The sequence below is a fragment of the Euphorbia lathyris genome, chromosome 7 (assembly GCF_963576675.1).
Source record: "Euphorbia lathyris chromosome 7, ddEupLath1.1, whole genome shotgun sequence".
Taxonomy (NCBI): Eukaryota; Viridiplantae; Streptophyta; class Magnoliopsida; order Malpighiales; family Euphorbiaceae; genus Euphorbia; species Euphorbia lathyris.
Genome location: NC_088916.1, coordinates 26,295,983 through 26,368,071, shown reverse-complemented (window position 1 = coordinate 26,368,071; position 72,089 = coordinate 26,295,983). Strand labels below are relative to the sequence as shown.

Here is a 72,089-nt window from a genome sequence, read left to right as displayed (position 1 = left end):
TCACTCATTACCCGACTCTTGCAAGTATGATTGGGATCAATTGTCAGATCTATTTCTAGAAAAGTATCAAAGGGCTGAGGACAGGGCCGCGGAGCGCTTCGCAATGCAGATTGGACCTATCAAGCGTCCGTTGCCGAGGGTTAGCAAATATAATGGCAACAAGGACCCTATGGAGCACCTTCACTTCTACTTATCGGCCATGGCGCCCTTGGGTTTTAAAGAAGAAGAGATCACTAGCTTGTTTTGTAATTCGTTGATGGGTGAACCATTAATGTGGTACATGTCGTTGCCGATGTATGTTAAGACCGATTGGGCGGCAATGATGAAAAGATTTATCAAGGAGTACACAGTATAGATGCTGGCAGAGCAAACCCCGGATTCCCCGTCTTACCAAACACCTGATGTGGTGTTAGCGATGCCTAGGTATGGTGGATACCAGGATCCTGTTGAGCATGCGAGGTTATTCCGCAATCATATGTATGACGCCGGATTCCCGCAGTGTGAATTACATGAACATTTTCCGGAAACCTTAAGGGGAGAAGCCTTGTTGTGGCATCAAGGCCTATCGGAGGAGGAAATGGGTCATTGGGTACCACTTAGGAGTGCCTTTGTGGCAAGATACGAGATTATGTTCCATGGACGGGATCCCTGGAGGATCTGGATAGGATCAGGCAATTCCCCGAGGAACCATTCGTGGATTATGCTAGGAGGTGGAGGCACCGGTATGAACAGTGTCACGAAACAATGAGTGATAAGGTGCAGCTTATGTGCATACAACGAGGTGTTATTCCGTTGGCAGCAAGAAGGATGAGCAGAGTGTCCCTCCGAGATTACGACGATTTGATAGGCTGGGCGTTGTATGGATCAGCAGATCCCTTTTATTTGAATCCAAACATTCCTCACGTCGTGGATTTAATGATTGTGGACATTTGGGAGAGTTCTTCGGACGAGGAAGATGCCAATCGGAGGATTCCTATTAACATTTGGGACGAATCGGACGATGAGCCGGAAATTGCCGTAATGACAAGATCAGGTCGGGTGGCCGAGGGAAAGGCACCTATGGTAGAGACTGAGATAGGGGAAGGGTCGGCTCCTAAGCCCGACGACCAAGTTCTCGAGCAGTTGAAGAAGACGCAAGCTAAATCCACGGTGTGGGAAGTTTTATGCCATTCCAAGTACCATCGTGAAAACCTGATGAAAGAGCTGCAGAATTTGGTTATTTCCACCGATACTGAGCCGGCAGCGCTAGTAGGGGCAATTATGGCTCGAAAGAAAACTGAAATCACATTTACCGATGAGGATCTCCCAGAAGAGGGGAAGGCTCACAATAAGCCTCTGTACATCCGGCCAGAAATCAACGGGAAGAAGACTAGCTGTGTGATGGTCGATGATGGATCGGCTATTAATGTTTGTCCGTTGAAACTCTTGTCGAAGTTGGGAGTTGAGAGGGGAGACTTGACAGCCTCTGAAACTGTGATTAGAGCATATGATGATAGCCGTAGGCATATTGAAGGAGTCTTTAAGGCCAAGTTGAAAGTGGGGCCGCATGAAGAAGAAACTGAGTTCACAGTGCTGGATATCCCGGTAACCTTTGCTGTATTGTTGGGACGCCCATGGTTCCATAAGTTGGGAGGTGTGCCCTCCACGCTCCATCAGATGATCAAGTTCCCCTTCGGGGAGGAGATAGTGACAATTAGAGCTGAGAAATTGAGCTCGGTGGCAGCATTGGGAATTGAGCCTCAACTTTTCTCCGGATTCCAAGTTTCTGGGATTTACGAGTCTAGCATGACCTCCGATGTGGTGAAAATGATGAAGGGAGGTTTCATCTCCGGTATGGGCTTGGGAGCACACCATCAAGGGCTGCCAGAATTTCCGGATTTCAAGAGTCAGAAAACCCGAAGGGGTTTAGGATATGAACAGGGAGGTCCGTCCAACGCAAGTGGTGAAGGAAAGGTGGGCCTAAGGAAGTATTTTATGAACGAGGGGCATAGAAAGGTTTATTCGGGGACTCCCGAGTCATGGACTAGCACCGAAGGAAAGATTCTGCCAGGTTTTGAGATCTTCAATGATGTTACTGACTGGGGCAAAGGAAAAGCGAGCTGCTTTGTCGAGGAGATTATGATGTTAGACTTGAATGCCGAGGAGCAAGTCATCACCATTGAAGCAACTGCGGGAGCGGTGGACGAGCCTAGTACCTCCAAAGCATATGAGAAGCCCGAGGACCTCGATGATGAAAATTGTATTACTGCTTTGTTTGAATCAGACGATGTAATCGCCAATACTATCAATGAAATGAATTCTGATTTTGCTTACTTGCTTGATATTGATCGTGATCATTCCATGCATTCTCATTCATATAACATGCCTACATTTGAAATCAATACAATAGAAATGTCAACTTTCAATCTTGGCACGGATGAAAATCCTAAACTTATACAAATTGCTCAAGAATTAACTATTGAAGAGAGGAAAGAATTTGAGAGAATAATAAAAAAATACGAAATAGTGTTTGCTTGGACATACGAAGACATGCCTGGAATTGATCAATCAATCGTAACTCACCGTATTCCAACTTATCCCGAGGCGAGGCCCGTAAAGCAGAAGCTCCGACGCATGAGACCGGAATGGGCAGATAAGATCAGAGAAGAACTGAAGAAGCGGTTAGAAGCAGGGTTCATCGAAGTAATCGACTATCCCCCTTGGGTCGCAAATGTGGTGCCCATCGCAAAGAAGGATGGCAAAGTAAGAATGTGCGTCGATTATCGAGACCTTAACAAGGCATGTCCCAAGGATGAATTCGCGTTGCCTCATATTGACGTGTTGATCGACAGTGCAGCATCGAGCGTCTTACACACGAATGTGGACGGTTTCATGGGCTACATGCAAGTCCAGATGGCCGAGAAGCATAAAGCAAAAACCTCGTTCACAACTGAGTGGGGAACATATTGCTACAGGGTGATGCCGTTTGGTTTGAAAAATGCCGGGGCAACTTACCAGCGAATGGCTACAGCACTGTTCCACGATATGATACACAAGGAGGTAGAAGTTTATGTGGATGACATGATGGTCAAATCGGAGACAAGAGAGGGGCATTTCGCCGCACTTGAAAAGTTTTTGGCCCGAATTGCGGAATTCAAGCTGAGGTTGAACCCGAAGAAGTGCTTCTTTGGCGTCTCATCGGGGAAAATCTTAGGCTATATAATCGGAAATAAGGGAATTGAAGTAGATCCTGACAAAGTGAAAGCCATACGGGAAATGCCGGCACCGAAGAACGAGAAGGAAGTGAGAGGGTTTCTGGGGCAGGTTCAGTATATCAGCCGGTTCATAGCAAGACTCACTGCAATCTGCGAGCCAATCTTTAAGTTGTTAAGGAAAGACCAACCCACAATCTGGAATGATAAGTGTCAGCAAGCTTTGGAGAGCGTCCAGAACTATTTGTCTAATCCGCCAGTGCTGAGACCGCCTAAACTAGGAAAGCCGTTTCTCCTCTACGTAGCGATTGAAGAGCGATCTATTGGGGCAATGCTGGCCCAAGAGGGGGACACCGGTGTGGAGCACGCGGTGTATTATCTGAGTAAGAAGTTCCTGGAGTACGAGCTCAAGTACAACATGATCGAAAAGACGTGTGTGGCAGTAGTATGGCTAACGAAGAAACTACGGCACTATTTCCAATCATATAGAGTGATTATTATTTCTCGGATGGACCCCGTAAAGTATCTGTACCGAACTCCGTCTTTGACAGGTAAACTAGCCCGATGGTTACTACTTTTATCCGAGTTTGACATTGAATATGTAACGAAGAAGGTTATCAAAGGGAGGGCCGTGGCAGAGTTTCTGGCCAACCAACGTCTGAATATAGAAGAGGAAGAGATAAGCTATGATTTCCCCGATGAACACTTGAACGCAATAGAAGTTATACCTTGGAAAATGTTCTTTGATGGAGCAATTAATTCGAATGGAGCCGGAGTAGGGGTATTACTTATCTCACCAGAGGGAGAAAGGATCCCGATGGCCAAGAAGTTGTCGTTCCCTCTTACCAATAATATGGCCGAATATGAAGCGTGCATTTATGGTTTAGAGTCTTTAGCAGCACTGGGAGCATCATATGTCGAAATTTGGGGTGACTCCAAGTTGATCATCGAACAGGCACAAGGAAAATGGGAAGTGAGGGAAGAAAGGCTACGTCCATATCTAGATCAGCTAGAAGGGTTGGCACAAAGATTCAAGGAATGTCGTTTCTATCATATTCCTCGAGCACAGAATCAGGCAGCGGATGCTTTGGCCACTTTGGTGTCAGTTTGGGACAACCCCCGGAACCTTGCCTCGAAACCGTTGGTATTGAGGAGATCTCACAAACCATGCTACGAAGACGTAATGCTGTTAAGGGCAGATGAAAAACCGTGGTATTTCGACATCATGAACTTCATGAAGAGTGGAACATATCCGGCAGAGTCAGAACCTAGGGATCAAGCTGTGATTAGAAGGTTAGCCCGGCAGTTCGTCATCCACAACGATTTGCTTTATAAAAGGCACACCGATGGGTTACAACTGAGGTGCTTGGATGTGGAAGAAGCCCGCGAAGCAATGGAATCAGTACATTCAGGAATTTGCGGGGCCCATATGGGAGGAGCAGTGTTAGCCAAGAAAATCATCAGACAAGGCTTCTATTGGCTCACCATGGAAAGAGATTGTAGCGAGTATGCGAAGAAATGCCACGATTGTCAAATCCACGGTGATTGTAGTCATCTTCCAGCCATGGAATTACATGTGTTAGCACCTATTTGGCCATTCGCGGCTTGGGGCATTGACATCATTGGTGAGGTAAGGCCTAATGCTTCGAACGGGCACAAGTTTATTGCAGTCGCCATCGATTATTTCACTAAGTGGGTAGAGGCAGAGTCGTTTAGTAAATTGGGATCCAAGCAGATGAGAAAGTTCATTGAGAAACACTTGGTCACCAGGTTCGGAGTGCCTCATCACATGATTACGGATAATGGGGTCCAGTTTCAGGGGGAAGTAAGAAGTCTCTTCCGAGAATATGGCATTGAACATCACAGATCTTCTCTGTACCGTCCACAAGCTATTGGGGCAGTAGAAGCAGCTAATAAGAATCTTAAGAGGATTCTCGTAAAAACGGTGGAATCACATCGGAATTGGCATGAGCAACTCCCACTCGCATTATGGGCTTATCGCACGACAGTCAGAACCTCGACTGGGGCAACGCCGTTCTCCTTGGTATACGGAACAGAAGCAGTCCTGCCGATTGAGATCGAAAAGCGATCGTTGAGAATCGCAGTGGAAGCAGAAATCCCCGAGACGGAATGGGTGAAGAAGCGATATGAGCAGTTGGCTTTGGTTGACGAGAAAAGGATGGAAGCCCTTTACCATGTACAGTTATATCAAAGAAGGATGGCTCGAGCTTTTAATAAAAAGGTCAAGACCAGTCCTATCAAAGAAGGAGATTTGGTGCTGAAACAGATTCGTGTGACGCACACCGACCCTAGGGGCAAGTTTAAACCTAACTGGGAAGGGCCATTCGTCGTGAAGAAGATACTAAGCAAAGGAGCGGTAAAGTTAACTACCATGGACGGCATGGAATTCTCTGAACCTACCAACCTGGATAGGCTTAAGAAATACTTTTCGTAAAAAAAAAAGAAAGAAAAATTCCCGATAGGTTGAAAACCCGCAAAGGGCGACCTATGCAACAATAAGGGAAATCCCAATGGGTGAAAACCCGAAAGGGCACTCATTTAAAAATTCCGGGATAGTAAAAGGAGAGGAGAAAAATCGCCGGGATCCGAAAACCGAAAGGCGGGTCCTGGTAACAATAGTTATAACTTGAGCAGTTACAAAAACAATGTATAAGAGGCTAAGTATTTCTGTTGTTTGTAAATAAATAAAGGCATGAATATATTTGACGAGAACGATTGGAATCATCATAATCTACTGAATGTATGGTAATATGAATCATGAGTTATACATTTCCTATCTTACTGTTCACAAAAAAAAAAAAAAAACCTACCTACTATCTAGCCCACTCCCTATACCTCAGCTATACATCGGGGTAACTCTAATGAAAACCACGAAGCAATACATAATGAGCCTAATATGGAGGGAAGTCCCAGTAGGCCTCAAACTCCCTCAAGTGCGATGCCCGCTCCGCAGATAGTGTCTCCTCGGCAGCTCGGAGTCTCTCATCGGCAACTCGTGCTCTCTCCTCGGCAACTCGTGCTCTCTCCTCGGCAGCTAGGCGTCCAATCGTCTCATCACGTGCTCTCTCCTCAACGGCAAGGCAACCCTCGGTCTCCCTCCGCATCACCCCCGACCAGTGGTCGTTTCGCTCTTAGTACACCTGGCCAACCCTGGCGTCAGCCTCTCGCACCAACTCACTCTGTCTCCGCTCATGGGCATGAAGATCGCTCTAAAAAAAGAAAAACAAATGGAAAAATAAATAAGAAGCAGCATAGGCAAGAACAGAAATCATACATACATGCATGCATTCCACTACACTAAAATAAAATAAAGATAGAAGGAGCCGCCTCGACCCCCGCATAAGCTGCCCCGGACTCATCATAACAAACCGTGGTAAAATCTCTCCCGTAGTTCGGTACGGGCACGCCTAGGGAAGACCTCTCCGATCGGGCGGCACTGGAGGACTCACCGACATAGTAGGGTGGCTCGTCTACGGATGTCTGAGCTCGAGTACCGTCAAAGAAGTCCGACAAATGAGCACTCCTCCAGGACCCCTCCTGCAAATAAAAACACAATAAATACCGCTAACCATCTCATGAATAAAAGGTAAAAAGCGGAATCACTTACCGGGACCTCCTCCTGACCAAAGACTGCCGCGACAGCCTCTCTCGAAAATACGTCTGCCACCGGATCCACCTCCATCGCTACCGCCGGGGCATCCCTCGCGCTCAACAGAGTCGACAGGTAGGGATCACGGCCCCCGGCATGAACCCACACCTCTCTATCGATAAACCGACGGGTCAAGTCCTGACGGATGACCGACAAGGGCATGGTCCGCACCGTGAACATGGAAACGGGAATCTCGCCCGGTGTCCAGTGTGCGTCACTAACCCCAATGATGACTCGGTCCCCCAAATACCATGCCCGCACGCAGGGGCCGGTGAGCACGCACTGCTGCTCCTGGATCATAAATACATACATGTAATCGGGACCGAAGTCGAGGTCGTCCCACCTGAACTTAATCTAAAAAAAAAAAACACAAAGAGAAAGTCAGAACGGTTCAAACAAGAATCTAGCACGACTAGACGACATCTACCTGTCCCAGGGTCCGCGAGTCAATCCAATCTAGGAGCCGCGCCACCGTCCGTCTCCTCTCAGCGCCTAGGTCAAAATCTCTCCATCGGGTCATGAGAGGGAGCCTCGATACTCGTGGCCCAGGTCGAGACTGACTGGGAAGAATCCGCCTCTCATACGCCCAAACATGCGGTAAAAAACAAAGATTATAAGTGTGAAAAGCGCGAAGAAGATAAAATGGGTGAGTCAGGGGCGCGTCACGTACCAGCAGGGCAAAGGTGTAACCACCGAAGTCCTTACGCTTCCGGCAAGTCAGATCCAAAAATTTATATAGAAAGGCTAGACCTGCCCCTGCCCAATTATAGGAAGCCGCCGTATCCAAATCACTGAGTGCCTGAATAAAACCCGCGTGTACCTTTCCGCCCTTGGTGCGGAAAATCATCTCGCTCAGAGTATACACTAAGAAACTACGAACTGCCAAGTCAGTATCGTCCGTCTCGCAAAAATCCCGACGACTCAAAAGGCTCACAGTAGAAACAAACTTCGCCGGAGTAGATCTGGCGCCTGGACAAACTCCCGGCCCAATCAAAGCAGCAAGCCTAGCGAGGTCAACCCGCGGTCGCATCAGGTCAAAATGAAAGGGAACTGGAGTGCTGCTCCCCCGCAGCCCCGTCAACAAAGAGAAATCTCTGGGCGAGATGGTCATCTCCCCAAAGGAAAGATGGAAGGTATGGGTCGAGTCAACCCACCGATCGCATAAGGCACGTAGGCCAAAACGATCACACACCCCGTTGGTGCGGGGCAGCGCTGAAATAAAGGGCTCGAAGCCCAACTCGTGCACACGGGCTCTCGCCGTGGCGCCTAGCCTAGCATACCACGAATGAATCTCGGCCGTAGTCCCGGAAATCTCGTTGAACTAGAAAGAACAAGACAAGAAAATTTAAATACGATTCCTAAAGCGTACGATTGATGAAAACGCGTTAAGACTAGGTATTCTTTCATTATCTAACCTAGAGACATCTGGTCAATTAGGGCCAACTTTCTATAAAAGTCTCTCTTTTAGGGTCGCTCATGTAAGGTTTAGTTAATTCTTTAGTCCACTCTCGTCCGCATTGACAAGGAGCATAGGTTAAGTTTACCATTCACGTGCATTAGTTAAGTTTTCACTATTCACAGTTTTTTACTATTCGTGTGCACTATTCACGTTTTTACTATTCACGTGCATTAGTTGAGTTTTTCACTATTCACGTGCATTAGTTAAGTTTTCACTATTCGCGTTTTTTACTATTCACATTCACTATTCACGTGCACTGTTCACGTTTTTACTATTCACATGCATTAGTTAAGTTTTCACTATTCACGTGCATTAGTTAGTTGTCACTATTCACGTTTTTACCATTCACGTGCACTATTCACGTTTTTACTATTCACGTTATTTTTACTGTTAGCATGCAGAAATTCGCAGGGTTACTACTCACATGCATATAACGCGCGTTCGTACACAGGAACAAACAAGTGTTACTTGTAAGTGAAGAAATTCAGGTTTTCTAGCTAAAGTCCTCTAAGGCAATCTAAAAGTTAGCATGCAAATCATGTTCGGATAGGAATACTAAAGCCTAGAATTTGAATCAAACAAAAGTGAGAAATCACTTACCTCATTGCAGCATGTCCGGCTCAGATGCGTCGTAGGGTCGTGGAAAGGGTCCACTCTATCTAGGTTCACGTAAACCTCATCCATGCCTCTCGTGCCATCGCATTCATCCAAATCCATCCCGAGGATAATCCAAATCAAAGTCTAGAGAGAGAAAGAAGAGAGAGAAGGTGTGGGGTTGAAATGAAACCCCACCACCTTATATAGGAAGAGGGAATGGCATTCCCATAAATAGTGAAAAAAGTACGATGTGATATAAAGGTAAAAAGTAAATAATTAATTACCAGGTGCACAGACCTCTGATTTGCAGTCCGTTTCAGCCTGCATTTCTCCCAGACAGCAACCAATACTGTCAAGATACAGACAACAGTTAACAGAAAAATAATCGTTAGTCTATATCATTCTAGACTAAAACACGTTCCCATTAAACCTCCGAGACGCTAGCTCCAGTGAGAAAATACAGGCGACAGTGTTGTAGAAGAATCCAGAGACAATCCTCGCTTTTGAGCCATTTTACCCGCGGTCGTGGACCAGGGTCGCTTTTGAGCCATCTTACTCACGGTCGTAGACCAGAGTTGCTTTTGAGCCACTTTACCCACGGTCGTGGACCAGGGTCGCTTTTGAGCCATCTTACTCATGGTCGTAGACCAGACTTGCTTTTGAGCCACTTTACCCGCGGTCGTAGACTAGGGTCGCTTTTGAGCCATCTGACTCACGGTCGCAGACCGGAGTTGCTTTTGAGCCATCTGACTCACGGTCGCAGACCGGAGTAGCTTTTGAGCCATTTTACCCGCGGTCGTGGACCAGGGTTGCTTTTGAGCCATTTTACCCGCGGTTGTGGACCAGGGTCGCTTTTGAGCCATCTGACTCACGGTCGCAGACCGGAGTTGCTTTTGAGCCATTTTATCCGCGGTCGTGGACCAGGATCGCTTTTGAGCCATCTGACTCACGGTCGCAGACCGGAGTTGCTTTTGAGCCATTTTACCCGCGGTCGTGGACCAGGGTCGCTTTTGAGCCATCTTACTCACGGTCGTAGACCATAGTTGCTTTTGAGCCATTTTCCCCCATTCGTAGGCCGAAATCGCTTTCGAGCCATCTTACTCACGGTCGTGTACCGAAATTGCTTTTGAGCCATTCTTACCCATAGTCAACGTACGCTAGATTCCGAGAAAAGAACATCCACCGACGGCGGCTTCAGAGGCAAGGATGGAAAGAATCAGAGAACGACATCGGAACGCGCCGCGCGAAGGTCAGGTATGCTCCCTCCTACTCTTTACGTGTCTCTTACTTTTATATGTTTTACATTGCATGTGTTACGTTAGTAAAAAACGTTTTCAAAACACACACATCACTGTCAAAATAGAAAAGTAGGGGCAACTGTAGACACCGAGTCGGAGGACCTGTGACGAAAACCTGAAAACAAGGCGGTGGAAGAGATTGATTCCGGAAGTTTCGAAAAAAAATAATAAAATAAATAAGTTACGGTGGGTCGCTGTTGTTGATTGGATGGCTCGCGAATGCTTAGCGGCATGGTGCGAGTACTTAGCGGCGGCCGGCGCGCGTTCGACGACAGTCAGACACCCGCTCGACGATGCAAAGCGCGCGCTCGACGCCCGTCGGGCGCACGCATCCAACCAGGAATAGCACGCGCTCGACGTCTGAGCAATGCACGAGCTTGGCAGCGCGAGGCGCGCGCTCGTTGGCCACGGGGCGTGTGCGCCCGGCAGCGCAGAACACACGTTCGGCGGTCACGACGCGTGGACGCCCGACGGTGCGGAACGTGAGCTCGACGGCCGCAGGGGGCGTGCACGCCCGGCGGCGCGAGACGCGCCCCGGCGGCCATTGGGCGAGCGCCCAACCGCGTCGGGCGGACGCCCAACGGCAGTTGGGCGCGCACGCCCAACCTCGCGTTGGGCGATCGCCCAACGCAAGGTTGGGCGGCCGCCCGATTTTACTCGGGCGTCGCCCATTTATCCGGGGACCCATTTGCCTATAAAAGGCACAGATCCCCATGCATTTTAGGAGGTGGAAATTTTTTTGGAGCTTTCTCACTCTAAACATTTTTAGAGAGAGAAAGTCAATTTTTGGAGAAAATATTTTTTTTCCCAAAAAATCCAAATTTTCCCAAAGTTAAATTTTTACTAAAAAAACACAAAAAAACCAGAAAATCACGACTCGTGGAATCAATCGGCTTCGACTGTCAGATACCGAACTTGAGGTATTATCCGAGGACTAGACTCGTTTTATTTTATTTAATTTATTTCTTTTTCTTTATTTATTTTTATGTTATAATTTTATTTATTTTGTCATTTATTTATTTATCACGTTTTATTTAATATTTCGTATTTATTTAATTCCCGTCTCTTGTTAGATAGTTCGGTTTTGTTTTGAAGTAAAAAACCTCGTTTTGATATCCCAATACGAACCGTGATCCGATTAAAAGGTAGTTCGGGTATTGAAAACGTTGTAATTATAGGTTTTAACTAAAGAAATTTCCAAATAATGTTTTAAAATAAAAACGTCGTTTTAGGAACTTCCGTTATTGACTATGATCCATTTTTTGTAGTTCGGAAATCCAAAACGATTGAATTAGACTTAATTTAAAGCTTTTGAATAAATCTGGAAATAATTGGAGTGCTGCTGTAATTTTCCGTTTTCTGTCACTAAAGGCTGTTTACCGACGGAATTTCCGTCGGTAAAGCTGCTGAAATGTAAAAAATGCTGTTTTGGTCCCTCTTTCTCAACTTTTAAGCTTTCAATCCTTTGTACATATATGTATATTTATGTAATAAATATTTTCAAATTATTTTTGGATAATTGGTGCATATAGTTATTTAGAATATTTATATATCATTTTTTAATTTAATCTAATATAAGTATATGTATATATATATTTTTTCTTTTTTATTCATTTAAGTGATAATGGGTTTTATTTTAGAATGTTATTTACTTGGGGGTTTTGAAAGTAATTAATTTGTAGATATTTTATGGATAAATGGGTATTATTTTGATATTTAAACTACATTATGTATGTATATATATAGTTTTGGACTATTTGGGCTATATTAGTTATTAGATAAAACTATTTTGGGGACAAATAATATTTTCTTATTTAGAGGTTTTATTTATTATTTTCACATATTTAAAGTAAACATGTATTATACTTAGTATTTTCATTATTATTCCTTATATATGTATTATATAGTATCTTTTCACTTATCCTTATTTTATGTTTCTTTTTTTTGGCTAAAATGTATATATATACCTATATTATTTTCTTTATTCTTTGGACATTTATGGGTCCATGTTTCAAATGGGTTTTATTTGGGAGTGAATTTTGATTTAATATGTTTATTGTTGTAATTATGACAAGTAAAGAGTCAATTGAGTGAAAAGGGGAAAATAAATCACAAAAAGAGTTTTCAATTTAATTATTTAACTAATGGATTTTTAGAGGTTCCTAATGTAAATAAATAGTGTTTTCTTGACATTTCAAATCGTTTCCTAAAACACCACGTTTTAAAACCTTAGTCCGTTCCAACGATGGATTAAGCGAACCTTGTAATTAAAATCGTTTTCATTGTGAATAATAGAGTTTTTGAATCGTTTTCTTAAATGATTTATATAAAATAAATTGACTTGTATGCTTAACCACGTTTTCTTATTAAAGGTTTTTACCTTAACGTTTTCAAACACTCGAGTCGTTCCAACGGCGATTCGGGTGAACTTCATCAAACGGGGTTTTAAAAACGCACCTAAATCATTCCAACGGCGATTAAGGTGCGAATCATGTAAATAAACTCGTTTTGGGGAAATGAGTTAGTATAGAATTAACATGTAACACGAAATGTAAATCATGTTGTAAATAAACCACTTCTTTCTCCCCCCTCTCTTTGTATGTATATCGAACTGATGTAAATGGGTGATTCTTTACTAAAGTGGCTTTTCAATAATATATGCTCAAAACGGTTTCTAAAAAGAGAAACAAAAGGTTTCAAATGAATTTTAAACTTAAAGAAGTATACGATTAGTCCGTTATCGCCTAACATGCTGAGTAGGAGGCCGGTGGTTCATAACCGGGCGATGTCGGGGTGCCTAGTAGCCTTTCTCCGGAAAGGAGCTAGCCTTCTCGGCTCGTACCTAAGTTTCTCGAACCCACACCGGTCTCCCGCAAGGGATCGGTGTTCATTTTTCCATTCGTGGGTGGCGACTCTTCCATATCTCCGAGCTCCGGTCCTGCCGAGCAGCTTGATTCCACGATTGGTTGCTTTCGGCGCCAATCACAGCTTACGTCGCCATGAGGTGTCCACCCCCCGATCCGCCCGAGAGATTAGGCCGCGGCACCTCGTCTAACAATTGAGTTCGATGAAACTGACCCTGCGGGGAAGATACGTCAGCCTACCGAAGATGACCCATGCTCAGCTTCCGCTGACCAAAATGGAGCCGCTGAGTCATTACCTCAAGGGCTGACCGAAGGTAAAAGTGAACCTCATATTACCTTTACTGACCAATATGAGCCTGCAGAGATTGTTGAAACACCAGTTCATGAAGACCCTACACTGCCAAAAGAAATCAAGGTTCCAAGAGCACACTCAGAGAAGTCCATTCTTGATGCTGCTGAGAACACCCTGATGACTAGAAATCAACTCAGGAGATATCTTAGTAATGTTGCGTTCGTCTCAGTTCATGAACCGAAAAACTTCTCAGAAGCTGAGCACGATGAATTTTGGATCAATGCGATGCAAGAAGAACTTGATCAATTCAGGAGAAACGAAGTATGGGATTTAGTTCCTAAACCAAAGAATAAAAAAACCATAAGAACAAAGTGGGTATTTCTAAATAAACTCGATGAACAAGGTAACGTAGTCAGAAACAAAGCCAACCTTGTAGCTCAAGGTTACAGTCAGCAGGAAGGTATTGACTATGGTGAGACCTTTGCCCCAGTAGCTAGATTAGAGGCTATAAGAATATTATGTGCATATGCTAGCTTTATAAATTTTAAATTGTTCCAAATGGATGTTAAAATTGCATTTCTTAATGGAGTTATAAATGAAGAGGTCTATGTTAGTCAGCCTCCAGGGTTTGAGGATCCAAAATTCCCAAACCATGTTTATAAACTAAAAAAGGCTATGTATGGCCTGAAGCAAGCACCACGTGCTTGGTATGAAAGGCTGACCAATTTTCTGCTAACTAGGAACTATGTCAGAGGAAAAGATGACACAACCTTATTCATTAAGAAAAAGGGTAAAGATACCATGTTGGCACAAATATACATAGATGGTATTATCTTTGGTGCTACTAATGAATCTATGTGCAAGGAATTTAGCAAACAAATGCAAACTGAGTTTGAGATGTCAATAATGGGAGAACTCAACTTCTTCCTTGGACTTCAAATCAAACAAGGTAAAAATGGCATCGTCATTAGCCAGACTAAGTATGCTAAAGAGATATTGAAGAAATTCGATATGGAAGGTTGTAAGCCAATATCTACCCAATGGGTACTGACACTGATGAAAAAGGTAAGTCAGTAGACAGCAAATTATATCGAGGTATGATTGGCTCTCTACTTTATCTAACTGCAAGTAGGCCAGACATTCAGTACTCAGTATGTTACTGCGCAAGATATCAAGCTGACCCTAAGGAATCTCATTACATAGCTGTAAAAAGAATCCTTAGATATTTGCAAAGCTCAGTGAATGCAGGTTTGTGGTATCCAAACACAAATGATTTCACACTCATCGGATACACTGACGCTGACTATGGATGAGACAAGCTAGAGCGGAAAAGCACTTCAGGAGGATGTCATTTCCTTGGAAGCTGTATAGTGTCTTGGTTCAGTAAGAAGCAGTCTCAGTTGCCCTGTCAACAACTGAAGCTGAGTACATTGCTGATGGAAGTTGTGTTGCACAAGTCCTATGGATCAAGCAACAGCTGGATGATTATGGAGTTCAAACGAAAACAATCGAAGTCAAATGTGACAACAAAAGTGCCATTGACTTATCCAAAAATCCAATCCAACACAGCAGGATGAAGCATGTCAGCATAAGGCATCACTTCATCAGAGATCATGTACTCAAAGGTGAGATCAAGTTGACCTACGTCCCAACGGATGAACAGCTTGCAGATATCTTCACGAAGCCATTGGCTCGTGAGCAGTTCAACATACTAAGGGAAGCTATCGGTATGTCTAATCCTCTTCAATAAATTTCTAAGTAAAACGTATGTTGAGTGATTATAATATGTCGAGTAATTATTACATGTTGAGTAACTGTCATATGCTGAGCAAATATGAATACCATAGAATCACTACATGCTGAGTTGCTATATATATTGAGTGATTACTAAATGATGAGTTTCTAAACATGATATGAATCCCTTCTGGGCCAAACTATTCACTCTAAACTTCAAACGTTTCGAATCCTAGATGCTGAGTAGAACTACTTGCACATTTAATGCTCGCACGCGTATTTAAGTAGCCACATAAGATAACGTAAGCGTAATGATTAGAAAACCAAGCGCCGAATGTGTCATTAATGCCAGAGATAACTGTCGTTGATTAAATCGAGAATGAATCGCCATTCCGACCTATCAGATCAACACGCACCGACTATAAATAGTGGACGATTTTCCACTAATCTCTCTTTACGCTTGAAATTTTCGCACTCGATCTCTCTTTCTCTCAAATCGCAAAGTTTTCTGAAATTCTCAAATCCTCAAGAACATCATGTCTAGCGATTCCTAGAATAACTCCGACGAACAATACAATGACAACCGCTCCAATATGAATCCTTCGTCTCCTGCTGAGCAGGAATATCAAGAAACCTCAGAGGAGGAAAATCAAACCCATGGTCAGCATGACAAATCAAAGGGTGAGGTCAGCTCCCACGACAAAAACCCTCGCACTGACCAAGCGACTTCTTCAAAGAAGAAGAAGAATAAACAACCTAGGGAAAGGACGTTCTCCCCGGTCCTCAAAAACGTCAAAAACCTCAAGGTTTTCCATTCCCACTGGTTCTCCAAGAGCTTCGTAGAAGCAGAGAAACCCTTCTGCGACTGGATCACAAAAAACGGATGGATCGATCTCTTCTCTCTCCCGGGAACCACTTATCCGCAGTTAGTAAAGGAATTCTACACGAATCTAAGGGTGGCCAATGATAACGACGATTATATGGTCACGAAGGTCAAGAACAAGGAGATTACCAAGGAGGATGAGGAAACTTTTCATTTCATGGACAAATTCCGCAACCATGTTGAATCGTATATGCAAAGTTCATTAGCAACTCATATTTTCATATCAATTCAGAAAAGAAGAATCAAAGTTTGGATTTATAATGTACTACAAGTGGTTATATATTATGAGTATTACCACCATCCATGAGTTTACTATAGGTACTCAGACGAAACCCCTCTACTGCCGGGTCCTGCAGTTCGACAAAGAAGGTAACCGGAGAGGCATCATGATCTCCATTTTTCGGTTTAGCAGTGAAGCAGGCATGACACCAATGTGAATACCCATCAGGTAGCATCAGTAACAGTTGACGTTTCACACCCAAGGTGTCTACGAGTTCAAACCCAACATCTTAGCCAAAATACAAAAGTAAAAAAGCAACGCATGAGTTTTTTATAATGCACATAAGAGAGAGAGAAGATGCAAACCTCCTTCATATTTATGCATTTTAAGGTGTGCTCAGCATATTCATGATCTGAAACCTCAGGGCTAAAGGAACTGTTTTTATATATAGAAAGTTTGTTAGTATAATCATTCATACTAAAAACTGAACAGATAAATGAAAATTAGTGAAGTATATAAGTAGTGCAAATAAGAAACTTTACCACTGGTGGTCAAGCTCCTTGAAATCATATACCGTTCGAATTCGCCCTACAACCTTACCATATTTTTGATGGTTTTTCCCTTTAGGTTGGAATAATTTAGCCAACTCTTGTTGTTTGGTGGATTCGGGACACGGATAAGCAATTTGAGCAGTATGATAATGATCAGCATCTGTAGCAATAGGATGAGGGTACTCCTTTTCAGGTGGACGAAAACCACATCCAAAGGTTATTTCTGCAAATTAATTAATGAGACTCAAGATAATGCCTATAGTATATTCAAAGAGGAAAAGATGAGGCTTACCAGGATCATCAGGCTTTGATACCCACACGTAATCAAGCCTGAATAGCTTATAACCTGTTTCACCCAGTTCAACAAAGATGGGTGGTTTTTCTTCATTACTGCAATTAGTATATTCAGAGGAGTCGGTTTCCTCATCAAACCTTCAATTAATAAAGAGAACAAACAAAATATAAATTAGTCTTTCCAAACAACCATTAACTTCTGAAAAGTGTTTTGCCACCACATTTTAAGGACTAAATTTTTTGCCACTAAATTTATTTTATTAAACAAAAAATTAGGCCTTTTATCTATATGGGCAAATGAAACTCATGTTCAAATTTATATTTTTCTTTTTTTTATAGGAGCAAGAAAATAAAAACAAACAAACAAAACCTAACCCGGGATCAGCCTTGGAAAGCTAACCCCCACCACATCCTCTAGAAGGACCGGGGAAAGAAAGGCCGGAGGAGAAGAATAAGTAGTGACTCCCCAACTTCCTTCATGACCAGCAGCCGCCAGACGATCCACCACCCTGTTTTGCTCCCTAAAGATATGACAGAAAGTGATAGAGGCAAAGGAATGGCAGAGCCTCTTGATCCCTTTAATTAGATTCTTGCTATTCAACCCAATAGCTAAATTGCTTGATATTAACCTGATAGCTTCCTGATTATCAGATTCAACGCTCAGATTAACTACCCCCAAACTCTTGGCCAGGGTAAGACCAGAATAAATACCCCACAACTCCGCCAGAAAGGAGGACCCTATGCCAAGATTATGCGAGAACCCAGAAATCCAAGCACCCCCATCATCTCTCAAGACTCCACCTGCAGCAATATTACCATTGACTAGACAAGAGCCATCCGTATTAAGCTTTATCAACCCTTCTCGAGGTCTTCTCCAGCAAAGAAAGTGAACAGCCTTTCTTTGAGTATATCTATCAAAAGAGTCTTCCATAAAACTATTAATAACATGGTAAACCTTTTTAGCAAAAAATTCCACCAAGTTAGGGATATTAATAGAATCAGATTCAAAAATCTCCTTATTTCTCCAATCCCAGATTTGGTGACAGACAACCGAAAAGAAGATTTCTCCATGCTTTAGATTAGTAAGCAACTTCCCACTCACCCCATCCTCAAACCACTCAAGATTGGAATAAGAGAAGAACATCTCAATCATATGACTGGGGAGAATTTTCCTCCAAATACCTTTGCTTTTCTCACAGTCCCTCAGAGCATGACAAATGGTTTCTTCATGCCCTCTACATCTGCTACAATCTCCAGAATCCACCAGATGGCGCCTTTTCCTATCTGAATTAGTAAGCAGCCTGTTTTTGATCCCAAGCCATAAGAAACTTCTAACTCTGTAGGGCACTTTCATTGACCATAACAACTTCCAAATAGCTGAATGAGGCTCTTCATCACTGTTGCTAAAAGCCTCAAAGGCAGACTTACAAGTATAAGCACCATTGTTGGTAGAAGCCCAACAATAATTATCCTTATCCTCTTCCATGCTACTAATCTTTACCCCTCTAATTCTAAGGAGAGTCTCCAAACTAAAGAAAGCCTCAAATTTAGACCAAATCCAATCACCTTCAGAATCCACCACATCAGCAATCTTCCAGTTACGAAAATTATCAGGAGGAAGAGAGCTACAAACCTCTAACAGAGACTTGTCACCAATCCACTTATCATGCCAGAAGCTGATAGTCTTACCATTACCCACATCCCAACCAATCCCAGAACAAAATTCTGAAAAAATAGAGCTCAGGCCTTTCCAGAGAAAGGAATAATTAACAACTCTATCTTTAGGCCCTCCAAGAATCTTATCTTTTCTATACTTTCCACAAAGTAAGCGAACCCAAAGCGCCGAAGGATTTTGCCACATTCTCCAAAGAAGCTTCATCAATAGAACCTTATTATTATCTTTAGCTTGTCTGATCCCCAGACCCCCTATATCTCTAGGCTTACAAACCTCCTTCCAAGGAACAAGATGTATCTTCTTACTATCCCCAGAATTCCCCCACAGAAAACGGCGATTAATTTTATCCAGATCATTGAGGACCGGCTCCGGTAATCTACAGGCTTGCATAATATGGTTAGGAACCGCACAATTGACCGACTTAATAAGAGTAAGACGCCCCGCTAGAGACAAAGTCTTAGCTTTCCAATTAGCACATTTGCTATTAGTTCTATCCAGAATCTCTTTAAAAGAAGCTTTAGAGACTCTATCGTTATGGAGAGGAACCCCAAGATAATTACCAAAAGAATTGGTTAAAGGAATACCTGAAATATCACTCAACTTCTTGCACATTCCAGTACTCATGTTTTTAGAACAAAGCATTCTAGACTTCTGAATATTAAGCTTTTGACCAGAGGCTTCACAAAAATAATTAATGATTTTCATAATCTCCCCCATCCGATCCTCAGTCCCTTCCACAAAAATCATCACATCATCCGCAAAAAAATAAATGAGTAATAGCAGGACAGAATCTATTAATAGACACTGGATGAAAAGTCCTATTATCAATAGCCTCCTGGATTAGGTGAGTTAATCTTTCCATAGCTATAACAAAAAGAAAGGGGCTCATGGGATCACCTTGCCTAATACCCCTTGATGAGGAAAATTCCTCAGACATATCCCCATTTATCAAAACCTGAAAAGTAGGAGAAGAAATGCAAACCTCAATTAACCTCCTCCAGCTCTCCGGGATTTCAGCTCTTTCAAGACTCTGAAGTAAAAAACTCCAGTTAAGGCGATCATAAGCTTTCTCCAGATCCAGCTTGAGAGCCACAATACCTTTTCTACCCTTTTTGATCTTCATTGAATGAACCATCTCCTGGGCAATAACAACATTATCCATCATTTGTCTACCAGGAACAAAACTACCTTGGTTCTGACTAATAATATCAGGAAGAATACCCCGGAGTCTATTAGCCACCATTTTGGTGACTGTTTTATAAATAACATTACAAAGGCTGATCGGTCTCATTTGTAAAAAAGAAGAAGGTTTTTCAACTTTGGGTATCAGAACAAGCAGGGTCTTATTCACAAGCCTGATATTCTCAGGATTTGTAAACACTCCTTCAATAAACTTATAAATACCTTCCTTCACAGTATCCCAATGCTTATGATAGAAACCAGCAGGAATGCCATCAATCCCTGGAGCTTTAGTGGCTCCCATGCTAAAAATCGCATGATCAATCTCCTCCTTTTTAAAGGGCTGGAAGGCTTTCAGAAAATTATCCTCCTCAATCCTGGGATAAGTAGTTACTGACTGAGCTTTATTTAGATCAATAGTCTCTTCTTTGAATAAATCTTTGTAAAAGTTAAGGGCAAGATCGCGAATATCTTCATTCTCATAGACCCAATTACCATTACAATCTTTAATCGCATCAATCATGTTCCTCTGCCTTCTAATTATAGTAGAAAGATGAAAAAACTTGGTATTACGATCACCATCTTTAATCCAAATTTTTCTAGACTTCTGAAACCACAGAAGCTCTTCCTGTCTTAAAACAGCTTCAAGCTCCCTCTGAAGGGTTCTCAGAAGACCATCCAAACTATGATCATATCTAGCCTCCAATCTCCTATGAATACCCTCAATTCTTCTCAACAAGTTATTCTTCCTCCTAATAATATGACCAAAGATCTTTTTATTCCAATCAATAACATTCTTTCTGAAACCTTCCGAGGCTTGTAAGACATTAGAATGAGGAATCCAATTCTCTTTAACAAAATTTTTAAACTCAAGATGAGATTCCCAAGCAATCTGATATCTAAACGGCCTATTCCCTTTAGACTGCTGGCCTCTACACAACCTAAATGAGATAGGACAATGATCTGAATGTCTAAAAGGTAAATTAAGAACAGAAACCTCAGTAAACCTGACTTGAGCACAAACATTGGCATAAACCTTATCAAGACGAACAAAAGTACTATTCCGCTTCCAAGTAAATTTATGACCAGCGGCTCCCAAATCTGACAGCCCACACATATCCATACTCTGCTTATGATTCAGACAACGATTGACATAGTGATTAGCCCCCCCTCTCTGATCACTCATAACAGCAATATCATTAAAAATCACCAGCCACAAACCAAGAATCCATCATATTAATACTAATAGAATAGAGGGCTTCCCAAAGCCTATTACGATTAGCCAGGACAGGATCAGCATAAACAAAGGTAAAAAAGAAAGGATTATTACCAGGCAAGTTTACTTTACAATGAATGAACTGCTTATCCATACTAATAATATCGAAATGAATACGATCTGGCTTCCAAAAAAGCCAAATCCCACCAGCACGACCAGTAGCTTCCGATCTAATGTAACTCCAGTTTCTAAACTTTTTAACCACCTCCTCTGCCTTAACACCACTAATCTTAGTTTCCATTAACACAAAACAAGATGGATTAAATTTTTTAATTAAATCATTAACATGGACCCGGGTAGCCTTGCTAGCCGCTCCTCTAACATTCCAAGCCAACAAATCCATAGAAAGGAAGACTACTTGACCACACCAAAACCTTACATAAGGTATTTATTAGGGGCTCCTAAGAGCCTCCCTGAGGTACCATTAGGACCCCTCTTATCCAGACCATTTACTGAATTCCTAGAATTATGAATACTTTTCTGCTTGCTTTTAGGCTTTTTCATACTAATCTTGTTAACCCCTATGATTTTTCCACCATATTGTTCAACATAGGGTTTAGGACTACTAACCTCTTTATTCTTCTCTTTCATATTTGTAACATAGCTCTTGGAAACATTCTGGCCATCATCTTTGGACATAAGAAGGGGGTTGACATTCACAATCCCTCTGTCAGAAGTTTCTGTTGAGTCTGAACCTGGTATGCTCTTCCCAATATGCTTATCACTCTGTTCTAGCTCTTGAGCTTCCATTGTATTCAGAGCTCCAAATCTAGAACCCGAATTCAAGCTCGACCTTCCCCCAGAACCCTGATCAACTCTTGGGCCAAGTTTCCCTCTTTCAGATGAGACTATCTTCGAATGATTCTGAGAATTCTGGATATTAATATCCGGAGGGCGATTCTGAACAATCGGAGGCCGAGTCCTGCGTCTTGCAGATCTTTTAGCAACCATCCAGGGATCGAAATCTCCCTCCTCCTTATGAGTACTTTCATCTCTACCTTCAACCACCTCACTAACCTCTTTCTGCCCCTTTTCCCTCTTAGGGCACCCATCACAAGTATGGCCATATATGCCACATTCAAAACAAATATTATTAAGGCCTTCATATTCTATAAAATAGACCTTATTATGAACACAAAACTTAGACAATAGTGGTTTAGTAAGATCAACATCAATACAAACTCTTGCAAACTTACCTCTAATAGCCCCTATAGTTGTTTTATCCACATGGTGGACCTTGCCAACCAAACCACCTATTTTGTTAAGAAAACTTTCGTTGTAATATTCAATCGGAAGCCCTGGGAATCTAACCCATGTCAGAATTCTGTTCACCGAACAATTATGTGGATTGAAATTTGGAACCCATGGCGTTAAAGCCAGAACTTGGTTAGAAATAATATAAGGACCCCCACTAATAACTGCATTAAAATCCTCAGAGCTTGTAAACTTAATTACATAGTAATCATTTTCAAGATCTGTAATACTAATTTTGCCTTTCTTTGCCCACTATGCATGAATTCTCTGAGCGAAATAATTGAAACTAATTTTCTTACCCAACACTGTAACAATTAGAGCAAGCTTCTGTTTGGCTCTAAGAGCCCGCTTCTCTCCCGAGGAAAGGCGAATCACATGACAAAGCGGATCATCATAATCACTATCCTCTTCATCAGAATCTGAAAGAAATTCTTCTAAGTCATCCTCCATAGCATCTTCCTCTTCACAAGGTACCTCCTCTACCACACCCATCACCTTATCTTTCCAAGAAAAATGACCTATTCCTAAATTGGAATTAAACTTATTTGCCAATTCTCCAATATGGTTAATAGAATCAACTATACTGGCCCGATCATTGGAAGCCTCCATAATCTCCCGAGTTTCCCCACCATAAAAATTCCCTAACCTAGCCAAATCCCTTTCATTTACTGGTAAATTATCCCCATTCTCCTTTCCCAAAGCCATGGGACCCTCCTTAATTCCTCTATTCCCACCGACCACCGCCTCCCCACCCATGAGATGTGTTTCCCTGCCTCCATCACCACGTGTCTGCCCAGCAAGAACTCGTCCCTCTCCTAAACCCTCGCCTAATACCCCACTCCCAGCCATCACCTCATTCCCATCGCCCTTATTCCCACACCCCCCATCGTGAGACTCAGCAACCCTTCCTACCCCGCCTGAACCTGCGACAAATCCCCCATCCTTTTTAGATTTTCCACAAACCCCCAATTCTTTTTCCACAAACCTGCCGCCTCCCACAGCCACAGAATAACCGATAAACCCTCTCCCTTCCGCCGCTCTACCCGACGAAACCAGATCCCCCCCTTCCGCTTCTACTTTCCCTCCGCCAGCCTCCCTCACTCACCACCTCCGATAAATTTATATTTTTCTAATTAGTCTTGCCATTAAAAAAATAAATAAATTAAAAAAATAGAAATTAATTAAAAAAAATAGAGAGACACGTGTTGAGTAGAACAATACTTGTGAGAAAAAAAAATTAATATGAAAGAAATGAAAAAGAAAAAAACAAAAGAGGAAAAGGAAAGAGGAAAACTTTGGTATTCACGAGCTCCTATTTCTTCTCCTCCTACTCTGAAACCCTACTCATATATAGCCGCCACATTTTACATTGAATACTACTTTCGATCTTCCATTAAAGCTTACTCCATAAGGAGTTACTAACACCCTTTCCCTCATGCTTCCATTAAAGCTTACTCCATTTCTTCTTTTGACCATCGGTTCCATTTCTAGCTGGTAAGCTCGATCCTGAGTTTTTTTACTTTTTGTTAAATCTACATATGGTATACTTTCGGTTTTTTGACAGGATTATTTAAAATATGATTTATGGATATTAGATTTTATTCTCTATTCTTTCACATATTGAACTTCTGGATTAAACCATCAATCGGAAATAAAATTTCATCGTCGAGTTTTAATCACTCAAATTATTTTTTAGTTGTCGATAAGAAGAACTATCTTATTAGGTGTTACTTAAATGGAAATATTTAAATGAATATTTAATTTTTCCTAGAATAATTGGACTTAATTAATTTGACAGTAGCCTATAACCAGGGTCGGCTCTAGGGGAGTTCTCCAAGGCCAGGGCTTAGGGCCTCACTTTTAGTGAGGCCTCATATTTTTTTTAATTAAAAAAATATCAAAGTTCATTTCATCTATTAGTTTTGATTTTTTATGAACTGTTTCATATATTAGTTCTTATAACTTAGACCGCTGGCTCTACTTTTATATATATAACAATTTATATTTTATGAATTAGAATCTAATTATTTTGTTATCAAATTTCAACCTATTATTTTATAAATTCTTAAATTTTTATAAAGGTATAATACCCATTTGGTTCCCTAAGCTAAGGTTTGAAAGTCAATTATGACCTTAAACTATCTAAATCATGGATCATGTCTTTAAACTAACAAAAAATCAGCAATTGAGTCCCCATTCTAAACAAAAACCATCAGTTGAAACCTTATCGAAAATCATTCGGTTGAACAGTTTCAGGCTCTCTTCCTCAAACTCATTTTGAACCAACGCATAAATTATTACAGTTTATATCAAATAGTCGCAATTTCTGATTTTAGGATAGAATGAGGATTCAATTGATAATTTTTACTTAGTTCAGAGATCTGATTGATGATTTTGATACTTTAAGATCCTAATTGACTTTAAAGCTTTAGTTTATGAACCAAATGTGTGTAACACCTTTTATAAATTACAAGATACAGTTTATGAATTATAATTTATCATTTGTGTTAAAGTGTTATTTAGCCACTTATTTATGTAAATTTTTATTATTTGGCCACTGATCTATTATTGATCATATTTAGTCTTTAAACGATCCCAATTGGTAAAATTCCACTCAATTTTGATAAAGACTTAACAAAATCGATATCCCTCTGATATGTGATTATATTTTGACATATTAACTTAACACGTCGCACCTCTTAAAATTTATTTGCCACATAGATTTTCTTATAAAAAAATAATTAATTAGTTTAAAACAAGAAAAACAAATAAAAACAAATCCCTAAACTAAAATCTATCAAGTATAATTTCAAAATATTATCAATTGAATAACAATTCTATTAAGTCTCTATCCAAATGGGATGAAATTTTACCAACTGTGATTGATCATAAGCCAAATGGTAAAATTTTAGATAAATCGAGAGCAAAATGATAAAATTTTGGGTAAATCAAATAAATCCAATTTCGGCAGATTGAGCCCATGTTCTATTAAACACATCACACTAATGTAAAATTTATTCATCGTTGATGGTTTGTATATTTGTTTAATCATTGATGTGTTGTATATTTGTTTTAGTAGTTAATTGTTTCTAATGCATACAATGAACTTGGAATTGAGCGGATTGTGATATACATTGTGTACATTGATTGACTAAGATTCTTATCACATTGGTTTGTGTTGAAATATAATTTATGAATGTTATGAACACGTCTAATAATATGGTGCTTGATTGTCTGATATTGGTTGTGTTGGGAGATAAAATGACAAATAGAGAATAATGGTTAATTAATATATTATCATGGTGGATTTATCCTCAATGGTCATTTCGTGATGTTGATATATATGGTTAAGTTGAGATATGATTTGCTAGGAACTTGTCCTTGAGGCTAGTGTTAGTGTATCTCCGGATGCATGATATACTATGTGTTGTTTTTGTTATACGCAGTTAGGTGGTGCGATGATACCTGGTGGGGAGTGGTATCTTGTGTTGTTGATATATAATATGATGATATCGTAATTGAGAGTGCGATAGTTTGAATTGAAGGTGAACATTGGATATACTTTTGCTTGGCAAGCATGGCCCTTTATTAAGAAATGAGCATGGAAACGTGCATGCAGTTATAGTATGAACTATGAAATGCTATTGATGTGATAATTTTGTTTACTTATATACATGTGTAATATGTTTTGGTGATTTATATGTTGCATATGACAAATATATATTAGTTATCACCTTATTGAGTAAGTAGTTCATCTCTTGCCACCTTTTTTATTCTTTCCCGCTCTAGTTTTTAGTTGCCTCTTGACCGTGCTAGGTGTGCCAGTAGCATCCAAATTTCTTCTAGATTCAAATTATAGCATTGGACTATAGTACATGTTTAATCAGTTTGAGATAATTTATTTGAATTTTTATTAGTTAATTTTGACCATAGGATTTAATGATTGAGTTACGAGTTTTGATTAGCAATTAATGAGATGCATTTATATGGTTTGATGAGTAACAAATGCCTTTTCAGAACCAGGTCAGCCCAACATCAAAAGATGATAAAGTTCTTTCGTGTCTCGCTAAAGTTAGTTTGTAATTTTGTCATTTCCTTTATGACTTTTTTCTATAAAAGCTAAAAATACTCACTGCTCTTAATTGTGTGTACTTCAGCTACCCAAAAAGCATTATTAGGATCATATATACACATCGTTATCTCTAGATGGTTCCTAATAAGTTCTTTTTGTTTGTTTTTAGTATAGCAAAAAAAAAAGTGGAGTTCTTATATTAGAGCATCTCCAATAGAGGGTGTTATATTTAAGTGGAAAACAAATTTGGTAATTTGATTAAATTCTTAATTTTCGTCCTAATTTTATGTATGGCCAAGTTATATAAAAAATGGTAATTTGGGACTTGTTCCAATAGAGAAATAAGCATGTGCCGAATTGATTTATAGGTTAATTTAATTTGACTAATTGATTTTAGAATAATAATAATTTGATTATAATTATTAATGAATCATTAAACAAATTCAATCTAATTAGGAAATATAAATATGAGAAAGATACATTTATATATCTTTAGATTATATATTAATTAGCTAATTATTATTTAGATATATATTTAGATATTAATCTTTTGAGATTTTTTATCTCCTAATGTGATTAGGAATCAAAATAGGAAAAAAGAAGACTGACCCTTAAATACTCACTTTGTGTATTTCGGCTGATAAGTGCATAATTCGACAATAGATAATCCCGCTTTTGTGCTTTATAATTATCATGTTTTGTTATTTTTGTGGGTTTTATTGTTTGTTTTTGGTATTTTCATCTCTACAGGCCAATGATGACTAAAAGGAGATAAATTGGGCTTAATTTGGGCCGAGCTGATGTCGGGTCGTGATCCAGAGCTGATTGGGCAAATATTGGTCTGAGTCAGAGTTAGTCTTGCACAAGACTAAGGCAGTTACGGGCTGACAGTTTCCTACTTCGAATGGGATTGCTTTCCTGATCCGGATTGGACGAAAAGAGAACAGGATTTTCAGCTAAAGCACGAATTTGAAGGAGACAAATGAGGAGGCAATTAATTTTAAATTTGAAGAAGGATTCTAGAGCTAATTTGAAGGGATTTTAATTCCTTATTTTGAGGAATCGTGATAGACTTAAGAAGAGGAGATTTTCCAAGTTCAACATCAGCTTTTACATATTATTTTTCCAGCAGAAAAACACATACGTTCATGGCTATTGATAGCTAATTTATTTTTTTTCGGTTAAGGGTTAATTCAAGGGATTTTTCTCCGTTATCGTGAGATCGTTGTATTTCATTTTTCTCAATTTATTAAGCCGTTTATTTGTTCATCGTGTTTAGAGAATTATTCTCAATTGATTGTTTGTTCTATGAATGATAACTGCAGGTTGTTTGTCGAATCGAATAATCATATGGCTGATTTGGTTTATTAGAGTTTCACCTAAGATAGCCAAACAAAGTAGCTATTGACTATTTAAATCAAGCTAGCTTCGTATTTGGAAGAACGGACTCGAGTTGGACAAACCTGAGTTTGTCTTCCACGTGACATTAATACGAATCTAGTTGGGTTTATCTGAGTCAAATGAACAGATAAGTTAGTCCAAAATTTCCGACGCTGAGAGACGATTAACTAAGATCAGGTTCTTCTAATTCTTAAGCTGTCAATAAATTAAATCTTAGGCGCTGAGATAGGATTGTTTATTGATTAGGAACAAGTTATTTGCCGTGCTTAACTAGTTCACTATTAAGGAAGAACACGCCAAACTGACCCGGTGAATACATGAGAATACAATTTTATCTGTCAATGATCGTTAACGTATGAATTATCCTGCGATTCCCCTTAACCGAATTCATCCAAATATTATTCACAAACCTTCTTTAATTTCTGTTTTGTTCTTGTTATGATTTTTGACTTGTTACATTTAAATTTAATAAGCTTCACAATTCCAAACCCCCCATTTAATTATTTCGTTAGGTCGTAAGAGATTTGAGTCAATATTATTCCCTTGGGTTCGACCTTTACTTGCTCTATTACAATTTATTCGTTTAGGGAAAGTTGGGATTATTTTTGGTGGATTCGGCACTCATCAAATTTTGGCGCCGTTGCCGGGGAATAATCTAATTTGATTTGATTTCTTTTATGACCAGGTCCAACAATTCATAACAACTTCTTTTTGAATTAGAAATTGAATTACTGGCTCGGAGATTTCGCAAGGAAGTAAGGTTACAGAAATTACAAAGCGCTGAAACTTCGAGTTCTAGTGACGAAGAAGAAATATCCAGCGAAGAAAGTGAACAATCAGAAGAGGAAACAATGGCAGACAGAACTCTAAGGCAACTTCAGGCGCAAGAGGTCAATAATCAGCCCCTATGCATCACATATCCCAACTTGGATGTGTCGTTTGAGCTGAAATCCGGGTTGATTCATTTGTTGCCCAAGTTTCACGGCATGGAGAGTGAAAGTCCTCATAAGCATCTTAAGCAATTCCATGTGGTGTGCTCCAGCATGAGACCGCAAGGAGTAACGGAAGAACAAGTGAAGTTGAGAGCGTTCCCATTCTCACTAGAAGATGCAGCCAAGGATTGGCTTTTAAATTTGCCATCAGGAACAATCACTACATGGAACCAGATGGTACAATCATTCCTGGACAAATATTTTCCAGCCTCCCGAGCGGCATTAATTCGAAGAGAAATCAGTGGAATCAAGCAAAAAGATGTGGAGTCGATTCATGAGTATTGGGAGAGGTTCATGAAGTTATGTGAAAATTGCCCTCAACACGGGTAGCTGAAAATTCTCTGATCCAATATTTCTATGAAGGGATGCTTAGCATGGAAAGAAAAATGGTGGACGCGGCAAACGGAGGATGTTTCCTTGACAAAACACCAACCGCGGCTAAGGAATTGATCAGAGTAATTGCAGCAACTTCTCAACAGTTTGGGAAAGTTCAGGAAGGTCCCAAGAAGGCGTATGAGGCAAGCAGTTCTAACATTAAAGAGAAATTGAATAAACTGACTAGTCTTGTGCAGCAATTAGCTCTCGGAAAGGCGGCTCAGGTGAAGAAGTGTGGGATTTGCACTGCCACTGAACACGCCACTGATGAATGCCCTGTTCTGTATGAAGAAAATTCGGAACAAGCCAATGCACTTAATGGGTACCAAGGGCAAAATCAAAGAACGTACGATCCGTACTCTAATACATACAACCTAGGGTGGCGTGATAATCCAAACCTCAGCTACAGACCAAGGCAGCAAAATTATCAATCACGGCCTCACCAATCCACCCAAAACTCAGGTATGCCTTTAACTGATATTGTCCATAATCTTACAACTAATGTGCAGGAACTCCAGAAACAGATGACTCAAATAGTTACAGCTCTGAGTGAGATTCAATCTCAAGGTAAAATGCCCTCTCAACCGGTGGACAATCCAAAGCAAAACGTGAGCGCAATCACCCTTCGTAACGGAAGAGAAATAGAGCAGCCCGTTTTAAACAAGTCGGCCAACAAGAAGAGCGTCGTCGAGGAAGATAAAATCCTTGAAGAAGAAGTGCAAAAGTGAGATAAACTCCCTCCTTTAGTTACTCCAGCACCTTACCCGAATCAGTTCGACAAATCGAAGAAGGAAAAGGAAGAGAAGGACATCTTTGAGGTATTTCGCAAGGTCGAGGTAAATATTCCATTAATTGATATTGTTAAACAAGTTCCTCGATATGCTAAGTTCCTTAAAGATTTGTGCATTAATAAAACTAAGAGAGTTGGGTATGAAAAGATCACCATGGGTGCCAGTGTGTCGGCTGTACTTCAAAGCAAAATGCCCCAAAAAAGTAAGGATAGAGGTATGTTTGCTGTTCCATGTCAGATTGGGAATACTAGTATTAAACGGGCAATGTGTGACTTAGGAGCGTCTATAAATGTCATGCCTAAGTCTGTTTATTCCTCTTTAAATGCTGGTCCTCTTGAAGAAACTGGCGTCGTTATTCAACTGTCTAACAAATCTATTGTTTACCCCGAGGGGGTGTTGGAAGATGTTTTGGTGCAGGTTGATGGATTAATTTTTCCAGCTGACTTCTTTGTTATTGACATGGAAGATGACGATCGTTCCTCGGAGGCATCCGAAATCTTGTTAGGAAGACCATTCCTAACGACCGCCCGGACCAAGATAGATGTTCACAAAGGAACACTGACTATGGAATTCGATGGTAAAACAGTTCAATTTAATGTTTATGATGCCATGGAATTTCCTAACGAAGTGCATTCCGTTTGTGGTATAGATGTTATCAAACCAATAACAGAACATGCTTTTAAGTCATATAGGGAAGATGAATTACAGGTGGTTGTTGAAGGAAGCACTGAAATCGAAAGTGTCAGGAAGCTGCAAGTACAGGAGCTTGAAGAGCTACAGAATGAAGCTAATGAGAGCTCAATGATTTACAAATTGAAGACCAAGAAATTCCATGACGACAAAATGATAGTTCAGAAACAATTTCAAATAGGACAGAAAGTGCTCCTATTCCATTCACGTTTGAAATTATTTCCAGGGAAATTAAAATCATGTTGGATCAGACCTTTCTTGGTATCTAATATCTTTCCTTATGGTGAAGTGGAAATTCAGCTTTTGGAGAACGGGAAAGTGCAAAAAGTAAATGGCCATCGTCTCACGCCATTTTATGAGAATATCCCGATTGAAAGTGGTGAAGTTATGGAGCTACAAGTTCCTGGAGACTAGTCTTAGTGCTCGGATGTGTCTAGCCGAAGACGTTAACTAAAGGCGCTACTGGGAGGCAGCCCAGAGTTAGTCTTGCTCAAGACTAACACGTATCCTTTGTTCTTGTTTCTTTTGTTACTTTTATTTTTATTTTTATTAATTTTGGACTAACTAACTTAACCGCCACCTTCTTCTTCAGTGGGCTCTGTCTGTCCTTTGATAAAAAAAAATTTTACAGGTTAGAAATGGTGATTTAAGATACATGGGCTAAGAGGTGGTTTAAGTTTTAATGAAGAAGAGGAAGCCCAACATTGAGAAAATAAGGGTTAAAAAGGTCAAATGGCTCACTTAACCCTTATTACCTATCCAAATTAAAAAGAAACCTACTTTCACCGCCACTTTCTTTCACCATTTTCATCTCCCACTACCACCATCTTCTTCCAACTCCCTCACTTCCACTTTCTTATTTCATTGATTAATTCCACCACTCACATTTTTTTTTATTTTTTAATTTGACCTCACCACCACTACTTTCTCCAAATTCCAATTTTTTTTTTCCTTTCATCTCCCCCACTCCCACTTTCTGATTCCATTTAACATCACCACCTCCATTTTCCAATCCTTTGATTTCTTTCATTTCCCACTTTCTGATTTCATTTAATCCCACCACTCACGATTTGATCTCACCCCCTCACTCCCACTTTTTGATTTCATTGGATTAAACACATACCATTTTTATTTTTATTTTTACTTAAATTCCACCACCGCCACCCTCATTTTCACTCCCTTCACTCACAACCGCCGTCGCCTTCAATGACGGAACCACCGTCACCTCAAACGACAGAACGAGTGTCACCGGCGAATCTGAGTTTGGTGGTCGCCGGCAAATCTGCTCCGACCGTTGGTGATTCTCCAACACCGACCACTCTAGCAACTGAAACAGAAATGGCAAGAGAGCAAAGAGCACCCCCTACATGAGCTGCAACAACGTCTCGAAAGCGGAAGCCGAACTTCATCCCTTCCACAACCACTCGGGGTCCCCTCCCCTAAAAAGGGCAGTAAGCTTCTCGATCACTCATTTATTTTTTTTTTATCTTTTCATTTGTTGTTGAGGTTGCTGCCCTTGCCCCTAATTGATTAAATTCCGCACCGAGGACGGTGCGAGGAGAAAAGCGGGGGAGGGATGATGTATTAGAAGTGCTTTTATGTGAATATGGTTGTTGAATTTTGTTGCATTTTGATAGATGTTTTGCTGTCCATTCTGTTAGTTTAATACACTCTTTAGGCTAGAAATCTGTGAAACTATTGGCATAATTTTAGAATAGTGTGAGGTAGTCGTCTCGAAAAAAAAATGTGTTTGAACTAGTGTGAGGTGGCTGCCCTTTGTTTTGTTTCATTGAGATTTTACCATTGCTAGCTCATTATCTTCCAAATAGTTGATAAAGTTGCTTGTTGTTGTAGTACTGAGTCCCCTAAGTGTTATCGAGTCTTGCGAGTACCTTTCTGAACAGTCGGGGTCAAGTAAATGCTTTGCCTACACGCTGACAAACTAAATTGTTTCCAACATTGCATGAAAACTCGTTTTAATAAGTTGACTTAGAAGCAGCAGCACCACTTTACACCCCATTTCTGGTAAGCATTTGAGCCTAATGGAAAGAGCAAACACATTACGCATTTGCTCTATTTTCTTTTCTGAGTGTGTCTGCATAGTATGTTAGTTCTAGAACTTGCCATGATATACGTTTCAAGACGCGATTGATGAATTTGAACTGTTAAAATGATAAGGGCATTAGGTTTCTTTTGTTGTCAACCTTTCCACGCTTTTGAACCCCCCCCCCCCAAAATACCAAAATTCAACCAGCCTTTAGACTGCCAATTTGAGGCTTTTCCCCATTCTTGATACCCTGTTTATTCCTTTGGCCAAGGATAAGTTTTAAGCCTTCAGAGTCCAGTTGAAGTTTGTACAAAGTGTTGGGTCGTTTGATTTTGTGTTTTGTGTCATATTTTGAACCACAAGCTCTTTAAAGAAGAGACAACAAACTGTTGTGCTCTATAATTACTTATTGTGGTTATGAAAAAAAAGAAAAAAAAAGAAAAAATAGAGGCAGAAAAAAAAATAAAAATAAAAACAAATAGAAAAGAAAAAGCCTCAAAGAAAAAAAAAAGAAACAGAGAAAAAGAAAAAAAAGGGAGAAGAAAAGAAAAGAATAAATAGGCTACAGACATTTGTCTGTCCTAGTTCGTTTACTGTCTTAGTTTCTTTTGTTTATGTTCTCATTAGTTTTTATGAATATCTCGGATTGTTTTCTAGATATTCATGTGAGATTATGAGTTTGTCGTCTTTTGTGTTAACCTCGTACTTGTAAATATGCAGTTTTACTTTCGTTTTGGCCTAGTTTGGAGTAGTTTGCACTATTCTACTACTCTCGGATCCCCTAAAGTTTTTGTTTCCCCTCTCTATTTTCCAACCCATGAGCCTAACCTACGTTACACTCTTGTTAAGTCCCTTTGATTTTCTGTTTGAATTCATACTATGTGGTGGAGGTTCGATTGATTGGCAAGCCTATGGTAACTACATTCTATGATTGTGACTTGAGTGAATCCTCTAAAATGAATTATAAGCCTAAACACAAGAGTGCATAAGTGATCACGTGAGGGTGTTGTTGCTTCTAGTTTCTTGTTTTACACATTACGTGCAGTGTTGTTGAGACGTTTTTGGGAGTTAGAAGTATTCTAAAATTCGAAAGATTCTTGACTTGGATGATTGGTAGTCAATGTCTTTATAACGCTTAGGGGAATTAGGAACGAATGACAAGACAACCTAAGAGTATGCGGAGCTAATGCCATGATCTGGTATGCTTGAGGGTAAGCATTGGGCAAGTGTGAGGTGTTTGATAAGTGCATAATTCGACAATAGATAATCCCGCTTTTGTGCTTTATAATTGTCATGTTTTGTTATTTTTGTGGGTTTTATTGTTTGTTTTTGGTATTTTCATCTCTACAGGCCAATGATGACTAAAAGGAGATAAATTGGGCTTAATTTGGGCCGAGCTGATGTCGGGTCATGATCCAGAGCTGATTGGGCAAATATTGGTCTGAGTCAGAGTTAGTCTTGCACAAGACTAAGGCAGTTACGGGCTGACAGTTTCCTACTTCGAATGGGATTGCTTTCCTGATCCGGATTGGACGAAAAGAGAACAGGATTTTCAGCTAAAGCACGAATTTGAAGGAGACAAATGAGGAGGTAATTAATTTTAAATTTGAAGAAGGATTCTAGAGCTAATTTGAAGGGATTTTAATTCCTTATTTTGAGGAATCGTGATAGACTTAAGAAGAGGAGATTTTCCAAGTTCAACATCAGCTTTTACATATTATTTTTCCAGCAGAAAAACACATACGTTCATGGCTATTGATAGCTAATTTATTTTTTTTCGGTTAAGGGTTAATTCAAGGGATTTTTCTCCGTTATCGTGAGATCGTTGTATTTCATTTTTCTCAATTTATTAAGCCGTTTATTTGTTCATCGTGTTTAGAGAATTATTCTCAATTGATTGTTTGTTCTATGAATGATAACTGCAGGTTGTTTGTCGAATCGAATAATCATATGGCTGATTTGGTTTATTAGAGTTTCACCTAAGATAGCCAAACAAAGTAGCTATTGACTATTTAAATCAAGCTAGCTTCGTATTTGGAAGAACGGACTCGAGTTGGACAAACCTGAGTTTGTCTTCCACGTGACATTAATACGAATCTAGTTGGGTTTATCTGAGTCAAATGAACAGATAAGTTAGTCCAAAATTTCCGACGCTGAGAGACGATTAACTAAGATCAGGTTCTTCTAATTCTTAAGCTGTCAATAAATTAAATCTTAGGCGCTGAGATAGGATTGTTTATTGATTAGGAACAAGTTATTTGCCGTGCTTAACTAGTTCACTATTAAGGAAGAACACGCCAAACTGACCCGGTGAATACATGAGAATACAATTTTATCTGTCAATGATCGTTAACGTATGAATTATCCTGCGATTCCCCTTAACCGAATTCATCCAAATATTATTCACAAACCTTCTTTAATTTCTGTTTTGTTCTTGTTATGATTTTTGACTTGTTACATTTAAATTTAATAAGCTTCACAATTCCAAACCCCCCATTTAATTATTTCGTTAGGTCGTAAGAGATTTGAGTCAATATTATTCCCTTGGGTTCGACCTTTACTTGCTCTATTACAATTTATTCGTTTAGGGAAAGTTGGGATTATTTTTGGTGGATTCGGCACTCATCAGATGTTCAACGCTTAGGTCGTTAGGTCGTGTAGATGTTCAACGCTTGAGCATACAAGACTGCCTTAATCAGGCAAAAGATTGCAAAAGTGTTTTAGACTGGCTGAAATCGAGTGGTGTCATGGTGGAGGATAAATTCTCATATTATGGGATAAGGCAAGACATCAGACCTATGGTATGGTTTTAGTTTAAACATATTAATTCACTACCAGAAAAACAATTTTTGACAACGGGGAATGTCGTTGCCAAAAATATTTTTAGCAATGACATGTCATCATTTGCAACAACTTTTGGTTGTTATGAGAAGTTCTGTTAGTAAAGGTTTCTACAACGATATAATGTTGTTGCAAAAGGTTAATCATTGTTAAATATTAACTATATGTGAGAGAATGAAAGTTATCTTTTGCAACAACACATATTGTCGCTATACATTGTTATGTACGGCGACAAGTTTTAATGTTGCTATATATGTTAGTTTTTCGCAACAATATATCGAGTTGCTATATATTTTCAGCTTTCGCAACATCACCTCTCGTTGCTATATAATTTGACGTTTCACAACAACACATGTTGTTGCTATAAATTTTGATGAGTTGCAATAACTGGTGTCATTGTTAATAATATTATATTAATTGTAATGACTTTTATGTTGCCAAAGTAATTTTTGTAGTAAATTAAATATTTTATTTTATTTTCCAAATCTTTAAAAAATATATTAATTTATTTGGACTAAAGGGAACTCTTATATATATATATATATATATATATATATATATATATATATATATATATATATATATATATCAAATTAGTTTATGATGAACAAATTAGGATTTGTATTATATGTATATATACAAATAAAAAATTTGAGCTAATTCGATTTAGCAAAACAATAATAATTTAGACACACATGCGTAAAATTGAGTTGCACAACAATCATGTATTTTGCCTTACATAATGTATTTGGGGCTTTATTATATCATAATTAGTGAGGTTAAATTTTAGTTGGATTAATGAGATTGGAAAGAAAAATGTCCATTGATACTTAAGTAATGAAGAAATAATCATTATCTAGAGGTACTAATTAATATTTCATAAGCCTTATTTTTTAGAATCATGGAATGCTTTGTTGTAATGTTGTTGTTGAATTTGGTACATCTAGAATTACTGATCTGAATTATTGGTATGTTACTATGCTAAATATCTCTAAAATATATATATGGTGATATGAAAAATTACTTTTTTAGTACCTACACTAGCATTTTACACAAAGACGTCTGATCAGTGCTTAATGGTTCTTATAAATACTCAAACTTATCTAGACCAATCCTAGATGTGTTTCATGTCTTGAAAGTTCTTTTAACTTAGATTTATGTGCATTTTTGAAATTCTATATTACATGTTTATATTATACATCTACTTGCAACACTTTGCTAAATCTACACTACGTTAAATTGTTTTTCATTTGATTACTAGCATTACTGAGTTTATGGGGAAATAAAAATATAAAAAGCAATTTTCTTATAGTGATTCTAGAAATGAAATGGATTTAAAAACTAAAACTTAAACATATTTGATTTGGCATCAGGAGCGGAACATCAAACCACGATACAAATGTGGGCTTACATTTGAATTTGTTAACGATGGAACCCCTCAAACTATTTCAAAACTGAAACAAATATTGCAGGATGATAGAGCTTTTATTGGACTGTATACAGAGGGAAAGATGATCTGTTACCTTGCATCGAATCAGACAACATGAACCATGTCGTGTTGGTAATAGGATGGGGAAAGTTAGAATCTCAAAATAGTGAAGAGGTTTTTATTTTTTAAATAGTGAGGGATACACTTATGGAAATGAAGGGTATGGTTTTATAACCATGAATTGCCTATATAAGACGATTCATATGACACTCCCGGATGTTCAGGATGAGGTATGTATTTTCTCATTGTGAAATTTAATTGAAATCAAGAGTTTAACATATGGACTGAATTAATTTATTTTATATGGATTGAATTAATTTATTTTACAGGCAACAAAAAGTGATAAGAATGAACCATCATCATTATCCACCAGGAGAAAACATGGTGTAAGAATTTTGTTCAACTAAATTATGAATTGTCTGTATTCAATTGTTAGAATAACTTTTGGTTTTTTAGGGCAAACTGCGGGCAGGTGGGAGAAGTGGAACAAAGTTACAGGGATGAGTTAAACTTCTATTTCTTTTTATATATGTCACAAGAGAAGAGAATTAATGTATGTTTCTCTTTAGATCTCTAGAAGTAATGCAGCAATAGCAACATATAATACATATTGGTTATTTACCATTTCTATTTATATCTGATAAGGGACAAAAGGGCAAAATAATGGATGATGTTGTCTGTTTGTAGTAAATTATTATGCTATCCATTAATGCATGAAAAACAATTTTTACTGTTAAGTCTTTAAAAATGTTACAAATGCATTAATTAAATTTTGGTAGATGTTGTAATTTTTGGTTATATTAACCAATTTTAATATTTATATGACAACAACAGCATTAAACTATTTGTGTTTATATATAGGTTTTAATAACAACTCCAAAGGTTTTAGTTCTCAGTTTATCAAGATTACTATTGACATAACATGTTGTTCATCTTATAACTAGACATGAGTAGAGTTGTTACAAGTGGCAACATGGCATATGAACACAAGAGGGGCAAGATTAAAACAAAACTACTGATACATGGCATGATCGATAATCAGAGTACTTTCCTTTTAATAACTCAATGACTCAAATAACACTCGAACTCAAAAGCTAGAAATAACTAACATGGCTGAATTAGTCGGGACAGCAGTTGGAATTAATGACATATTTACAATTATCAGAAGTTACCTCGGCTAGAGGAGGCACACTTAAGGCCTGATAATTTTTTACTGTATCAGTAGAAAATTGTTATACCAGTTCTGGCAATTCACCCATATGGGGTGGTGGATTTGGTTCAGTAGGAATAAAGGAAGAACTGAAAGAGTTTAATTAAAAAAAAGAATCTGAGAGGGTCTGTCAAGGAGAAATTTACAAAGGCGGTTTGGCATGCCAATGTTTTTATGCTACTCTTCCAAATCACGATGAGTTGACTTACCAGAAAAATGGAATCTGATTAAGAAAGTTGCAAATTAAACATGGAACTGGATCAAATCTGTACAATAAGTGTAATAACTATATCACCCAAATAAAAAATAATTAACTTCCCTATCCATAAACACATTAGTCATACTATAAGTATAGTTGCAGAGATATAAGAAGAGAATGTTGCTATCTCTATGCATGCATGAGTTCAGACTTAGTAGACAGATGTAGAGCAATCCAAAAAGAGTATATTGCACAACATAAAACAACAGAATAGCAACAGAATACATAAGAAAGTTATGACCAAGCAATGAATTGCAATTGAAAGATATCAAATTAGCAATCTTCACCTTTAAATATTTCAATGAACAATAGCTAATATTAAGAAAGTAAAATATTTCAATGTTAACATTAGGGATTTTGAGAACTCGGTCGGGTATAATATTAAATGATAATATAAAAAAGTTAAGACATAAATAACTAACAAAGCTGAATTAGTTAGGACGATAGTCAGATAAAAGCAACAACAACAAAGCACAAAGATTCACATCATTTTAGGTAAACCCATCAAATTCTCCAAAGCTTCACATATCAATACTTGCACATTGAAAAAAAAGACAGTGTCGAACAACCAAACATATGAGAGCTGCAAAATATAAGTAGAGTGAAATACATTGAAAACAGTCAAACATGCGAGAGATGAGACTAAGATTATTAACCTTAACCTCTTTACAATTACCATTGTTTATTGATGGGGGTGTGGAGTGCGACTAGATGTTTGCTATGTGTTTATGCTATGTGGTTCTATGGTCTCTATGGCTAGCCTCGACTCCACAATTCCTTTACTTAGGGGCAAGTGTACCACGTTGTATCAAGTAATAAATTTGGTTAAGTCGATGTATTGAATCAGCAGAATTTATATCTACAAGTATTAAACTACTCGATTCTATTTATTATCTAGGAGGTGAATACTTTAGCTTTGGGTTGGGTGACAATTACAACTACTCCTAAGCTATAGTGAGACAAATTTGTATAGTTCAAACTTTAAGGAAGTGATATGGGTGACGATAAGTTACAATATATAATAAACAATATTTCAGAAAACATACGAGTAATAATTTACTCTTGCAAAGACGACTACATGTAAACTGACCAACCCTGTGAAGTGCTTAAATTACGTGGTTCCTCCTAAAGGCGAGTCTAATTCTAGGGATCAAAAATTAGGGCCCGTAAGTTTTGTGGCTTGTCAATTCCTATGGTTTCTAGGTTGTCAATTCCAGTTGGGCAGCACCTATATGGTTCCCAATAGGTTTCAGAGTTCGCAATCAACCTACACAATAGTCAATTATAAGTATCAAAGCAAGTAATAAATATCAACACGTATAGAGAAACCGAAATTGCAAATTATATGCTATAAATATGGAACGTGTAAATGCAGAATACAACCAAGCCTAGTACATAGGAAGAGTGCAAGGTAATTAACAACTAGAAAGGGAAGAAGAATCGGCCCTTGGAACTAGCTAACCGGACTCAAAGTCGTCTCATAGGACTTGGAGGTAGAACTCTCGAGCTTGGTGCATGAGGATGGAACAGAACTTCGACGGAGTAACTAAATGAATGTACAAGCTCTCAAGGTGGTAGAGTTTTATTATAAAAAATCTGACTATCTAAATGAGTGCTAAGAACTCCTATTTATACACATCAAGCTTGGGGGTATAATCATAATTATAGAAGTCTTTGGGATAGCTCACATTTTCCAGTTGATTTTTCGGACCATGCTCCGCTTGGATCAGGACACGCTCCGCGTGAGAGAGGTTTTCCTTATTCGTTGTAGATTTCATACCTTCGAAGACTAGATCCCCAAAGTGTAGACCGGTCCACGCTCCGCGTAGACTAGGGTATGCTCCGTGTGAATGGAGTCCTGGAACTTATCAACTGATCCACACTGCCTCAAGCTCCGCGTGGTGAAGTTACGCTTCGCGTGAATGGAGCTCTAGAACTTATCAACTGATTCACACTGCCTCAAGCTCCGCGTGGCCATGAGTTGACATAGAACGAAGAAAAGGTTGACTATCGTAATTCAGTGGGCAGCGTGTGATGACATGGCACGCTTTGTGTAATGCAAAGCACGCTCCGCGTGGACTGATGTAGATTTTGGCTATTTTCCTTTGTTCTTCGCGTCTTGTGTGTTTAAACTGAAGCTGCAAAACAGGACTACGAACACCGAGATTACTTAACGCTTTATTTGTCTAAAATTGATCAAAAAGTAATGAAAATTATCAGAAGTACAATTTTTACTATTATTTCATTATTTATTCAAAACACACTTATTTTTACAATTAAACTTAATTATTAGCTCAAAATAAATCGTAAATCACGCTAAAAAGATAGGAACAAAATGTTCCTATCAACCGACTCAGACTTTAAAGTTTTACTTGTCCTCAAGTAAAGAAAGTCGAAAGATGAGGGATTGAGATAATTAAAAAAACAAATCTTTGGTTGGTTTAACCAAGTGCGTGATTCCAAAACCAAGATTTTTTGAAAACTTTTCAATGAGCACGTACATATGCGAACAAATTACCATACCCTTTTTGAAACTCCCATGATTAAACTTAATAGGCAATATCAACGGGGATTGATTATTCTCGGAGAGCCCAATTGTACCTCACCAATGTATTTTACTCTATCACATAAATTTTTGGCGGGTTGGTGTTTATACTTACTCAAAATCACACCAAGTTTGCATATTCATCCGGGTTTTTCCATCTTTGTTATGGTCGAACAATATTAAAAATAATCTCGGGTTGGGGTTGTAATGAAGGCGAGGCTTTTTAGTGGTTAGAGGTTAATTTTAGGAACTCGAGTTCGAACACCGAATTTGGTGATTGCATCGTGTCTCTATTGATTTGTCTAGCAAGTAAAAAATGGGTTTTGAAGTTGCTCGGTAGAGCTCGAGAATGCCTATTACTCTCTATATTTTTTCTTTTATTCGGAGAGTGGCACAAAAACGATTTCAAAGATGATTTATACTTCCTTGCTAGAGGCTTTGCTTACTTTAGGTTTTTCGATGCATTTGATTTTATTTGGTATTCGAACAAGAGGAAAAAGGGTTAAATGTTAAATGGATGTTAACAAAGAATTTGGTTAATAGGCTCGATGGGGCTTCCTAAATGTTTATGGAAAATGAGAAAAAATAAACAAGAAAGAATTAGCCTAAGTGAGCTTATTTTATCATCTATTGTCCTTTTTACCAAAACGAATGTACTTACTCGGTATTTAGTGCAAACTCTATCAATTGAGTGAAGCAAAAGCCCTCAAAAATTGTGAAAAAAAAGTAGAGTTCTCGTACGAACTCTTTTAGGCTCAAAATACCTCACGTTAATTTTCGGTTTAATTGTGTACTTTTAAACTCTCGTAAAATTTTCAAAAATTCCGTTTCTATTGCCTTTTTAAGGTTGATTATGGGAATGACTCGTGAGTTTTGGAGCTTTTGTTGAGTGCAAATTTCAACTATTTACAAATTTCCTAATTCCATAATCAAGACCTAAAATTTCTTAACTAAACTGATTCTTCATATTTGAGCGTCTTTTATTTTAAGGACAAATAACAAAACTTTTTAATTTTCCGAGGATAGTGACGCGTTGGAAAAGTTGAGCTAATATTTCAGTTTAATTAATTTTTGTTTTTTTATTTTAATTTTAATTTTTTGTCTATTTCTATTTTAATTTTTTTATTTCTTTAGGTGCGTGTTTTTAAGATGTGTCACGCAGAGCTTGGTTTAGGTTAAGCTCCGTGTGATTCGACTTAAAGCCACGAAGGGTGTCCACAGCTTAGTTTACGCGGAGCTTGGCCAAAGGCACGCTCCGCGTGGACCGAGATTGAACCAATTTTTAGCTCAGAGCTTGATTCACGCGGAGCTTAGCTTAAGACACGCTCCGAGTGGACCAAGTTTTATTGCTAAAACGTGAAATCGAAATACAAAACGAGAAAAATCGACTAAAACACGAATATAAATGGAAAATATATTGAATAAATATAAAAACAAGACATAAAAATAAAAATAAAGTGCAACACAAACGATAGATGTGGCGTTTGCACTTCCCTCCGCATGACAAAAGAACACGTTAATTCCAAAAACGTTTAAAAAACAAAAAACAGAAAAAGGAAAAACACAATATGATACATATATGTAAAGGTTTGAGGGATACAAACCGGTGCTACGTTTATAGTCAGAGTAGCTCGACTTTCTCGACGGGACATTGGTGTCACGGGTCCCGTAGGTCGGTGGATTCACTATGTGTCGGGAGGGCTCCTTGGCAGGGACGTTTTGTGCCTATCTTTTTAGCATGATTTACGGTTTATTTTGAGCTAATAATTAAGTGTAATTATAAAAATAAGTGTGTTTTGAATAAATAGCGAAATGACAATAAAAATCATACTTTTAATAATTTTCATTACATTTGCACCAATTTTAGAAGAATAAAAGCAGCAAGTAATCGCGGTGTTCGTAGTCGTATTTTGCAGGTTCGGGATAAACACACAAGAAATGAGGAACAAAGGAAGAAATAACCAAATTTTAATCTTGCACTACGCGGAGCGTGCCACATCAATGCAGTCCACGCGGAGCGTACTTCAGTCTACGCGGAGCATGGAATGGTGTGAATCAGTTGACAAACTTCAGAACAGGAAACATACGGAGCGTAGCCTTGAGTACATGGAGCGTGAAAGGGTGATGAATCAATGATAAGTTCCAGTACCTCAACCACACGGAGCTTGCCCTGAAACACGTGGAGCGTGGCTGGGTCAACACCTTTTGGTCCAGTCTACGAAAATGTGAAATCTGCAATGAAGTGGGAAAAGTCATTTTACGCGGAGCGTGGCCTGAAAAATCAATAGAAATAGTGTGAATTATTCCAAAGACTTGTGTAATTACGATTATACCCCTGAGCTTGATGTGTATAAATAAGAGTGTTTAGCACTCATTTAGGAATTCAGAATTTTGTGTATTCCTTATGTCACGACGTCGAAGTTCCGTTCCATCCGCATCCACCAAGCTCGAGAGTTCCACCTCCAAGTTGAGACGACTTTGAGTCCGTTTAGCTAGTTCTAAGGGCCGATTCTTCTTCCCTTTTTACTTGTTAATTAGCTTGTACTCTTTCTATATACTAGGCTTGGTTGTATTCCGTATTTACACATTCCACATTTAGAATATATGATTTACAATTTCTATTTCACTATACGTGTTATTCTTTATTACTTACTTTGATACTTATAATTGATTATTGTGTAGGTCACTTATGAGCTCCGAAATCCATTAGGATTCACATAGGTGTTGCCTTACCGGAGTTGATAATCCAAAAACCGTAGGAATTGATGAGCCACCAAACTTACGGGCCCTAGTTTCTGATCCTAAGAATTAGAGTCGCCGTTAGGAGAAATCACGACCTAAGAACCTCACGGAGTTGTTCGGTCTATAGATAGTCGTCTTTACAAGAGTAAATTATTAATCGTATATGTTTCGAATTGTTTGCCATATGTTATAACTTATCACTACCCGTAACACTTCATTAGAGTTTAAACTACACAAGTTTGTTCACCATAGTTTAGGAGTAGTTTATAGTTGTCACCCAACTCAAGTCTAAAGTATTCACCGCTTAGATAATGTATAGAACCGAGTACTTTAATACTTGTAGTTATAAATCATGTGGATTCGATACCCGATCTTAACCGGATTTATTACTTGATACGACGGGGTACACTTGTCCCTACACAGCGTCTAGTAGAGTTAAAGCACGTAGAAAGATCTTAATCGTAACACACACACACAATACTTACTGCTCTACTATAGGCCCCATCAAGTTTTTGGCGCCGTAGCCAGGGATTTATATTTTCTTGCAATATTAGACCCAAACCTTTTATTGTTAGTCTAAGCATTCTTTTTGTATAAATTATTTATATATACTCTTTTTCTAACAACATTCTTTTTGTTCATATCTTCTTATTTATTTATATTTTCTTTAGTTTATGCTCACCCAATCTCGGAGTGGTACTCTTGTTCCTATTGATCTTGAAATTGAACGTACTCTTTGTAGGATCCGGAGAGAAAAGATGACCAACGTCAACAACGAAACCAACCAACCCGAGAACAAGCAAAGGCAACCCAACCAAACCGTGAACAACATCCGAAATGGAGGAGGCAACGACACAATGACAATGATGGAGATTCTAGCTCCACATAGACCACAAAATCGCAATGGATTTGTCACCCCCATCATTTCGGCCAACACATATGAGATCAAGACGAGCATGATCTAATTGATCCAACAACTCAGACAATTTGGAGGAGAACTTCATGGGAACCCTAACGAACATCTTGATAAATTTCTTATGTGTGCCGATACTGATAGCTCCCATTTGTATAGGGTTTTTAGGATCATTTTAGTTTGTTTTTGCTTTATTTCCTTTTAATTTTCATATCGTTTTGTTACCTTTTGGTTAGAATTAATAATTTCCTTTATTTATGGCATTTTCGATGTTTTTAGGGATTTTCAGGGACCTTTCGTGTATTTTCGAACCAGACCAAAGCCCATCGAAGAATTACCGGACTTTTCAGGGACCATCGGAGCACTTTTGGGATTCGTTAGGGACCATTAGAGCATCTTTCGGATGCCCAGGGACTCAAAAGGATAAAAACCGGAGTTTAATCCCCCAAATGAGACCTGTCTCGGCGAGACACAAGCTGTCTCATCGAGACAGGTGTTAGGGATTATTGTCAGTTAATCAACTGTAGCACAGCGGAATTGCGGTTTAAAATTTATTTCTAATCCCTTTAGTTTGATCTTTGTCCGTTAACCATTAATTGAATAAAACCTTTTGGGATCCGTTTAAGGATATAAACATACCCGGACTGTCTCTTCTAGAGACGGCTGAAGAATCCACAAAGTAGTATGATCTCTGTAGTCAGGTGCACAAACAGCTATCGAGCCAGAACCGGTGCTAGTCGAAGCACGAATGAAGAACATGAGAGATTGTGATATTAGCCAAAAGCTTCCTCCACTTTCCTAAGTGGTGGCTGCGGAAATATTAATTGTTTGCCTAAGTAAACATAGGTTGGCCGAATGAATATCTAGGTTAATTAGGTTTAGAGTGTTTTAATTTATATATATAGTGTATTCCTAAACCTAATTGGTTTAGGGTTAATTGGTTAATTACAAAACTAATCCAATCCTAATCTAATTACATAAATAAATACCAATAATATTTAATCTATGCAATTAATTATGATTAGATTAAATTTAATTACCCCAATTAAATGAATAGCACTAATTAATAAATTAACGTATTGATCTAATTAATTATTCACCGAATGCAATTTCATTAATTTACAAATTAACTAATTACACTGCGCAAACTAATTAATCAATTAAATACTCAACACTTAAGACCATTAATTAATTACCTTGATACAAAGTATCAATTAATCAATTTATTAACCACCAATTAATTACCTTGACATTTTACTGTCAATCAATTAATTAATTCTACCTCTCCAATGTACCGTTCTATAAGTTCTAACTCAGATGTTCGATGTGCACGATCCTATGGGACTATCCTTAGCTAGCAGTGGGCTTATGGCTCACAGACAGTAAGTGGGTTCTAGCAAACCATTACTTCCCCTAACTAAGACAGAGTTTCAGCAGTCTAAAGACGCAGAGACCCTGTAGTTATCTCTTAACGTCTTTTACCATTTGATATCGATATTATAAACTAGAGGCATGGCGGCTGTCATCCTCTCTGATGTTTATGATATTTCTTGATCTTAAGTAGATTAATGAATCAGATAAGTAAACTACTTATCAGGGTGTGGCCACACACTTATCAATCTCACTTACCAAGTGGCCTGTGATATCATCTCACTGTTATGTGAGTGATAATTCCATCACTTCACTATCAATACTAATGTGTTCACCTGTTCACCCAATCATACCCGTATTTGGCATCCTGTTACAGACCTGTTAGGCGTATGTCAAAGTGAACCGGATCCCACATTGATATTATAATGAAATCTGGTCTGAAGACAGTTAGAGACCTACTTAAAAAACTAATGATACAACCACCATATAGTTTTCTCGGGCGGATCGATCCAGTCACATGTATACAACATGTATCCATATTCACAACTGACTTATCAAGTGCTATGGCCAGTATCAATTACTACCATACAGTCATCGAATATACAAGTTTGTGGTCCTAATCATTCCCATAATAGAATAGACTTGGGATATGGTTTTACGATTATCAATCAATGGGTTCTCTATTCATATTATAGCACAAGATATAAATGAACTAGATTAATGCCTTTATTAATTTGACACAAATACATTTTATAAGAACCAATGCCTATGAACTAGGGCACACCAACAGTCTCCCACTTGAACTAGTTCCAAGCGGGTATTTCCCTAAACACTATAGATCTAGTACTACCAATTTCCTTGGTAAACTGACCAGCGACATTGTTCTCAGTGTCAACCCTCTACAATGTAATGTCACCGGGTAAGGTGTTACCATCTAAATACGCGTTTGGATCTCTTGTGTGACATGGGATCCAGTGCTTGTGCTATGTCCCAATTATTATCACAGAAAACATCAACTGATCTTAGGAGAGTTTGACCTACTCCTAAATCAGTTATGAACTTCTTAATCCAAACTTCTTCCTCTGCATCATCGCATGCAACGATGTACTTAGCTTCCGTCATAGAATCGGCAATGGTTGGCTACTTTAAGGATCTCCAACTAATGGCATCGTCATTCAGGAGAAATCCATACCCAGTGTAACCTGATATTGCCATTCCTCCTACTCATCAAATACTAAGAAAACCATCCTTGGTACGGTTGAGGTACTTCAGGATTGCCTTGACTATCTTCCAGTGTTCCTTATCGGGATCTGACTGGCACCGACTAGTCATGTTTGGTGCAGCACGCAACATCTGGCCTTGTACATAACATAGAGTACATGATGGATTCTTATCTATGTACGATGTCTGACTCAAGCCTAGAAGACGGTTGGATCTAACCTTGTAGATCTTGATCGGCTTCTCTTAAGTCTTTCATTGTGAAGCATTTACTCAACCACTGCTTGATCTTGCAGTGTTAATATATTGCCTCCAATGAGCAGTATGTCATCGACATACAATATTAGGAAAGTGGATATGCTCCTGCTGAATTTCATATACACACAGGGTTCATCAGAATTCTGTATGAATCTACTTGAAACACCACCTGTATAACCGATTTAGCCTCCTCAATGTTTTGAGGATCTATATCGGTTCCCAAAGCATCCTTAGCATAAACTGCAGGAGTTTGTGAGTCTTGAATCTCAACGAGATCAATATCACTCCCATTGTCTACTTTGGAAAGGAATTCCTTTTCCAAAAAGATTACAAACCTAGCCACGAATGTTTTATTCTCAGCTGGGTTATAGAAGTAATAACCCTTACTTTCCTTAGGGTAACCCACGAACTGGAATTTAACAGATTTGGACTCTAGTTTGCTACTTATCAATTTCTTGACATGTGCATCAAAGCCCCAAATCTTCATGAAGGAAACGTTGGGCTTTCGGCCCGTCCATAATTCATATGGTGTTATTTCAACTGCCTTGCTCGGTGTATTGTTAATTATATGAGTAGCAGTTTTCAAAGCAAATCCCCAAAAGGAGATAGGAAGAGCAGATTGACTCATTATTGAGCGGACCATGTCGAGCAGAGTCATGTTCCTCCTTTTGACACTCCATTCCATTTGGGGTGTACCAGGAGGAGTGAGTTGGGAAACGATCCCACACTCTCTTAAGAATGAGACAAACTCTTGGCTCAAGTATTCACCCCCTCCACTTTCCTAAGTGGTGGCTGCGGAAATATTAATTGTTTGCCTAAGTAAACATAGGTTGGCCGAATGAATATCTAGGTTAATTAGGTTTAGAGTGTTTTAATTTATATATATAGTGTATTCCTAAACCTAATTGGTTTAGGGTCAATTGGTTAATTACAAAACTAATCCAATCCTAATCTAATTACATAAATAAATACCAATAATATTTATTCTATGCAATTAATTATGATTAGATTAAATTTAATTACCCCAATTAAATGAATAGCACTAATTAATAAATTAACGTATTGATCTAATTAATTATTCACCGAATGCAATTTCATTAATTTACAAATTAACTAATTACACCGCGCAAACTAATTAATCAATTAAATACTCAACACTTAAGACCATTAATTAATTACCTTGATACAAAGTATCAATTAATCAATTTATTAACCACCAATTAATTACCTTGACATTTTACTGTCAATCAATTAATTAATTCTATCTCTCCAATGTACCGTTCTATAAGTTCTAACTCAGATGTTCGATGTGCACGATCCTATGGGACTGTCCTTAGCTAGCAGTGGGCTTATGGCTCACAGATAGTAAGTGGGTTCTAGCAAACCATTACTGCCCCTAACTAAGACAGAGTTTCAGTGTCTAAAGACGCAGAGACCCTGTAGTTATCTCTTAACGTCTTTTACCATTTGATATCGATATTATAAACTAGAGGCATGGCGGCTGTCATCCTCTCTGATGTTTATGATATTTCTTGATCTTAAATAGATTAATGAATCAGATAAGTAAACTACTTATCAGGGTATGGCCACACACTTATCAATCTCACTTATCAAGTGGCATGTGATATCATCTCACTGTTATGTGAGTGGTAATTTCATCACTTCACTATCAATACTAATGTGTTCACCTGTTCACCCAATCATACCCATATTTGGCATCCTGTTACAGACCTGTTAGGCGTATGTCAAAGTGAACCGGATCCCACATTGATATTATAATGAAATCTGGTCTGAAGACAGTTAGAGACCTACTTAAGAAAACTAATGACACAACCACCATGTAGTTTTCTCGGGCGGATCGATCCAGTCACATGTATACAACATGTACCCATATTTACAACTAACTTATCAAGTGCTATGGCTAGTATCAATTACTACCATACAGTCATCGAATATACAAGTCTGTGGTCCTAATCATTCCAATGATAGAATAGACTTGGGATATGGTTTTACGATTATCAATCAATGGGTTCTCTATTCATATTATAGCACAAGATACAAATGAACTAGATTAATGCCTTTATTAATGTGACACAAATACATTTTATAAGAACCAATGCCTATGAACTAGGGCACACCAACAACAGGCCCTCGTCTCGTCGAGACAGGCCTTGTCTCGACGAGACGAGGCGAGGGAAGGCGCACCAGCGCCTTCCCCCTTGCTGAAATCCATGGATCGGGCCCAGAAGCCCATTAAAACACTTTGTAAATGCCTATTTTGCCCCCGGAGAGATTAGGGTTTCTCCCCAACTCTATAAATAGGGAGCTAATCTTCATTATTCGGAGAGACGGATTCAATAGGGAGCCATCGTAATGTAGATTTCTAGCTTTTAGTTTTATTTTCCTGCATTCTAGATTAGTTTTATTTCAATTCTTATTTCCTTTCGAAGAAAAATTAATGGGAGAAGCTCGCTATCTTCTATTGTGTAATCGGATCAGACAAACGGGTTCTAGATCTCTCTCTTGCCCTTTTATCTTTTGCTTTTATAATAAATTGAAAATGTTTTCCATTATTCCTATTTCTATGATTGGTTTGTTTATGAACTGATCCCCATCCAATCTAGGATGTGGATGAAATTGATTGTATGAATATGTATGATTAGGGATCTAGGGCATTTGATTGATCAGTTTATGCATGCTTAATGCCTAGATGATGTTAGGAACAGGATATATGCTAGAATGAGCATTGATAATGATCAACTAGCCTGTTTATGTATATAATATGCTTAATGCCTATGACCCTAACATTAAATAGGATTATAGATAGATGAGAACCTGACCATGGAATTGTCTATGCTGAATCTGTGTAAACCTGACCTCGCTAGAGACCACTAGGAGTGCGGCTTCGTGGCTGGGCTACGGCTTTAGCCTTAGTTGACAATGAACCTAATGTTTTGCATGACCTAGGGTATATGCCTAATCAAGCCGTCACCCGAATGCATATGAATAGGTTAGATGAATCTTGATCATATTTGTCTTTCTTATTAGGGAAATTACCGTGAAATCACTGGTAAAACATAATTTTGAACTCCCTAATCCCATACATAGGATTTAATCAAAGGATTCCTCAGTCTAGATTGTCGACCTTCTACCCTGTCAATTGTTCGCTTTATCTTATTATTGCTTTCATTTAGTTAATCAGTTATTCCAAACCCAAACCTTTATCCAAACTCTCTAAACAATTAGATCACTCTAGGTAGATTCACTAGTTATAACAAATAGTCTTTGTGGTTCGATCTCGTGCTTAGCACAGTATTACTTGTTGCGATAGGATACACTTGTCCTATTAAATGCTATATACTTTACAAGCATCAGATACTTCTCGACAAAATGGTGTTCCAGTTGAGGCCGTGCATCCAAAGCTTTTCCCTTTTTCCTTGACAGGCCAAGCTTTGGAGTGGTTGTGATCATTGGAAGCAAGATCGATCACATCATGGGACGAGCTCGAGAAGGAGTTCCTTTCCTATTACTTCCCGCCATCCAAAATGGTTAAGTTAAAGAATGACATCACATCTTTTCGGCAACTCGAATACGAGGCCCTTCACTCAGCTTGGGATAGGTTCCGAAAGTTGCTCCGACCCTCACCATGACATCCCTAAGCACGATCTCGTAAGTACATTCTATCATGGTCTAAATCCTACTAATCGTGCAACTATGGATTCTGCTACAGGAGGGGATTTGTTTAGGAAGTCGAAAAGCGAGGCTTATAAGCTTATCAATGAGTTAGCTAGAAAAAGCGTCCAATGGCAAGAAGATCGGCTTGCCGAACTCTCGCGACATCAAACATTTGTCGTGGAGGGCGAGGCTCCTAAATTTTCCATGGCCGAGATGAACAAGAAGTTAGACGCCTTGATGGCGCAAATGAGCCTCAAAATTTTAGCACATGTCCTGATGTGCTCTCATTACGGTGGCGACCATCACGGTCAAGATTGCCAAGCCGGAAGTCCTTTTGCCAGCGACGCTGAAAGTGTAAGTTATATGGGAGGGAAGCCAAGGTATAGTTCTAACTATAACTCCTACCATAATTCAAATGCTTATCACCACCGTAATAATAATAACAACAGATGGAGGCCTCAACACCAACACCTGAATTTGTCATATGGAAACAACCAAAACGTGTTGAAGCCCCCATCCGGATTTAATAGTGAATACAAGGAGCACGGATTGGACCAATCCCCAAATGCCCAAGGAGGCCAAAACTCTCAACCTCCTAGCAACGTGTAAGACCCTACGACAATTAGTCTTCTTAAAGAAATATCTTCATGTCTTGCTGATAATGAAGCATTTTGCAGGGATTTGGGGCACCAAGTGGCCCAATTAAATCGTCAACAACAAGAGAGACGACAAGGGTCTCTCCCGACCAACACCGAACAAAAACCATGACCAAAGAATCAGGAGTCTGTGCAAGTGATCACGCTCCGAAGTGGTAAGGGTTTGGAACCACCGGTTCCAAAGGCGATATCAACCGCTCCATAAGTAAGTAACGAACTGGAAGAGGTAAGCAACCCCGGTTCGGACCTAAAATTTTTAACTTCCTCGGATAATAATAAAAGTGCTAGTGATCCAATTGGGCTTATGTACCTAAGCTCCCGTTCCCACAAAGATTAAAGAAAGAAAAATTGGATCACCAATACGGTAAGTTTTTAGAAAGTTTTAAGAAACTTTATATAAACATTCCATTCACGGAGGCATTAGAACAAATGCCCACTTACGCGAAGTTTCTTAAAGAAATCCTTGCCAAAAAGAGGAAGTTAGAACAAAATGAAACGGTAGCACTTACGAAGGAATGCTCCACGATAATCATGAACAAACTCCCGCCTAAGCTCAAAGACTTAGGGAGCTTCTCCATCCCGTGCACAATCGGGAATGTTGAGTTTAGTAGATCTTTATGTGATTTAGGTGCTAGTATTAATCTAATGCCTTTATTTGTTTTTAGGAAGCTCGGATTGGGAGAGCCAAAACCTACCAATATGATGCTTCAATTGGCTGATAGATCACTTGCCCGGCCAAAGGGAGTAGTGGAGGATGTCTTAATGAAGGTGGGCAAATTCATCTTCCCCGCCAACTTTGTAATGCTCGACATGGCGGAAGATGACTCGGTACCTATCCTCCTAGGTAGACCATTTCTTGCAACCGGAAGAACTCTTATAGACGTTCACGAAGGTAAGCTTATACTTCGGTTACAAGATAAAGAGGTAGTGTTCAATGTCTACAACTCCATAAAATTTTCCTCTAACACCATGGAAGATTGTAATTTTTAAACTCTTTAGACCCTATTGATGTTTTTGTTGAAGATTTGTATGATAGGTGTCCTATAGAGGCCTCTTCGGGTCCAATTGGTAATGAGCACGTGGATGAGGAGCCATTAAACAAGCCCTTTGAATACTCCTTCGAAATAGAGCAATGTTTGTGGGCAAAGAATCGGTTTGAGGGTTTGGACCGGGATAGTAAAGCAAAACCAAAGTCCTCTCTAGAAGAGCCCCCAACTTTGCAACTTACACCTTTGCCTCCTAATTTAAAATGTCTTTTTGCAACCTCCTAAATTCTTACCGGTTGTTATATCTTCTCTTTTGATAGAGGACATGATGGAAGCATTACTCGCGGTGTTACAAAAACACAAGGGAGCATTTGGATGGACTATTCACGACATCAAGGGAATTAGCCCCACCATTTGCACACACCGCATCTTTATAGAGGACGAAGTCAAACCCTTTGTGCAACCATAATAACAACTCAACCCCAATATGAAAGAGGTAGTGAAAGCCGAGGTAATTAAACTCCTCGACGCAGGTATAATCTTTCCTACCTCCGATAGTCAATGGGTAAGTCTGGTCCAATGTGTTCCTAAAAAAGGGGGCACAACGGTAACGGAAAATGATCAAGGGGAATTAATCCCCACAATAAAGGTAACGGGATGGTGGGTATGCATAGACTATAGAAAAATTAACGAAGCCACCTGCAAATATCATTTTCCATTGCCGTTCATTGACCAAATGTTGGAAAGAGTGGCCGAACATAAATTCTTTTGTACCTTGGATGGTTTATCCGGCTATATGCAAATTCCCGTTGATCCTTCGAATCAAGACAAGACGCCATTCACATATCCTTATGGGACAATTGCATATAGGCGGATTCCATTCAGGCTATGTAACGCTCCCGCCACCTTTCAACGTTGCATGACCGCCATATTTTTCAAGATGATTGAGGACTTCATGGAAGTCTTCATTGATGATTTTTTTTGTTTTTGGGTCATCCTTCGAAAGTTGTTTAAACAATCTTGATAAAGTTCTTCAAAGATGTGAGGAGACTAATCTTGCTCTTGGTTGGGAGAAGTGTCAATTTATGGTTCAAGATTATATAGTACTAGGACATGAGGTGTCCGGGAAGGGAATTACGGTCGAATTTTATCTGGTCGCTAAATTCGGTCGCTAACTAGCTTTTTTTCTTGTATTGATCAGACAATGGTTTGTTTATAAGACGAAAACATTTTAGTGCAATAACTATAATTTATAGGCAACATCTTATACAGTTGAATCATCGATAATCTTGTTTGTTTGTTTTTTCCTAACATTATGATAACATAAGCTTACCTTATGTTGCCGAACGTCCATCCTCTCTGAATCTGATTCCACAGACTTCCACCATAACTGGTACCTTCATTGGAAGTCAAACTTAAACTAATGAGTAAAGTTACTCTAGATTAAAATTAATAAGAGTGAACTTAAGCAGATGCTCAATTAACATTTAGATCGATACGAAAACAGACATACAATTGATATTAAAAAAATGATAACACTCAAAAGTTAGCAAGACTGCACATGTTTAGATTCACATACCATATGATACAAACAAATGATGTATGTTCGTCAGTTTCTTCAACATCAATGCTCTCTTCATAAAAAGTCCTAGGCAATTATTTTGATTATGCTATAGAAGACATCAGATTTAATAGTTGTTACTTGTGAATTTTTTAAGGCAGGTTGGTCCATGCTATTGAACATATGAAACTACTGCATGGTTCCTCTAGTAATGCTATAATACATGATGTTAAAAGATGAGCGAGAGAGATCTGAGAAACACAGAAATGAAGATTTAATTAGAGATAGGAATTCCCAGTTCATAAACCTGAAATGAAATACAGGTACAAAAGCATCAAAGAGCAATGAAAAGGAAAACCCAAAAGAAAAAAGTAGTAAACAAAAATTATTCATAAATAGGAAGCCCAGCATGAGCATTCCAAATCAAAAGGATCGGGGCTACAAAGAGAACCATATTTCCATTATGGGAGTCTCTATCAAGAGTAAAGATAACAAAAATATTTGTTTTCTTATAATGTACATGTATGATCACTGAAGTAACACTTGAAAGGAAAACAAAGACTCACACTTAACACTTGATTGTCTATCATTAATGTAGGTTGGGTGTGTTCTGATAATCCAAATGCATTGTTTTTTCCTCTCCCTCCTCTCTAGAGGGGGAATTCATATATTGAAAACCTAAAGACACAAAAGAAGCCATATAGATGTCACTTGTGAATCGAAATAGAACTGAAATATTGAAATTGAAAATAACAGCATAAGTAAAGCCAGCCATTGGTAAATCTAAGGTATAACTGCATAACCTGTGACAGGCAGAGGATGCTGAATTCTGGTTTGTAATATCCAGAGAATACAGGCAGAGGATGAAATTAAGCAAATAGAGCCCCATACCTTAAATTAAATCAGTAACTTTAGATCAAATAAATGCAGAAGAATAAGAAAACACAGAACCGATATTAATGAACAAAAATAAGAAAAAAAACAAATTACCTTCGCTAAAAGAACTGATGAACTTGAAAAAAAAATAGAGGACACCACTTCGATGGCCTATATAAAAAAAGAATAATCAGTTCACGTAATTTCAATAGACGAAGAAAGCACAAAACCTCTACTCAAGGGAAATAGTACAAAAGGATTAAAATTGTGAGCAAGGTATGGAGAGGATTGATAGGAGGACACAAAACCTATGAAGAAAGCAAAAGCCATCTGAAAACCAAAGCAGATGTAGGTGAGAAAGTTAAAAAAAGAAATGAAGAACGGGAAACTCAAACCTCATGAAGAGACCGATCCCAAAGGAAGCATGAAAGAGAGAAGATGCTCACTTCGGTGAATCGGACGGAAGCAGAAATCACTATAATAAGAAGCTTGCAAATATTTCGGCAACAACAGAGGCCATGATAGGAAAAAAATCGACAGAAATCTTCTCTAAAGAGAGCAGAGAAGAAGAAAGCCATTGACAAAGGAGAGAAAAAGAGAGAACCCAAAAGAAAGGCACATATTTCTAGATAGGATTTGAGGTGCTCATGCCATCATAAACAAACCAGAACACAAAAAAGGTAAGAAACCTATTCAGTATTTCAGATCCTTCTGACTTGCATATCACAACAATTGAAGTTAGGTTTGAGAGAATCAAAAGAGGAGACACAGGAGGAATGGAAGATTTCAATCAGGAAAAATGAAATGGAAAAGAAATAATAGAACAGGGAGTACCTCATATCTGAAGAAAAGAACAGGTGAACTTGGAGAACGAGGGATCAAAACAAACTGATGAAGATGAGGGAAGCCAGGCAGATCAAGAGAGTGAAATTGTAAGAGAGAGTTTTTCTTTGGGAAAGATAGGAACGAAGACAGAAGGGGAGAAGGCACAGAAATCGAGGACATATAAATGACATCGTTTTACTAGCAGTAGCTGAGATTTTTTAGTGATTTCAAAGGATAAAATTGTAAACTGTGCTAAAAGGTAACATTGGAAAAAATTTGGCACAAAATTGCCAATTTTACTGTTCCAGTCTTTCACTTTTATAGTTATATATAATATAACTAGTTTTTTACCCGTGTGATGCACAGATTCATCTTAACATATAAATATTAATAAAAATATAATTTAATAAATATAATTATTGATATAAATGTGTTATATAAATTAAATATTATTATTTTATTTTCACATTTACTTTAAATAATCTTTTTATAGATAAATATAATAATATAATAAAAATTAATATATTATATATTATTTTATAATTTTTATCAGTAAAAAATGAGAAAGTGACAACTCAGCTCCATCGTTACTGTTTTATATTATATATATAGATATGCAGAGAATTAGAGAGATTTTAGGGATTGATTTAAATTCTGTAGAACTCTTAAATATAGTACGGATAAAATAATCTTTTTATAGATAAGTACAATAATATAATTAAAATTAATATATTATATATTATTTTTTATTTTTTATCAGTAAAAAAGGAGGAAGTGACAGCTCAGCTCCATCGTTACTGTTTTATATTATATATAGATATGCAGAGAATTAGAGAGATTTTAGGGATTAATTTAAATTATGTAGAACTCTTAGATATAGTACGGATAAAAAAAATCTTTTTATCGATAAATACAATAATATAATTAAAATTAATATATTATATATTATATTATATTTTTTTATCAGTAAAAAAGAAGAAAGTGGCACCTCAGTTCCATCATTACTGTTTTATATTATATATAGATATGCAGGGAATTAGAAAGATTTTATGGATTAATTTAAATTGGCAAAAAGCATCCTGATGCTCCTGATCTTTCATTGTTTTGTGTATTAAACCCTCGATCTTTTATTTAGACACATTGAGCCCCTGATCTTTTATTATTTGGTGCATTAAGCCCTCGATCTTTCATTTAAATACATTGAGCCCTTGATCTTTCATATATGGGTGTATTAGGTCCTTCCATAAATCAATTCACATAAGGGTGTATTAAGGGCCTGTTTGGTTCAACTAGAAGTGTTCAACGATCGGTTCGGTCTGAAAACCGAACCGAACCAAAATAACCGAATACCGAATAACATCTAAAATAAAACCGAACCTAATCAATTGGTTCAATTATGTTGTTGTACTAAAATAATTAATATTTTATGATAATATTACAATATTAATTATCTTATTAGTTTAGTTATCAATTATCAATTTATCATTAATTTAGCTATCTATTAACCCTTTCAAAAAAAAAAAGCTATCTATTATCAATTTATTATAATATTAGGATATTATCAATTTACCATAATTGTTACGTATTAATTGATGTACTGTAAGTAATTACTTTAAAAACATACTGTAAGTAATTACCTTTAAATGTTTAATAATATTCATGAATTTAGTTAGTAGTACGGTTATTTTTTTTTTTTTTTGGTAGAAAGTAGTACGGTTATTTAAGTTTAGGATCATGAAATTTTAATGTACATATTTTAAATATAATATAAACTAATAATTTATTAATAATTTATTTTATAAATGATGAAACCGAATACCAAACTGAACCGAACCAAAATCAGTTTGGTTCGGTTCAGTTTGTTAATATAAATCAGTTAGGTTCGTTTTTATTTTAAGTGTTATTCGGTATTCGGTTATTTCGGTTTGGTTCGGTTCGGTTTTCAGACCGAACCGATCGTTGAACACTCCTAGTTGAACCAAACAGGTCCTTAATACACTCATATGTGAATTAATTTATAGAAGGGCCTAATACACGCATATATGAAAGATCAATGGCTCAATGTGTCTAAATGAAAGATCGAGGGCTTAATGCACCAAACAATGAAAGATCAGGGGCTCAATGTATCTAAATAAAAGATCGAGGGCTTAATACACAAAATAATGAAAGATCAGGGACCTGAAGATGCTTTTTGCCATTTAAATTCTATAGAACTCTTGTAATTGCATCTTCATTGCTTTCGGTTCCTCTTTTTCCTTTGTTCTCGGAATTGTCATCTCATATCTGTAATTGGAAGTTTAATGGCTCATAATTTTACAATACGTTTGCTCCTATACAAATACAACAATTAAGCAACTTTTACCTCTAAGAAGTGGAGGTTCAAGACTATGAGTACACATTGATATTCTCACAATTGAGAAACAATGAGTAAAATAGTCAAACTTTACAAAGACAACACTAAAACAACGATAAACCCGTATTGAACGGCATTTCTAGCATACTATTGATATGATGTCTGATAGCAAATCTATTGTAAAGATTGAATTTCAAAGGGCTAAGTATCAGCCATTTTAGAAGAAAGTTTAAGATTTTAACTTACATGTAATCATCAAAATACTCATTATAATTGTTTCATTCAACCTGCAAAATTTAAATAGAAAAAATCAGCCATAAGATACTCCCTTCGGTCCATAATAGAAGTTTTTTAAGGTTAATGCACACTAATTAAGAAATGCAATTAATTTTAAGTAAAAGACTTTGTTACCCTTGTAATAATTGCATCCTCTAGGAACTTTATCTATTCTCAAGACAAAAAAGTCAACTTAAATATGGGTATATTTGGTAAAAGTAAATTAATGTGTTTAGATTTAAGCAAAATGTCATGTATTGTGGAACCAAAAAACCCTCTAGAAAGACTTCTATTGTGGACCGAAGGGAGTACTGTATATATATTAGGAGAAATTCGAGCATCTTAAAGCTAAGGGCTGCAATTTGCTAGGTTTATATTTTCTTTAGGTTTATATTTTAATGTAGATTCATTTTTGGTGCTTGATTTATTTATTTATAAGCTCTTGACTCTTTACTGAAGAGTTTGCATTTTGATTTAGTAAAAGCGCCAATGCAGTGTATTGTTCTTGTGAAAGCTTTCTAATCATATTATATATTTCTACATTGTCTATTTTTTAGTGATTTCAAAGGATAAAATTGTAAACTGTGCTAAAAGGTAACATTGGAAAAAATTTGGCACAAAATTGCCAATTTTACTGTTCCAGTCTTCCACTTTTATAGTATATATAATATAATTTTCTAAAACAGTTACACTAGTTTTATATTGAGTTACAAATCAATAATTAAATATCCAATGAAAATTCAATACAACTGAATATTTGTTTGTATCTTCAATTGAAGGTCTAGTGCAGAAATGGACGCCTCTCAAGCAGAGATGAAAGGGTAATGTGTCTTAGTTTGTGTAAATGGATTGTCAGGTTTTCGGATTGTTCTCAGCAATTGTTAATTTTGTTTGTTGTCTTCAATTGAAGGTAGAATTCGGAATTGGAGGCCCCTCAAGTAGAGATGAAACAGTAATGGTTTTTAGTCTGTATAGATCGATTGTTAGGTTTTGGGATTGTTCTCTGCAGTTGTTAATTTTGTTTGTTCTCTTCAATTGAAGGTCCAATGTGGAAATGGAGGCCGCTCAAGTAGAGATGAAACAGTAATGTTTCTTGCTCTGTATAAATGGATTGTTGGGTTTTAGGATTGTTCTCTGCAATTGTTAATTTTGTTAATGATCCTGAGTTTGTATAAATGGGTTTGTTAGGATTTGGGATTGTTCTCTACAATTGTTAATTTTGTTTGTTCTCTTTAATTGCAGGTTGGATGAGGAAATAGACTCCTCTAAAATAGAGTTGTCTGGGTAATGTTTCTTAGTTTGTATAGGGTTTCGGATCGTTCTCTGCAATTATTAATTTTGTTTGTTCTCTTTAATTGAAGGTGTGATGAGGAAACGGAAGCTTCTGAATATTGGTAATGTTTCTTAGTTTGTATAAATAGGTTGTTAGGATTTGGGATTGTCGTTTGCAATTGTTAATTTTTTTTTGGTTCTCTTCATTGAAGCTCGGATGAGGAAGAGGATAGATTTGTTTGGGTAATGTTTCTTAGTTTGTATAAATGGATTGTTAGTGTTTGGGATTTTCAGTGTCTATCAATCAACTAATAAAGGTTTGGTTTCTTCTTCCCAAAGCTTCCAATTAGCTATTAATGTTTAAGAACACTACAGGTATCGCGTCCCTGAGCTTACCGCTGCAGAATACGCTGCAGAAGCCATAGAGTGGGACAGGATACGACATGGATTAAAGGTTGGAATCTGTTATTTCTGTTGCAAGTATTTAATTAATATAAAACAACATGGATTAGAGGTTGGAATCTGTTGCAAGTATTTAATTAATTATTTTCAGGATCCCCGTTTTGAAGTTGTGCAAGGCTTAGGTTGTAGGCGTGTACTTGGATATCTGCCTGGACGTGAGGATTTAGGAGTTAGAGACCACTGCCATGTCAGCTTCTATGCAAAACCCACAAACTCTAATTCTAATTGCAGTAATGAAGAAAAACTACTCATCTTTGCTGAACTGGGTGACAGTGGTTATAAGCAATTCAGGCTTGATTACCTGTGGGTATCAAAGCCTGATGATCCTGGTAAGCCTCATCTTTTCCTCTTTGAATATACTATAGGCATTCTCTTTCTTGAGTCTCATTAATTAATTTGCAGAAATAACCTTTGGATGTGGTTTTTGTCCACCTGAAAAGGAGTACCCTCATCCTATTGCTACAGATGCTGATCATTATCATACTGCTCAAATTGTTTATCCGTGTCCCGAATCCACCAAACAACAAGAGTTGGCTAAATTATTCCAACCCAAAGCGAAAAACCATCAAAAAGACGGTAAGGTTGTAGGGCGAATTCGAATTCGAACGGTATATGATTTCAAGGAGCTTGACCAGTGGTAAAGTTTCTTATTTGCACTACTTATATACTTCACTAATTTTCTTGTTTTCCTCAATTTTAATTTATCTGTTCAGTTTTTACTATGAATGATTATACTAACAAACTTTCTATGTATAAAAACAGTTCCTTTAGCCCTGAGCTTTCGGATCGTGAATATGCTGAGCACGCCTTAAAATGCATAAATATGAAGGAGGTTTGGATCTTCTCTCTTTCTCTCTCTCTCTTATGTGCATTCTAAAAAACTTTTGTATTTTGTCTAGGATGTTGGGTTTGAACTCGTAGACACCTTGGGTGCGAAACGTCAACTGTTACTGATGCTACCTGATGGGTATTCACATTGGTGTCACGTCTGCTTCACTGCTAAACCGAAAAATGGAGATCATGATGCCTCTCTGGCTACCTTCTTTGTCGAACTGCAGGACCCGGCAGTAGAGGAGTTTCGTCTGTGTACCTATAATAAATTCATGGATGGTGGTAATGCTCATAATATATAACCACTTGTAGTACATTATAAATCCAAACTTTGATTCTTCTTTTCCGAATTGATATGAAAATATGAGTTGCTAATGAACTTTGCAGATAAGATTCAACAAGGTTGCGGAATTTGTCCACAAAATGAAAAGTTTCCTCATCCTCCTACAATTTCATACAAGGCTGGTAAATTTCCACTCTGTTAATTAAATTTTAGTGCTAAAAGATTAGTATGAGGTTTTGACATTAATGGATGTAAGACATAATAATAATAATAATAATAAAAGGTATTTTTGGACTTAATCTTTTAGTTTAATTGGCTCTTGATATGGTATGAGAACATGTTAGATCAATTAGATATGGTATTAGAACATGTTAGACCAATTAGTTGAGGGTTCAAATTTTGGCAAGATATGTTGTACACCTTTCAAGCTCAAGGAGCATTCATCGTGTGAAGGGTGCATTAAAAATAATAATGAAACTTAGTTTTGGTCCTTATTTTATGAGCTTGGTAATGACTATGGATCCCTTTGTTTAGTAGACTACTTTGTAATGATTAATGTAATGCATTGCCAATCCAACCTCAACTTGTTTCAATTACTCTAGTTTGAAAAATAAGTGAATCATGTGTATATTGAAATATCAACATTGATTTTTATGTGGAAGTATCTAGCAAATTAGACTAATCTAAGTTCTAGATTAATCTATTTGAAATATCTAAAATTAGTCATAAAAATCTTTAAAATGTGGTTCTAATTTATACAAGTTTAAGGCTATGATTTGTACAAGTTTGTGGATGAGATTTGTACAAATTTGTGGTTTAAATTGGTTCCATCTTAGTATAAATAGGTAGTGAGGTTGTGAGTTTTGTGTGTGGAAAAATTGAGTTAAAGCTATATAGTTAAGTGATGTGAGTGAGTTCTTGATGAGAGTTGTGAAGAGTTATATATTCTTGTAAAATCATCTTTCAATAAATCTTATTTTTATTAAAATTAAGTCTTCCATTATTAACAAGTGGTATCAGAGCGGGCGGCTAGGGACCGGTACGTGGTCGAGTGCAAGCAAGCGGTCAGGGACCGGGAGTCAGGTGCTTCAAAAGTTCGCGATCCGGGATCGTGGTGGTACGAGGTATTTCTAGCGCGCAGTCCGGGACTGTAAAAATTATTGGTCGGTGTTACTTGGTTAATTAAAGGAGATAACCAAGTCGTGATGGCAGACATGTCTACCTCGGTAAGCACTCTTGAAAAACTCAATAATAATAATTATAGTACTTAGAGTACTCGTATGCAATTTTATTTGCTCGGCCAAGATTTGTGGGAGACTGTTGGAGGAAACGAAACAGCGCCTCCGACGGAACAAAGTGACCTTAAGAAATGGAAGGTCAAGTGTGGTAAAGCTATGTATGCTTTATCAATTTCGGTGGAGGACGATTTGCTACAACGCATCAAGGATGCTAAAAACCCCAAAGAAGCATGGGACACTCTTGCCGGATTATTTGCAAGAACGAACGATGCCAAGCTCCAACAACTCGAGAACGAGTTACTGTCGGTCTCGCAAAACGACATGACGGTGAGTCAATACTTTACTAAAGTTAAAACTTTATGTAAAGAAATTTCAAAATTGGATCCTGAAAATAAAATTACTGAAACAAGAATGAGAAGAATAATAGTCCATGGGTTGCGTCCCGAATTTAACTCGCTTGTTACGGCAACCCGTGGATGGGCTAAAGAGCCAAGTTTAAATGAATTAGAAAATACCTTGGCTAATCAAGAGGCTCTAGACAAGCAAATGTCTAAAGTCTCAGTCAATGACGAAGATAAAGCTCTTTTTATCAATAAAAAGAGCAAGGATCCAAAAATCACGAGATCGAGAAATGGTGAAAGATTCAAACAAGGATGGCAGAAAAGGCAACAAGGAGGGAGTTGGCAACAAGGGGGAGCTCACCACAACCACAAGCAAACACACGAGAAGACACATCGACACAAGAATGACCAATGCTATAATTGTGGCAAAAGAGGCCACTATGCTCGAGACTGCAGATACAAGAAAGCAGAAGGAAATGCTGCTACATCCACACATGCTCAAGATGAAAGAGAAGAAGACTGGGACTTCGAGGCTTCGTGTGCAATTACAGAGCCAGTGACATGTGACACAGTCATGCCTTCCAAAGCAGATGCACAAGATGAGTTAGCACTTACCGCTGTAAGTAATAAATTTATCAATTATAATAATGATTGGATAGTAGACTCTGGATGCTCTAACCATATGACTGGAGACAAGGAAAAATTATCAAGCATGACAGAGTATAAAGGGGAGCGAGTTGTTGTCACCACGAACAACTCAAAACTACCAATCACACATGTTGGCAAGACGATGGTCGTGCCTCGATACAACTCTAAGGAAGTGCAATTGGAGAATGTATTCCATGTACCTCGAATGACAAAGAACTTGATATCAGTGTCACAGTTGACATCCTCTGGCAACTACGTGGTATTTGGTCCAAACGACGTGAAGGTGTATCGAAGTTTGAGGCCAACAAGCACACCGCTTATGGAGGGAAGAAAACTTGAGTCTGTCTACGTAATGTCAGCACAAACAGCCTATGTAGACAAAGCCAGAAAGAACGAGACAGCCGATCTGTGGCATGCACGCTTGGGACACGTGAGCTATCATAAGTTGAAGGTGATGATGAAGAAGTCGATGCTCAATGGACTTCCACAACTTGATGTTCGAGATGACATAGTATGTGTCGGATGCCAGTTCGGGAAAGCACACCAGTTGCCGTATGAAGATTCTCAGTATCGAGCAAAGGAGCCGCTCGAGTTGGTGCACTCTGATGTATTTGGTCGTGTGAAGCAACCATCTGTTAGTGGTCATCAATATATGATAACTTTTATTGATGATTTCTTAAGGTACGTGTGGGTATATTTTATGAAAAACAAGTCAGAAGCATTCAGCAAGTTCCAAGAGTTCAAGGAGAAGGTCGAGAAGGAACTTGATCGAAAGATTCAATGCCTTCGCACTGACAATGGAGGAGAGTATACTTCGCACGAGTTCTCAAGATACTTACAAGATTGCAAGATTCGACGACAGTTGACTTGTCCTAATACTCCACAACAAAATGGGGTAGCAGAAAGGAAGAATAGACACCTTGCAGAAATATGCAGAAGTATGTTACATGCGAAGAACGTTCCACCTCGGTTCTGGGCTGAATGTATGAAGACAGCTGCAGATGTTATCAACAAACTACCACAAGCACCACTTGGATTCATTTCACCCTTCGAGAAGATATGGAAGATCAAACCCACTGTAAGTCACTTTCGAGTTTTTAGCTGTGTATGTTATGTTTTCGTTCCTGATCATTTACGCAGTAAGTTTGATAAGAAAGCTATAAGATGCATCTTCGTGGGTTATGATAATCAAAGAAAGGGGTGGAAGTGTTGTGACCCAACAACAGGAAGGTGTTATACATCAAGAAATGTGGTGTTTGACGAAGCTTCATCCTGGTGGTCCCCTCATGAAGTTGTACTACCCGATTCAAAAGAAATCGAGGAGAAATTACAGGAAAGACTTGAAAGGGACGAGGCGGCTGAAGAAATCATTCCAGAAGTGGAACCGGTAGAAGAAAACCTCGGGAGCAAGTCATCTGAAAAGGCTCAATCTCCATGGCATACAGGAGTACATCAAACACCTGAAGAAGAACGACCAAGTCAACTCGAGGAGATCGTTAATGATGATAAATCAACAGAAGAACAACAATCACCAATGCGAAGGTCAATAAGAAAAAGGAGACCAAATCCTAAGTATGCTAATGCAGCAGTGATTGAAGAATCAATTAAGAAGCCTGAGACATACGAAGAAGCATCCTCAATTAAGGAGTGGAGAAAGGCTATGCAAGAAGAAATATATGCCTTGAAGCAGAATGAGACTTGGGATTTAGTTCCTAAACCCAAAGATGTGAAGCCTATTTCCTGCAAATGGGTTTATAAAGTAAAGCAACGCCCTGATGGATCAATCGCAAGATACAAAGCTCGCTTGGTGGCTCGAGGATTCTCACAGAAGTATGGTCTGGACTATGACGAGACATTTAGTCCAGTTGCAAAGATCACCACAGTACGAGTTTTACTAGCACTTGCAGCTAGTAAAGATTGGAAGCTTTGGCAGATGGATGTGAAGAATGCTTTCTTACATGGAGAATTGGATCGAGAAATTTACATGGATCAACCTCAGGGGTTCGAGAGCAAGGCTCAACCAAACTATGTATGCAAGCTGAAGAAAGCATTGTACGGATTGAAGCAAGCACCAAGAGCATGGTATGGGAAAATAGCAGAGTTTCTGATTCAAAGTGGCTACATGATGGCACCAGCTGATTCCAGTTTGTTCGTGAAGGTCCAAGGTGAGAAGTTGGCTATAGTATTAGTTTATGTTGATGATCTAATCATTACAGGTGATGATGTTGCTGAGATCAATCAAGTCAGAGCCAACTTATCAGTGCGATTTCAAATGAAATCACTGGGAGAGTTAAATCATTTCCTTGGTCTTGAAGTTGAGCGCACGAAGGAAGGGATTTTCTTGTGTCAGCATAAGTATGCTAAAGATCTTTTGGAGAAGTTTTGGATGCTCGAATGCAAGCCTATTACAACTCCAGTAGAAGTACACGTAAAGTTATGTTCCGCTGAAGGAAATGACTTAGAAGATGCTACGATGTACAGACAGCTAGTTGGAAGCCTGATCTATCTCACTCTAACGAGGCCAGATATATCATATGCAGTAAGTATGGTAAGTCGATTTATGCAGAATCCGAAGAAGCCTCATTTAGAAGCTATTCGAAGAATTCTACGATATGTTCGAGGTACGATGGATTATGGTATTTTATACAAGAAAGGAGGAAAGAGTGAGGTGCGTGGATATTGTGATGCTGATTACGCTGGAGATCATGACACAAGACGTTCAACTACAGGTTATGTGTTTAGTCTTGGATCGGGACCTATATCTTAGTGCAGCAAGAGACAGCCTACAGTTTCATTATCAAGTACCGAAGCAGAGTACAGGGCAGCAGCAACAGCAGCTCAAGAATGTACCTGGCTAATACAGCTTATGAAAGATATTCATCAGTCAGTCGATTACTCGGTACAGTTATATTGTGATAATCAGTCAGCGATACACTTGACTGAAAATCCAATGTTCCACGCAAGAACTAAAAATGTGGAGGTGCATTATCATTTTGTACGAGAGAAAGTCCTACGTGGAGACATCAAGATGCAATATGTGAAGACTGGCGATCAGGTTGCTGACATCTTTACGAAAGGACTAAACGGTCCAAAATTCGAAGACTTCAGAAAGCAACTTGGGATGACTAGCAAGTGCGACGTATTAAAAATCAATCTTGAGGGGGAGTATTGAAATATCAACATTGATTTTTATGTGGAAGTATCTAGCAAATTAGACTAATCTAAGTTCTAGATTAATTTATTTGAAATATCTAAGATTAGTCATAAAAATCTTTAAAATGTGGTTCTAATTTATACAAGTTTAAGGCTATGATTTGTACAAGTTTGTGGATGAGATTTGTACAAGTTTGTGGTTTAAATTGGTTCCATCTTAGTATAAATAGGTAGTGAGGTTGTGAGTTTTGTGTGTGGAAAAATTGAGTTAAAGCTATATAGTTAAGTGATGTGAGTGAGTTCTTGATGAGAGTTGTGAAGAGTTATATATTCTTGTAAAATCATCTTTCAATAAATCTTATTTTTATTAAAATTAAGTCTTCCATTATTAACAGTGTAGGCTTGATAAAAAAATCTTAATTGTGTGTTTAGCTCGATTTATAAATGAGCTGAATTTGAGCATGATGGAACTCAGTTTGAAAAAGCTCACGAGCAAATTTAAATTTGGTTATGGGTTCATGAACAAGTTTGATTGTCATGTAAAACTATTTATTTTTGTGTGAAATTTTAGTTTTCTAGGTTTTACAAATTATGTAGTTTTGTGGTAAAAAAATCAAATGAATATAATTAATGAGTTGTTTGTTATTAAAATTCATAAATAGAATTATCGAGCTACTTGTGAGTAAAGTTTATGAATAAATAAATGAATTGTTCGTAAGTAATATAAAGCTTCGCTCGCTTGAAACACTATTGAATTTTATGGAACACTACTGAATTTCAGAACTTGAATTTTTAGTTTTCTCTAATAGTGGCTTTTATCTCTAAGCTTTTCTCAGCTGGTATCGTTTAATTGAATTTTCTCATTTAATAGGGAAAATTTGGATTTATAATCGTAATAGGGTACTAAATTTTAGGAACCTCGGTTTTTAATTCTTCTTTTTTTATCAGAATCAAACGATATTATTTTTTCTTTATTCTCCAGCAACTGGTTGATTTGTTCTAGATAGTGGTTTCTAATTTGTTCAACAGTGGTAGCAATAGCCTCGAATAATAGTGAAGAAGAAAAAAGGAGGAAGGCGAGATGGATATAAATATCAACCTTAATTAACCAATTTAATTATTTGGCATTTCAATTCATGAGCAGAGGAAGAAGTAGGAGGAATGAATACCATTCTTGACGAAGTGTAGAAGAAGGTTATTGTGCAAAATAGAATTTCTCTCTCCAAAAGTTTTTTCTTGTTTTTAGGAGTTAATTATAATTAATAGAAAAATAAATCAATTAACTATTATTTAAACATGTATATTGTAACCTCACTTATTAATTAAAATAGTGGGACCTTGTATAATATGTGTGAGTCCATATTATATATGATAAAAATATGTATAAGAGGTTCTCCATTTAACATGGAGAACTGAGTGTTTTTAATAATTTTCCCACAATTGAAACGGACACGAAAATTCTGCAATCTACGGTATGCTACAATGAACTCTGGTTGAAATAAATGCGAATTTGGTTAAGAAGGTACATTAATTTTTCCATATTGAAATAAATGATACTACATCCTTTCAAATTCTTACTAAATTTAATGACTACAAAAGACATGATTTATTTAATTCTCCTAATAAAAGACACATCCAAAGGGCATGTTACAAATATATATATATATATATGAGAGATCAGGTATGACATATTTCTTATTGTGTGATAAGGACCAATTATGTAATTAACTATGAGAATGTGGCAAATTTGAAAATAAAATGAAAGAGAAAATTGTTTTATTTTTTTTCTTTAAAATGCATTTTCCCGACTTTTCCAACCTCGTTTTTCAAAAACTTTTATACCGTTGGACTCGTCTTAATTGGACGGTCATTTTAAGATCCCAGAAGCTCAGGTAAAAAAAATTTCGGTGAATAGAATCCGGTGAAGACATGGATAATAAAATTGATTTGGAACAATTGGTAAACTGATTTATTATGTTGGAACAATATAAGTATTATACTGGAATAATATAACTATTTTTGTTGGAAAAATTGCTATGCTAATTTATTCTGTTGGAACAATATAAGTATTATGTTGGAACAAATGGTACACTGATTTGGAACAATTTCGTACACTGTCGGAACAATGTAAGTAGGACAAAAAATGTGCCCAAAAAATTATTAAAAAATTCCAAAACATGTAAAACATCATTTGAAGAAACTTTAATTGTTGGCTAAGAAAGAGATTCTTTACGGTTTTGACCCAACAAATTGTTGAAGCATGTAAAATGGATAAAATTAAGGAACAAGTTTTATTGGGACTAAACCGTAAGAAATATCGCTTCGTCTTAAGAATTAAAGTTTCTAAGAATAATGTTTTACATTTTTTGGAATTTTTTGAAAATTTTATGGGCACATTGTTTTTCGCCAGAAAACGCCCACCCGGATTCGGTTCACCAGAATTTTTTTTACTTGAGCTTCAGGGATCTTAAAATGACCGTCTAATTTAGACGAGTCTAATAGTATATAAATTTTCGAAAAACGAGGTTAGAAATGTCGGAAAAATGTATTTTAAAGAAAATAAATAAAACAATTTTCGCTATCTCTCTTTCCTTTTATTTACAAATTTGCCACCTTGCTCTTTTCAAATATCATCAAAACTACGTAGTTTTGTTATGTCACACAATAAGCTCCTTGTCACACCCTAACTTCTTTTCACACTGGATCTCACCCCTATATATACAATAGAACCTCTATAAATTAATAATGTTAGGACCGTGAAATTTTATTAATTTATAGAGTTATTAATTAATCGATAAATTAATAATTATTAATTTATAGAGTGATTTTAATTTTTTTTAAATAATTTTTAAATTACTAATTTAAATAAAGTTTTTGTCTAAAATCAATGAACAAATAAAATTAAATGTGCATTATATAAGTTAATTGAACTTGAAAGTTCATATTATATTAATGTTAAAAATATTCAATGTATCATAATTAATGAATTACTATATATAAATTTATATGGAGTGTTTGTCATATAACTATTGTATTGAAAAATATATCTTTATACAAAGAATATGAAGTATAAAGAATAGGAAGATCCTTATATTAAAGAATCTAACGTATTCGGTACTTTTAAAACCAATTAAAGGAAAGGAAGCAATTATAGCATCATCCACTTTTTACACTTTTTTGTTACAATTTGACAAGGATACACTGGAACTTTTGAATGCACTGAGAATAGTTAGAGATGAAATTCAACTAGATTTAAATTTCAAGAAAAAACAAAATACTATAGATTCATATTTTGCTAAATTATCCTAAGTATGTATATTTATATATATATATATCGCATATGTATTTGAGAAATTATTAATTTATAGAGGTAATAATACAATGTATTTATAAAGGGTTGTTCCGGAAAATTATTATTTTATTAATTTATTAAAATTGATCATTTTTTGAACTAGCCCAAGTTAGGACCAGAAAAAATTATTATTTTAAAGAGTTTATTAATTTATCGATTATTAATTTACAGAGGTTTTACTGTATATATATATATATATATATATATATATATATATATATATAGGGGTGAGATCCAGCGTGACAATGTCTTAAGTTGTGACAATGAGCTTATTGTGTGACATAACAAAACTACGTAGTTTTGATGATAATTAAAAAGGGCAAAGTGGTAAATAAAATGAAAGATATGATAGATGTTTTATTTCTTTTCTTTAAAATACATTTTTCCGACATCTCTAACATCGTTTTTCGAAAAATTTTATACTATTAGACTCGTCTAAATTAGATGGTCATTTTAAGATCCCTGAAGCTCAAGTAAAAAAATTTCCGGTGAACGGAATCCCGGTGGGCGTTTTCCGGCGAGAAAACAAGTGCCCAGAAAATTCTCAAAAACTTCCAGAAAATTTAAAACATTATTCTAAGAAACTTTAATTCTTGGGTCGAAATAGGATTTCTTACGGTTTAGTCCTAATAAAACTTTTTCCTTAATTTTATCCATTTTACATGCTTCAACAATTTGTTGGGACTATACCGTAAGAAATCCCGCTTCGACCCAAGAATTAAAGTTTCTTAGAATAATGTTTTACATTTTTTGAAATTTTTTGAGAATTTTCTGGACACTTTGTTTCTCGCCAAAAAACGCTCACCCGGATTCCGTTCACCGGAATTTTTTTTACTTGAGTTTCAAGGATCTTAAAATGACCGTCTAATTTAGACAAGTCTAATAGTATAAAAATTTTCGAAAAACAAGGTCAGAAATGTCGGGAAAATGTATTTTAAAGAAAAGAAATAAAACATTTTTCTGTTGGAACAATGCAAGTATTATGTTGGAACAAATGGTACACTGATTTGGACCAAATGGTACACTGATTTGGAACAATGTAAGTAGGACAAAAAACGTGCCCAGAAAATTATCAAAAATTTTGAAAACATGTAAAACATCATTTTAAAAAACTTTAATTCTTGGCTCAAAGCGAAATTCCGTACAGTTTTGACCCAATAAATTGTTGAAGCGTGTAAAATGGATAAAATTAAGGAACAAGTTTTATTGGGACTAAACCGTAAGAAATCCCGCTTCGACCCAAGAATTAAAGTTTCTTAGAATAATGTTTTACATTTTTTGGAATTTTTTTAGAATTTTCTGGGCACTTTTTTTCTTGCCAGAAAACGCCCACTCGGATTCCGTTCACCGGAATTTTTTTTATTTGAGCTTCAGGGATCTTAAAATGACTGTCTAATTTAGACGAGTCTAATAGTATAAAATTTTTCGAAAAACGAGGTTAGAAATGTCAGAAAATGTATTTTAAAGAAAAGAAATAAAACAATTTTCTGTTGGAACAATATAAGTATTATGTTGGAACAAATGGTACATTGATTTGGAACAACGTAAGTAGGACAAAAAAATGTGTCCAGAAAATTATCAAAAAATTTCAAAACATGTAAAACATTATTTTAAGAAACTTTAATTCTTGGCTCAAAGCGAGATTCCTTA

At 37.5% G+C, this 72,089-nt stretch overlaps 2 protein-coding genes across 12 annotated transcripts; one reads left to right on the top strand and one right to left on the bottom strand.

The window, feature by feature from the left end:
- Nucleotides 1-16,272: 16,272 nt before the first annotated feature.
- LOC136235451 (uncharacterized) lies at nt 16,273-56,429 on the bottom strand. 9 transcript variants are annotated; one of them, XM_066025125.1, is made up of 8 exons: nt 56,240-56,429; nt 55,520-55,576; nt 55,333-55,420; nt 54,302-54,365; nt 17,052-17,191; nt 16,751-16,982; nt 16,574-16,643; nt 16,273-16,475 (listed from the first exon to the last, which is right to left on the bottom strand). In XM_066025125.1, exons 1-8 carry the CDS (start codon nt 56,408-56,410, stop codon nt 16,461-16,463), a joined length of 837 nt encoding a protein of 278 aa, XP_065881197.1. In that variant the 5' UTR covers nt 56,411-56,429; the 3' UTR covers nt 16,273-16,460. The 9 variants fall into 9 exon arrangements, 1 of the variants encoding a protein (XP_065881197.1); XR_010691804.1 differs by lacking the exons at nt 16,273-16,475; nt 16,574-16,643; nt 16,751-16,982; nt 17,052-17,191; nt 56,240-56,429 and adding exons at nt 38,164-38,611; nt 54,548-54,780; nt 55,096-55,207 and having other exon boundaries at nt 55,520-55,567; XR_010691799.1 differs by lacking the exons at nt 16,273-16,475; nt 16,574-16,643; nt 16,751-16,982; nt 17,052-17,191; nt 56,240-56,429 and adding exons at nt 39,896-40,755; nt 54,548-54,780; nt 55,096-55,207 and having other exon boundaries at nt 55,520-55,567.
- Nucleotides 56,430-59,559: 3,130 nt separating this feature from the next.
- On the top strand, nt 59,560-62,913 carry LOC136234698 (uncharacterized). Of its 3 annotated transcripts, none has more exons than XM_066024171.1 (12): nt 59,560-59,680; nt 59,770-59,811; nt 59,901-59,942; nt 60,102-60,143; nt 60,221-60,253; nt 60,507-60,585; nt 60,685-60,922; nt 60,996-61,230; nt 61,356-61,425; nt 61,493-61,706; nt 61,812-61,889; nt 62,728-62,912. In XM_066024171.1, the coding sequence occupies exons 2-12, from the start codon at nt 59,804-59,806 to the stop codon at nt 62,859-62,861; spliced, it is 1,173 nt and encodes a 390-aa protein (XP_065880243.1). In that variant the 5' UTR covers nt 59,560-59,680; nt 59,770-59,803; the 3' UTR covers nt 62,862-62,912. The 3 variants fall into 3 exon arrangements, with proteins under 3 accessions (XP_065880243.1, XP_065880241.1, XP_065880242.1); XM_066024169.1 differs by having other exon boundaries at nt 62,719-62,912; XM_066024170.1 differs by having other exon boundaries at nt 59,574-59,680; nt 59,774-59,811; nt 62,719-62,913.
- The last annotated feature ends 9,176 nt before the right edge of the window (nt 62,914-72,089 follow it).

What these genes read in the sequence shown, in the direction of transcription:
- LOC136234698 (XM_066024170.1), top strand. An exon ending in GCTCAAGTAGAGATGAAACA is followed by an intron (nt 59,943 to 60,101) that starts GTAATGTTTCTT and finishes CTTTAATTGCAG; the next exon opens with GTTGGATGAGGAAATAGACT. An exon ending in TTCAAGGAGCTTGACCAGTG is followed by an intron (nt 61,231 to 61,355) that starts GTAAAGTTTCTT and finishes GTATAAAAACAG; the next exon opens with TTCCTTTAGCCCTGAGCTTT.
- LOC136235451 (XM_066025125.1), bottom strand. Translation starts at nt 56,410, where the DNA reads ATGTCCTCGATTTCTGTGCCTTCTCCCCTTCTGTCTTCGTTCCTATCT. An exon ending in TTCTTTTCTTCAGATATGAG is followed by an intron (nt 55,577 to 56,239) that starts GTACTCCCTGTT and finishes TTTTTTATATAG; the next exon opens with GCCATCGAAGTGGTGTCCTC. An exon ending in GCATCCTCTGCCTGTCACAG is followed by an intron (nt 54,366 to 55,332) that starts GTTATGCAGTTA and finishes CTTCCAATGAAG; the next exon opens with GTACCAGTTATGGTGGAAGT.